The sequence below is a fragment of the Apteryx mantelli genome, chromosome 4 (assembly GCF_036417845.1).
Source record: "Apteryx mantelli isolate bAptMan1 chromosome 4, bAptMan1.hap1, whole genome shotgun sequence".
NCBI classification, from domain to species: Eukaryota; Metazoa; Chordata; class Aves; order Apterygiformes; family Apterygidae; genus Apteryx; species Apteryx mantelli.
The window spans coordinates 55,151,152-55,223,240 of record NC_089981.1 but is presented as its reverse complement, the minus strand read 5'-3'; positions in this window follow the sequence as shown (position 1 = coordinate 55,223,240).

Genomic DNA, 72,089 nt, shown 5'->3' with positions numbered 1-72,089 from the left:
CAAAATTCTTGCTGGATGATCAGTTAACCTGACTTATAACTTTTTCCTGCTAATTTCATTCATAGCATTGGAGCAGCCAAACTGAACAGATTCCTTGTAGTAGTTTGGGACATGGGCTATACAAGGTTTTTAGCTGGTATTTTCCAAATTCATTTTTCAGCAGCACTGCTTTTACTTTTGAACCTAAATGTTGTTCACACTCTGCTGGAGCACAGAGAGTTATGGTTTGAAGGCCTTATTTGAAACAGTCTTACTTGAGGATGCAAATCTGTGAAAATTTTCATTTGTATAAAACATCTTAGTTTCACATTTGCCTGCAACATAGAACACAGACATCAATGTTTGTAAATATTTCAAGTGAGTGAAGGCCCATTTATAAGCAAATTTTCTTGATTCATGGGTTTTCCGTGGGAATCACTAAAACTGGATTAAATGGACATTTTTACTGTGTTTCATGTTTTGTTTCCAGATAACGCTGAAAACATGGCTCAGGAACTCTGGGCTTCACTCTAATCCTAGCATGAGAATGTAGAAATTGTTCAGAGCCCTTAGGAAGCAACTGAATTAAATTATTGTTCATGTTTGCAATATTATATAATATAATGCAGTGTGGTATAGTACTAAAGTAAAAGTAATTTGGCTCTTCCATCTACTAGCTGTATGTAGCTATCAAATTACAGATAAGCCAAATCAAAAGGGGACAGTAAGCTAAGGTAAGGTGAGAATGGACAAGGATGCATGGAGTCCAAATTATTGACTGGATTTGCAGAAAAGCTGAGATCTCCTCAAGGAAACAGACAAAGGTGGATGGGAAATACACTGAAGTACACAAATTAGAATGGAATACGTAGACACGGCTTCCTTTCCATGGCCATAAACACACAGTTTAAAATCTGTACAGTACATAGTGTAAATGTATTTGAGAAGTCAGTCAGATGATCAGGAAAGGACAAAAGGCTTTCAGTGGTGCCCGGAAGGTTGCTAGATGCATTTTCTTTCAGCTTCAGTCAAAGGGAGTTAAGTTTTTAGAGGAATTTGGAGGGAGAGGACATCAATCTTTGTACTTTCATTTAAAAAAATAAAGAAGAGTATCTTTGAAAGCGAATAAAAAATGTGTTTCCTGGTAGACAGCAATTTTTTGGTGGGTTGCTACTAATTAAGCTAATTTTATCTAGATTATGGATTAATCTATCAACCTCCATGTCTTTAATGCATGTATTTCTTTTTAAATAATACAAAAGCACAATGGTACATATTGAAGGAGCATTGCATTTTACTTTGTCAGACAGTGTGAAACATTTATCCCAAAACCTGAAAAGAGAGGAAATGTTTTTAAACCAGAGACTCTTCTCAAACTCCTGCTTATATATTCACCTCCTTCACAGGATTCTCAATTTTCACCCTTTCTACTGGTCTCTTCCTCTGCAGGGAGCCCTTCTCCAGTAGGGCTCAGTCTGCTTTGAATAGCAGCTCACTCTTACATGAGATTCCGCTCTGTTCTGGTCCTCTCATCAGTCAAGAGTCTAAAAGGGATTAGGAGGTTCCCTTTTAGTCAAGATGCCCTAGTACTTAGAAACAAGTTTGCATTGTTCAGACAATAGAAAACTGCTCAAAAGTTGGCTTAGCATCACCCAAAGATCACTTTTGGACTGAAGGTATATTTAAGTAGAATTAATTCTGGGCTTTTGTGTTACCCCTCTGCCCAGCTGCCACTATAAGCAGCATAGTCAGGATGACCTTATATCATCTTTGCATCTTTCCATGCTCAATACATAGCTTTTCCTGTTCTAACATTAAGAGAAGTATTTCCAGTTCTGCTTCTGCTCCTGTGGGAGAAAAGATGAGTGGATTCTGCCCTTAAAGCAGCAAGTAGTTCTTTCATAATGATGGTAGTTGTAGCTCTGGGAAGCAGTGGGTAAATATTTAGATAGCATAAAGATAGGATAGGATTTTTTCCCTACCACTCTGGAAAAAGAAAGGAAGTAGAAGAAGCTCTTCTGTTCTTCAGGTCAGTCTTGAATATCATCAAATATCATCAAAACAATTGGCTGATCTTAGTAGACATGAGGAAAAAAAGAAATGAGTAATCCAAGCTTCCTTCAGATGATGATGTGAAATCCATAGCTTTCTAGAGTTTGGGATAAGCATTAGAGAAAAAGGGAGTCAAAAGGGTTTTCTATGTTTAATTTCAAAGCACAGTGCATTTTCTAGCTTCTAGTCATTTTATTGAACTTCCACTTATATTTCTGTATTTGGATAAAGTGAAAGTTATTCAAGTACTTGCAACCACAAGACTGTGGAGAGACCTAAAATCAATGTAGATGAAACTTAATATGAGATCCATGAAGACTTACTGACCCAAAATTCAGGTCCTCAGTTTTGAGGCTTACTAAAGATCTTTAATGAAATCTCTCTGTCACATCACAGACTGTGGTGATTTCTCTTCACTTGTTAAGTGACTGGTCCTATACAGACCATGATGATTTTTCAGACTTGGGTTTGTCCACGTAATTGGTATTGCATAAGAAATGACATTATTAAGGTTTCGTTTATCCATCAGTAGGAGATAGTTCCACAGAGTGAGAATACTATTAGTCATGGCATTTATCAGTTCTTGAGGGGGAAAGGGTTATATACCACATCATTATCAAACTAACCATAAATTCTAAATATATTGGTGAAGATCTTCACTGATCATAAGAATTTGTTAAGCTTGAAGTATTCTAGGTGAAAGTACTGCTATGATTATCACAATCTCCCCACTGCTCTGTCCCCAAATCTCTTGGTGATTCAGCCAGCTGCAGGTGAGAGAATAGTTTAGTGTCCTCTCTCCCACCTATTCTTATCTTTACTTTCCCATTGGGAAGTCCAAGAATGGCCATTTGAGTAAATTGCAATTAAGGGATTTTTTAATAATATCAGTAGGCTTTGAAATGAATCTATTTGAATGATTCTTCCTCCAGTGGCTGCTGAAAAGCTGCAAAGAACATATACTCATCTTACAAAGGGCCTTAATTCCTCCTGTAGGATATTTTTATTTACTTCAGTTCTTGTGATATACCTACTTAGTTGGATGAATTTGCCACAGTAGACAAAAGAAGCTGATTACTTTTGAAATGTATCTTTGGGTTTTTTGGTTGATAGAGTGTGGTTTCTAAGTCAAGAACCATTTTCACAGCCAAAAATTCTTGACAAAGGGCTTTTTTACTTCACAGCACACATTCTGATTTCTGCTAGTGTGGACATAGTGCTGCTGGACTTTAAATTAGCCCTGTAGTGGAAAAATAGCCTTAATTCTGAAGAACCCCACAATCTCAGTGGATAATAGGAACCCCCGCAATATTTCAGGTCAACCAGGATCACAATTTCCTGTCTCCTTAGCAATAGCAACCTGTCTGAGTCCGTGTCAAGAAAGGTCATGCTTGTTGTTAAAAGATGGTAAAAAGATGAGTTTATTTTACTGTAGACAAATTGTAGTTTTTAAACCAAGGCTAAATTTGATTGGTTTTTATTCAGTTGAGTTGTCAGAGGAACTGACCAACAGGACATCACACAGCCTGTTTCTGTGGACCAAATTCACAGAGCATTATTGCATCCTTACAGACCAAAGATGCTAGCTAAAGAAACAGTTTTCTGATGTGAACTGTGCTTTCAAAGGAAGGGGAATATCACAAAATTCTTGTGATAATTTCCCCTTCTTTCCTCCTAACAGATTTTAGCAAGAAATGTTGTTTGCCAGAGATATGTGACAAAAATCATGCACAGGGATTCCTTTCGATTGGTAGAAACTAATTGTTTTCTCTATCCACATGTGTTATATAACCTGTAAATCAGTTATTTTTAGTAATTATGCGGAATGCAAAACTCTCTCTTTTTCTTCCTCTACCCACCCTTTTCCTTACAGAGGAGAGAGGGTAGCATCCCTTACATGTCCCTTGCTTATTAAATTCATTCATACTGCTAGGCTTGGCGGGTGTCTCAGACATAATATCTTAATGTACATATGTTTTTAAACAACAACTTGCTTATCTTAATAAGATCACTAACTCCATTTGTTCTTAGGAATATATAGTGACCAAATATTAAAGTAATAGAAAATGGAATTAAAAGCAAGGTGTCAGGAGTATATTTCATTTGTAGCTTAAGGATATCTTGGTTTTGTCATGCTTTCTCCTTCTCCCTCCCTTCCCCAAATCACAAGAGTTGTCAAGTCTGCTTCAGAACGGTATAAATAGTCCCTTTGTGAGAGACAAATGATCTGTTTGTTAATTTTGAAACTTACCAGGAATTAAGTGATTCATTAAGTGATTCACATGTGCATCTGCTGCTAAGATCAGTCAGTTTTCTCATATGAAATATACTGTAGTTAGCTGTGGTGTTTAATCACTATTCGTTTTCCAAGAATATCAATGAAATGTGTCGGAAGGTTTAAATAAAAACACTCAGAACCAAATCATCAGTGGAAGTGCATTTAAAAAGATGACAACTTACATTTATGCTAGTGATAGTAGCAATCTACTCAAACTGGATGTGAATGGCTAGCAAGCTAGAGTATTTACAAACACCTTGGATATTTTAACATTCACACTCTTTCTACCTGCCACAGCAAATTTGAACTGGATATTCCAGCTGCTGTCAGATCCAAAGACAAGAGCATCTACCAGGAAGAGCCGGCAATATATGCCTATCTTTTCAGTGTATTCTCTACCCTGTAGCTTACAATTAGCTGATATAGTAGAAAAGGAAGGTCTGCAGAATGATGGAAGTGCTGATGTTTTGCCAAGCCTGGTGGAATGTGAGAGTCTTCAGAGGCAAGCTGAATGTCAAAAATGGAGAAAACTCCTCCCTTGTTTAAAGGAACAAAAAATTCCAAGAGAGGGTGTACATGTTCAGCTTTAGGCATATAATTATGTAATAGGCATCAGTGATGAGTAACAGCTTGTTTTTTGATGTGGTAGAGGTAATGTAGTAAAAAGATTTAAAATATATATTTTGTTAGTCCCATTCTGAACCACCACCTACACTGCTTCGCATTTAATGCAACCTTTTTGATTAGGCAGCATTTTATATGTACTTTAAGTAGTCATTATACCACCTTAAAGAATAACCTCTAAATTAGGTTTACCACTATTTTTTATAGTCATAAGATTGGGATAGTATATCTGAATGTATTAATAACTGGTAAGTTTTCCCATAATTGTGGGGGATCTTGATAGACTTGTCATCTTTGACCAAAACAAATTTATGACTTCAGTAATTTTGCACACACACCAACAATTTTGCTACTTTTGACACATATCAGCAGAATCTTTTGCTGTTGGCAAACTATCATTTAATGAAACATCGGGAAACATACTATAACATTCATCTAAATGAATCTTTCAAGCCTAAATGGGTAATATTGAAACACAAATTTTTTTGTGTTTGGGAGAGTTTCCCTTGAGACACGCATACATAAAATGGAAGCTGTGTGAGTAATGAGTGACAGTTTCTTAAAGGTTAATATTTTCTTTAATCTATTTCCATAACAGGAGAAGAGGAGAAAATACTGTGCTAAGCATAAGGTGTGCTTTTGGGATTAGAGAAACAATCTCCGCTAGTATGTATATCTCAGACCGTAGGGAACAATACGCAAACCACAAACCCATTTTTATTTCATTTAATCAAATATAGAAGTGTCTTAAATATTTTTTATGTTATTAAAAGGACTGAGGATTCCTTAGATTTTCTCTTTTATTCTCTTTTTTTTAAAATAAAAGTAAAACTGCCCTTAATGCTGGACTGGACTTTGTGATTGTCATGTAAGGTAATGAAACCATTAAATGTACAGTATTAAGAAGAGACGAGATGCAATTAGCCAAGAAATTACTCTGATCTCAGTGACATTTTCAAAAAATCATAATACAATATACATTGCAGGACATGATTGACAGGCTAATCCAGTTTTGATGGAACGTAGTCCACATACTGAGAGTAAAGCAGTACATGGCCAGATAAAGCTCACAGCTGTGAATCCCTGATATGTCCTTACAGTCTTGTCACCCAGGAAATTCCTCAGGTTTAAAAGATGATGAAAGTATCGACCATTAATGACAGGATCATCTCCTACCCTGAAATAAAATGTACTAATCCCTTTTGCTAGGTCTATGAATTCCTAATATAAATTATATAAACTGTAGTAATTCATCTCTGTTAGCACAGTTGTGTTTGGAAATTGTACAGCAGTCTTTTCCTTATTTGAAATGCTAGATGAAAGCAAGACATGTTCGTTTAAGCTGCAGCATAAAGTAATTTAACACAGGGGACAGAATAACTTCTGGATAATGAGCACTAGATAAGTAAAAGAAGGAAGTTCTGAGGTTCTAAAGTGGCCTGATGGATTTATGCCTGATCTTAGAAAGAGGCCAAAAATGTAAATATAGGAAGTATGGTTAAATGCAGGTGCTTTGTTAGACATTTGTAAGATGATTTACTGATTGAGTCATATGGAATACATGCTCTGACTTTAAAGGAGACATACAATGGTCATTTATGTCTTACAAATAATTTGGACGGTAACCTATCCATTATTCTAAAACATGGTAATGTGGATCATACTGGATTATGCTCCAAGAAGAAGAAAACAGTTAAAAATGAATTTGAAGTGACATTAAAAAGACATTTTAAATTCTGTAATCCATTTTTGATAATACATAGGCTGCACATATCTATCAAGCTGGACTTGCAGCCGTATGCTCATCTGTCTTTGACACCTGCAACATTACATACACAAACAGTCATTGATGAAGTCTGTTAGCCTTCTGAAGGACATTCATTGCATCTGCAAATAATACAAAATGGGATCTTGAATACTTTTCACACAAGTAATGACAGTACAAAACACACAAGGTTATTAAAAGAAATATCTGGGATGTACAGATGTAAAATACATGCAGTCAGTAAAATATATGTATGTTCCAGCTGTATGTATTGCATTGGTGCCTAACAGTATATACTAGTTGTAGCAGTAGATACAGCACAGAGAGAAAATATTGTTAATACGTAATATTTACATTTTCAAAAACTGTATTTTTGTAAAGGATTCTGTGTTTGATAGCATTTCCGTATTCTGAATCTGGTCAGTAGAAGTCTTCAGTGGAAATCATTGTATTACATAGACACACAAAGCAAAGCCTGATGTTATTCAGTGCTCTGAGAACACTTTAGGAAGCAGAACAAGGGAGAGTCAATTCTTTTATGTCTGACTAGCATTGCTTTTGCCAGTTATGTTCAAAATCATTGTAGTAAGATCAAAAGCTAACAGCATACATAAGTTCCCACAACTTGTGGGATTAAAGATATCCCACAGGTATGATAGGTTACAACTGATGCAAACTCCTCAAACTTCAGCAGGTTCCAGCATGGCTTGAAATATGAGCCAAACCACGACTGATTGCACGCCCTTCTGCAACCAAAAAAAAAAAAGCAGCAAGAAGTCTATTTTATATTAGTCATTTGAAATATTCAAATATGAATTCAGTAGCTAACGTCAGACCAAAAAATAGAAGTCAGCTTTGAACATCTACCCTAGCATACATGCAAGGAGGTGAATAATGGATTATGCCACTTTATGATTCAGACTTAGAGAAATATTACATTGCCATCATGAGGATTTGATTTATTCAGGATGGGTGGTACTAGAGATGAATCCAACTGGTTAACTTTTATTGTCTGTAAGAACCATATCTTAAATTCAGGGCTTTCTTTTGAAAGTTTACTAGAAATTGCAATTCAATATTAAATTCCGTTTAAAAGATGTTTGAATCTCAAATGTCCACCTAATAATTTTCATTTACTTATGTTCTAAGTACAGCATCAACTTAGAGATATTTTTCATGATCTGATCTGACAAGGTATTGAGCATTTGTAAATACCATTGACTTAAGGCAGAATTAGAAAGCACATAATGCAGCATTTAGTGACAAGATTTTATTGCAGTGGTGTACAATACAGTTGAAATTACTACCATAACTAACAAATTGCAATGCTGATAAGGAAATTTGGGAAAAAGAATGTTTCATAAATTAACAGCCTGAATCTGGCACTGTGACAAACACCTTCGATTTCAGTAAATTTGGTAGGAATCGAGGGCTCTCAATGACTCAAAAGGAGCTTTGCACCCTGCAGCACCAGATCCTAAGCCAGAAACATTGTAAGAAGTTAGAAAAATTTATTATAAAGCAGGGCTGCTTCTACTGCTGTACAATGTCTTTCATAAGCCTTCCATGAATTATTTCTTAAAACTCAGTGATGCCTCCTCAGGGAAGATTTTTCCATTCCTGTTCTGAGTCAGATACTGTGCAATCTTTATTCACTGTTATAAATTAGCTTTGAATGTATCTTGCCTACACAGTTTCATGTCACTAGGTTCTGTCTCTCCTTTTTTTAATGAACTAAAATTGAAGTATATTTCATTCAAAATCAGGGAAAAACAAAAGAACACCTCTTTGTCAAGGGCTATTTTGTTCTTACAGTATGGGTTCTCCCAAGTAAAGAGGCAGGGGAATGAAAAAGATTGTTTTGTGGGTTTATACAGTAAGTATTTTTGTATTGTGTAGTTGTATTCTCTGTAAGTGTGTCTTTATTTGAGGTAACTGAACATTATTGGCCCAAATTGTTTCAAATTGTTTTTGATTATCTGTGCTCTAATCTGTAGAAGAACAGATACTCAGAACTGCCTTTTCCTCCTCGCATGTGCACAATATGATCATGTTTTTTATTTATATTATTACTTAGGGAATATAATAAAAGAAGATGGCTTCAATTTTAACTGTTTTAAAAGTAAACAAATATGTTGAGCTTTTTAAAAATAACAGATACATTGACATTTTTGGATTTCTTCCTGGCTTTCAGTACTTTGCCATTTATATTCAATTTTTAGGCAATCAGCTTCAATTTTGGCATAGCAATTTATTAGAGAACTCTGATTCCTTCGAGAAAAATCAAAATTGATGATGCCAACAGGCTCAATATGAGCAGTATGATGCAGATGCTGTTACTTTGCTGTGTGAATGTTTAAAAAGAGGACAGAGGAAGATGCTAATGAAAGGAAAATCAATACCTTAATAGGTAATGTTCTAACTTTTCAAACTTTGCTCTTCATATTATTCTGAGCTACCTTAGATTTTTAATATATATCAAGCTATACTATGTCTAAAATCCTATGCTAAATTTTTTTTAAATGTGACAGCATGCACTGAAGGTTGAGTGATCACTTTAAATAATGGGATATCATTTTGCTTGTTTAATTCCAGCATCAGCTGTACTAGATATCATTTTATATTTTTCTTCTTTTAAAAGATGAGTATTGTCAAGACCTGTCCTTACTTTTGCAACAAAATCACAATAACAAAGCAATCATTTGTTAATAATTTTTAAACAATCTAAATTTCCAATATCAAAAGTCTGATTATGAGGAAGATAATAAATAGATGCTGCTACTGACAGCTGTGGAATAACTGAATTTGCTATAAGATTAAGTATATTCACTATAGAAGGAGAAATGCTCCCTGTACTTCATTCAGAAGGCACTGCAGAATGTTTCTACTTTACCCAAGCCCCTAAGTAACTACTACAATATTATTCATTATTGTGCTTCAAAAAAAAAAAAAGGTACTGAGGTTAATGTATTCTGAACTGCCAAGGATAGCAGATCTATTACTACACAAACTTGTTGATGTTACATTCGAGGAGGGAGAAAAACTAGTGATGGTTTCTAGTCAACAGTAGCTAATAATAGTTCTCACTTCTATAGTGCTTTACATTTTCAAAGCTCTGAGTAATCATGTGAAAGGCATCAGACAAATATGAAAAGAATAAATCACACGCAGTCTGAAAGGATTCTGTGTGTTTTTACAATTAAAAGAATGCAGTGGAAGACTGAATGCTGGTTTTGGAGAATCTATGTGTATTGGGAAAACCTTTTTCACTTAAAGGAAATGTTAAATATTTTCCAAAATTTGAAATTGCTTTTTGATAGGTTTGTTATAGTTAATTAATTACTTTAATTTCCTCTAAGTTGTATACTTGAAGATGAATAGTGCATGATAACAAGACTAGACTGTGTGAGGAAGACCTTTGATAGTCTATACAGTGTGCTGCCTCATTACAGAACTAGCTATCTATCTGCAGGAAGCCTGACATTGAAAGGTACCGCACGTCCCATAACGCCCTCCCTTAACTGTGATGATTGTAGCTTCTTCCTAAAAGTGATGATTAGGAGAGAGAAAAGCAAAACTGAATGCTGTATGAATATTTCATGTAAATGTAAGCAGGCACTTATTGGACGTAGACCTTGATTGATGCTAGAGTGCCTCTAAATGCCTTGACATTGAAGGGTTTAGACTCCCCTTTCCGCAATGACTGCTTCAAGAGCTGCAGTTAATAGTGGAATATAGCTGTATTTAGCTGAAGAGCTCTTTATTACCAGCTGATATTAAACAAGACCATGGGCCTTAGGTTTGAGTAAGTGAATCTAGATAAAAGAGTTAGTGGGTATCTAAATGAGATAAGATAGTTAAGCTTTCTTCCGCTTCTTCCCTTCCCTTCTCTAGCTCAATTGCTTGTATCACTTTTAAGTTCCTTCCTATGCTGAGGTGAATCAACAAAGCACAAGAGGACTCAGCCACAAATTGTTTTACAATGTTTGTGTTCCAAAAAAGCACAGAAAGGAAATGTCTAAATAATTTTTTGAAAGGAGACAAGTGTTTTAAAAGAGTACTAAAATTAATATAATCATGAAGAGAACAAAAAATAGATCTTTAATATCTTTCCCAATAATCATTTCAAACTGCTTTTGAAACACTGATCAAAGAGAAAAACATGTACTCTTTCAGGGATTGTTTTTTCTTTTGTTTTCGTAGGAGTACAAATATTTCTATACATGTGCTAAATAAGAACCTGATTCTCTCAAACTTCTTTTGAGCCGATCTCTTGAAAAGAGAGTGGCCTTTAATGCATAGCTTTAAATGGAATAGTAATGCATGCAAGTAATTTAGAAGCTGAAATCAGCAACATGAAGGAATCATCTTTCAAAATCAGTCACACGAAGGAATGATCTTTCAAAAGTCGACACTGAAATGTTTCATAGTGGGAATGAGATGATGGCTATAATAGGTGTTTTCCTCATCTTATTAAAAGATAAATTACCCGTACTTCAAAAAAAAAATCAGCAGCTACCATTCACTTTCATCAGGATTGTGGATTACTCTTTCCGAATATTTTATTTTTTAAGCATGATACAATAAAAGGCCATATGTTGAGCTCTGCTCCATGTAGGCAGAAATCTGAATTGATACTGTAGTGAAGGAAGTGGAATGACTCCTCACTGTTAGTAAGAAGGTAGAATATACTCATGTGCAAAGTGTGCTTGACATTGAAGTCAGAGTACCTACTGAAATACTTTGTCCTTACTTGAAATACTTAAATGAGACTCCATATCAACCATTAACTTTTATTAATTGAAAGTCTGAAAACAAGATACAGAGGGTGAAAAGATAAAAAAGAAGAGTTATACTTACCATAGAAGAAGAAAGGCTAGAATCAGTAAGAACCACCTCCTCTGCCATTTCAAAGCATTTGTGAGTAGTTTGACAATTGACACTCCCATGTCTCTGAAGGAATAGAAGCTGTGTATCTATATGGTGTGCCCCATGTGCCTCCAAAATTATAACATTGTAGATATCAGAAAGGCAATTAAAGATGCCATTTGTCTTTATTCCACTCATCTCAAGTCTACGACACTTCAAATAAGAAGACAGTGGGACCACCTTTTCATTCTCCACACAGGTTCCCACAGAGGCATAGAGGATAAAATTGGGTTTCCCCAGGCATCCACAGGCTGTGTTCATAAACTCTGTTCTTCTGCAGGGCTACCAGTGGATATTTCTTCAGGCTGTATGAGCTGAGACTATTAAACTGGCATTGTACATTAGTGCAACAAAAGCTTGTGTGAGTTTTCTGTGGAATTTTTCAAGCAAGTTGCCAACAGAAGAAAAGAAATGGCTTGTTTTTTATCATTACAGCATCTCTTCTTCTTCAGTCCAGTCTCAGGCACTCTGAGTCTTAAGTTGTGTTTTTCAAACAGATGTCCACCAGGTTAAAAAAGAAAAAAAGAAAAATCTATTTTAAGTTGTCTTTTGCTCATACCATTCTGTATCAAAAAGAGGAAGTAAGTGAAATATTTAAGGATGCTTCAAAAGGAAGCAAGTGTGTTGCACCTGAGTGTTTGGCAATTTATAGGGTAACTGGCTTCATGTAATCAGAGATTTTTCTAGTTGTGGCTGCTGCCTTCTCTATCATGTAAATCAGATCTAAGTACGCTTTCTTGTGAAATAAATGGGCTTAATTCTGTTTGCTGCTGAAGTCAGCAGGGCTTTTGGCTATTGACTGTAGCAGCAACTGGATTAGGCCTAGTGTATTTTCCAGTTTCATATGTATTTGTTTTTTACTTTAAAAGTTGATATATCTCATAAAGCATAATGTGAAGAGAAGCAAAAGGTAACTGTAAGGGAAAATTGTAGGAGCTGCCACTGCAACATGATTTCATTTTTTCCAGTAATACACTAAAATTGCTGCTAACTCTGTGCGAGTTAATAAGGTCCTGAGCAGTTTCCAGCTGTGAATAGTCCTTATGTGCTCACTCATGCCCACAATTGATTTTGTCTGTTACTGAGCTGTCCTTCTATTTTAAGCACACTAAGCCTGTGTGCACCCTTGTGCTCATATAAAAATTTCATACATCTATGAAGCTAAGACTGTACAGGTAGATCAGGGCCACAGACTGAACCAGCAGAACAAAAGTGAGCCTTAGTAATGTTACAGTCCTGATTGTTCTTAAAGCATAACACAAAGTGCTAGTATTATGCGCTAGAGACGGAGAAAACAAGAATGGGAATGCAAAGCTGTGTAGAAAGGCTTGAAAAAAGACAAAGTACCAAATATTGGATGCCTTTGTTATTAAAATTAAACACATTTAATCTTAACATTTTGTAGTCAGTCATGCATCTGAATTTAATAACTGTAAACTTGGACTTGCATCTTTGTGTGCTAAAGCTAATGCTTTAATTACCTATGGATGCAGCCTATTCCAGTGTCTCTTGTGCACACGAGTGAAGTCACTCCACTACCTGCTGGAACTACAGTAGATGGTAATTCAGGCAAGAGCGGTAGAATTTTGATGCCACAGTTAGATATTTATGAAAAGAGATGCATTGAATTTTATCTCTGTATTATAGATCAATTTTCAAGACAGAGTTCCTAACAGTGTATTCATAGGCTGGATACAAAACCAATTTTATCTGCTTCAGTGGTGTGTGAACTGTATAAGGAAAGACATCTCTTTACTCTCTGATAGCTTATCTTCCCTGGTGACCATTTATGCGTGCTCTTGTAAATATACATATTTTACAGAAAAAGCTCTTTAAACTATCCTTTGAGATGACCTTGAAGTAGGAGCATTTGAATCTTCCAGGAAATTAGCAGCAAAGTCTGTTCTGGTGATGATTGGTGGGGTGGGAAGTGCCACTCAAAACAGAAGTAATAATCACTGTAGCAAGCTATTTAGTAGTACAGGTCTATTACAAAGTCAGCTTTTTACAAGGAGATATACAAAAAGAAAAATATTCCCACCCTTCCAGCCCTGGAAAATTTCTTAGTATCTAGGAAATCTTTGAAAAAATTACATTTTGCAATGTGGGGCTACTGCTACTATAATAGTATTAAAGGAGAACAACTGGAAAAACACCATAACTGTGTTTATTTGTCCTGCTGGGCACATGAACACTGAGTAAACTTATTTGACGTGAATGGAGAAAATAAAGAAGCTTTTCTAGCTAATCTTCTAGGAAGATTAAAAACTTTTAATAGGGCAAAATATGAAATTTCTTACTATATTTTCTTACTATAGTTTAGTGTGTAGTTTATTGTTTTTGTTGCCATTTCCCTTCTCTTCTTTCTACAGTCTTTTCCTGCTTTTCCACCAATCCAGGCTTCTTATAGATACATCCTTCCTCAAAACATTTGAAGTCCATATATTGCAAGTGTGTACATATAGGGAATATTAATATTACCTCACTTACATACCAGACCTGTCCAAATATTCTTCCTTTATCTATGCATAAACAGGCTTATAACTCCATGCCCAAATTCCCTTGCACAGATGCATACACTATACAAATACTCTTCTCTATAAACGTCTTTAAACATAAGCACTTTTGTCCCTGACAACATGCATACTTTCCATGTGCACGTGCACGTTTCTTAGAACACATATTCCTGTATTCCTCACCAGCCCACATCAAATGCCTCTATTTGCTTCTTCTCATGCTGTCTCTTCAAAGATGCCTATAAAAATTCTCTCATCATGTTATGCCTATAGCTTGTACTATACATAGATATATATACTCAATCTTGATACACAAGCACACACAGTCCTTGTAGCATTCATCATGTACATGTACAATCTTGTGTAGTAGCAGCTTGGTTAACCATCAACTGGTGGTAAAATTTTCTATGTAAAACTTTGAAACACACCTCTGTAACTATAATATAGTGTGTTCCATTTTAACTTCTCTCATAGTCTCTCAAACTAACTAATGAACAATTTTGCAGATGCTCAGGAAAGAAACCAACAGATCAGGTGACATAGTGATAATTGTTATTTGTTGCTATTGTAAATTTTGTTCATTAAAACTATTCTTATTGTGCATTTTACTCATTCCTAACATTTATGAACAAACTAGGAAGCAAAGATAAGAAGTATTGATTCAGAGTACCAATACAAAGTATTAATCAGTGACTTTGGAACAGTCCCAGCGAGGAGTATAGAAATATTGCTCAGAGGTGCAGACTAAGGCAAAAGCCCAGCTGGAGCTTGAACTGTCGAGATAAGTCAAGAATAACAAGAAAGGCATAGGTATGTGAGCAGCAAGTGGAAGCACAAGGGAAAGGTCCGCTACTGAATGGGACTGACAAGTTAGCTATAAATGACACAGAAAAGGCTAAGGTATTCAGTGCTTTCTTTGCCTTGATCTTCATGGATAAAATTAGCCCACAAGTCCCCTTGCCAAAGAAGCAATAACAAAGCAGACAGTGAACCACCGATTGTACAGGAGAGTCTAGTTAAGAGCCATCAATGCATATTAGACATACACAAGTTAATGGGACCTCACGTGATGCATCTGAGAGTGCTCAGAGAGTTGGATGGCATCATTGCAAAGTCACTGTCTTTCATCTTTGAAAGGTCATGGAGATTTGGGAAAGTTCTGGATGACTGGAAGAGGGCAAATACTACACCAATCTACAGAAAGGCAAAAAGGAAGATAGAGGAAACTACAGACCAGTCAGCTTCCCTTCAGTCCCTGGGAAAATTATGAAACAGGGCCTCAGGGAAGTTGTTTCCAGGAACATGAAAGACAACAAGGGGATTGGGAAGAGCCAACATTGGTTTACCAACGGTAAATCATGCTTGACCAACCTGATTACCTTCTGTGATGAAGCAACTTGCTCAGTGGATGAGGGGGGAGCTGTGTCTGTCCTCTACCTTCATTTTAGCAAGGCTTTTGACACAGTCTCCCATAATTCATTTAGAAAATTGCACTATAAAATGGCTCCTAGTTTATAAGGACCCCATGTATCGGTCAAGAAAGAAGGGTAGTGATCATGTAGGAGTACTCCATGTAGGAAAAGGACGATAAAATATATGGATTTGGCTCAGATATGCCATCAGTGACATATTACCTATGCCTAAATAATTTGATACAAAGTGCATATAATTTTTGTTTAAATGCTGTGCTTTGTCACGCTGTCCATGCATATAGAAACTACAAAATGTAGTAGTCAGCAAAAAAAGGGTGTGGGGAAGAATAATAACATATTTTTGTAGCTATTCTATTTTGCTTTTATCAATAGAGCTAGTTATTAATCTCCTGATAATATTTTACTTCTTAATGAAAAACAGCAAGGTATTTAATCTAGAGCTGATGAGTGTCCATCAGATTTAATTACTGTTTGGTTTGAAGGCTTCTTGTGTCCAATAGATGGGAATAACAACAACAATCTCGTAATAACCAACAATCCACTCATCTGACAAGTAGGGGACTCAGGTGAAAGTTTTTGTGTCAAATCAGTCAGAGCAAGGACTTCTGCTTGTGTGTGCTATCATCAGTTATATTTACAGACGTTTAACTCAGAAATCGTAAGATTCTGTTTCAGCTGTATGCTTCTAACTAAAATAGTTTCACATGAAAATTAATGATAGCCCCTGCTCGTAGGCTAGGCAAACAGCAACCCTACTGAGAAAAGTGACACAAAGGGAGAAGGAGTTTAGCCTGTGATATCTGTGTTGCAACTGACTCTTATTCAGTTACAAATACTCATTTTTATTGATCATACTTCTGCTCTCCAAAATATTTATTAAAATGTTCTCCCTCACTCTTGTGTCATTTACATCCCTGTTTCTGTAGACTCCTGAAACGAAATCCTCACATTGGCTATGTTGGCAAAACTCGTTTACCTTCAATGAAGAAAGGATTTCTACTCCATTGGTTCCAATAGTTTTAAATTGGACTCTATAAGCTTTCAAGAATGGTTTTGATACTGATCTCAGACCAATTTTACATTGTGTAAAATAAGAGCAGAATTTGGATCAATCAACCTAACTTGAAAACTTAAGGACTAAACTTGGGAGTTAAACCTAAACAAAGATGAAGTGACTCTGGATGTAACTAGTGTAAATGAGAGAATTTCATCTCTAGAACTGAATTCTGAAATATTTTATATTCATAATAATTATACATACACACATTCCTATAGCCTGGATGCTCCACGGTTAGGGAACTAATCAGAGTTCAAGTGAAATACAGAAAAGAATTAAATTTGCATAACTTAAAAATAAAACAATACTGCTTTTTGACATCTCCATTTTCAGATGGAGATCATCATCAAATGATGATCAAATCATCATCTCCATCATTTGATCCCATCATGCTCTGCATCATGATTCAACAAATATTCAGATATAGAGGCAGACCTGGCTTTGTTCATTAACAATTGCATGGATTATCACAGACTAACTAATCATTGCTGTGTTATATGGAAATTCATTTTTAATCCAGCAGTACCATATTGCTAATGATTGAAACATGTACCCACAGCATCTTTTCTAACAGGAGAGAAAAGCCATGGAATTGATTTTAATTAGCCGTTGGAAAAAAAAAAAGAATTATGTAGAACTCAAAATCCGTTGTTCAAGTCACATGCTAGCCAAGCTATATAAGAGGTTTATACAGCTAACTGGACATTAGGGACTCATGTCTGTGTTCAGAAATATACTAACCATTTGATATAAAAATGTAAGGGATATGTTCACTTAGAGGGTATCTATCTAGGTAGGCATATAATTAGGATTATAATTATAACTGAGAAACAAAGACAGAAACAGAGGCCAAATTCTTACCCCAGAGTAAAGTTCAAAAGGACTGTAGGGATTTCTTTGGAGATTAAAAACAGACTGTTAAATATGCCTACATCGATATATGTGAGCATTTTACTTAAATATAGTTGTGATGGTCTTAAAATAATGTCCATTCTCTGCTAAAAACTACAAATCACAAAACAAGATATTGACTGATATACTGTGCCAAATCCTTGGAAGTTCCAGCCAGAGACTTTTATGTATTTTTATTTTTGTTAATAGTCTATAAGGACATCAAGCAAATATCCATAAAAGTGCCTTTTCTTGGCTAAATGACTTGTGCTTTTAGGCACTAAAAATTGATGTCACAAGTTCAACATGTGTCGTCTTTTCTTGCTGATCCACAGCACTTTGAGTAATCTGACTACACAATGTACAGCATAAAGAATCTCTGACGTATGCAACTGATCACCAGCAAGGTGGCAAAATTTGATCTAAGTGCAGATTTCAAAAGACTTTGAAATTTCTCTTTTGAAGATCTAATGGAGTACAAGTTTTGAAATGAACAAAATGCAGCAAAGTTGCAACAGGAGCAGCAATTCACTACCATTTTTTTCATTGAAATGTCTTTGTTTCTTAGGACAATACCAAAGCACCTGTTAAATACATTGCAGTTATGTTTAAACATCTATTTTCACTTCTGATGGCTCAGAAACTCTAGTCCTAATATTCTTTTGCACATGCTATGAAAGGGCCTCACTGGAGCTGTATGGAAGACTTGCTTCAGATACCCCAAACTGTCTGTCTGAGTTCAAAATTCATTATGTTTTTTTAACCAATGATAATCAAAAGTCCTGATAATCAAAAGTCAGAAGTAGAGTATGTGAAAAAATTTTAGATTTCTTTTGAGAAAAAGATTTCAAGGCAAGGATGGAGGGATAGTAAGAAACAGCAGGCCAAGCTAAAATCTTCACCTGGTACACTGGAGACCCAAGTATTTGAATATGGCTATTTTCATGGTCTTTCTGATCTGGGAAGGCAATTCCATACTGGAACTAAGAAAAGCCATTTTGGTTTTGATAAATCTCAGTTTTTAAAATTCTCCCAACCTCCTCTAGTCACTAGACTAGTATCTAATCATTAGCTCAGCAGAGATAATGTTTCTCAGTCTGTTTAAATACTTTTGACACAATTAGGAATCATAGAATATTTTAAGGCTGGAAGGGATCTCTGAAAGTCATCTAGTCTAACCTCCTGCTCAAAGCACAGCTAACTTCAAAGTTAGATCGTATTTCTCAGGGTCTTCTCCAGTCAGAGTTTGAAAACTACCAAGGATGGAGATTCCTTAACCCCTCCATACAACCTGTACTGCTGCTTAATTTCTGTCATTGTGTTTTTTTTCCCCTTACATCCCATCTGAATTCCCCTTGCCGCAAATTCCAGTTGTTGCCATTTGTTTTTCAGTGCACATCTCTGAGAAGAGTTTTACTCCTTCTTCTCCATAACCCCCTTTTACGTATGAAAGACTACAAATAGAACCCCCCTTAAGCTTCTCATCTCCAAAATGAACAAACCAATTTCCCTCAGCTTCTCCTCATATAGCATGTACTCCAAACCCAAGCCCATCTTGGTGGCTTTCTGCTGAACTGTCTCCAGTTTCCCAATCTCTCTCTTATATTGGGGAGCAAAAACAGGGCCCTGTACTCCACATGAAGCCTCGCAAGTGCTAGGCAGAGAGGAATAATAATTTCCCTTGACTTTCTGGCTATGCTCTTGCTAATGAAGTCCTGTCAGTTACTAGCCTTATCACCTCAATGGCACATTGCTGGCTCATGTGCGGGTTGTTGTCCACCAGTACCCTCAGACTGCAGACTTGCTACATTGCCAGTCAGTCCCAAGCCAGTGCTGTTGGATGGGATTATTCCATCCCAGGTGCAGGGTCTTGCATTTGCCTTTGTTGAACTTCATGGTGTTCCTGTTAGCCCATCCCTCCAGCTTGTTGCTCACAGAACCTCTCAGAGCGGTGGCCCTAGCTTCCAGACTATCAAGCACTCCCTCCAATTTGGTGTTCCCCATGAAATCCATGACGGTGCGCTCCATCCCACTGGCCAGATCACTGATGAAGATGTTAAATAGTCAGCGTCAGTATCTACCCCTGAGGAATGCAGCTCATAATCAGTAACTAAGTAGACTTTGAATTGTCGACCTGTACCCTTTCAGCCCAACAATACAGTGAGTTTTTCATCCATCTTGTAGTCCATCCATCCCATCTGTAGCTCCTGAATTTGGCTACAAGGATGCTATGCAAAAGACTTCCCAATTTCAAGGTAAATGACATCTGCTGCTCTGCCCATGTCTGCAAAGCCAGTCATTTCTGAAGACAATTAGATTGGTCAAGCATAATTGGCTCCTCGGACATATGTGCTAGCTGTTTCCAGTCACCTTCCTGTTCTTCATATGACGGGAAACAGCTTCAGGAAGGACTTGCTCCATAAGCTCCCATCTTTTTTCTTCAAACAGCCCCAGAATTTCCTTGAATTAAGATAACATCATGCAGGCATATAGACTTAATGCCTAACATGGTGTTCAGAGCAACTACATTTCTCCTCTTTCTACAAAATTTGGTTTATACAATATAGTCTTTTTATGGTTATGATATGTTATCTACTAAAGCATTGGAAAGGGATGCAATAGAGGCAGTACCTGCTTTTACAGCAGTTCAGTCTTTTATACCCCTTTCATAGTCAAATCTGCCCCCTTACAAAGGAATTTTATACAATATTCCAATCCAGCATAGCCCTTTTAAACATAACAGTCAGACAGCTGTAGTCTTAAAATGCCAGTTTTAAAACCATCTGCTATAAACTGCATCTGCCTGTGTTCCAAATGGTAAATGCTCTTCATTTTTCCTGGACCTATGCTGCTTTCTCTCACCTATTTCAGAAACATCCTATAAACCTTGCAACATCAGAAAAGTTTCCCTTTCATTTTTATGGCAAGCCAATAGAAGCCTGTGGATAATGTCACCATTGGGCAGCTAGTTTTGCATATTTATATATATATAGATGGATGGATTTTCTTTTCAGTGTTAATTTAAAAAGGAATTCAGAGGACTGACACATAGAACTTTGGTATTAGTTTAATTTAAATTGTTGAAGGAAAAAAAAATAGCTATCCATTGAGACAGTCCTCTCAGCCAGATTGTTCCTTAAGGTAGAAATGACAGTCTTGGGTTGGCTGGATTCAATAAACCAGCTCACAGTTTGACCTATGCAGTGCCTTTGGTAACAGTCTTGTTACCTAGATAAAACTGAGACACATTTTGGACAAAAAAACTTCTGATGGCAACGAGTGAACTATTTTTGCCAGTGTTGCAATGCACTGTAATATAGGGCAAAATCCATTTCTACGAAAGGACCTCTGTCAGTAAGACCTCTCAAAGTTTTCAAAATCAATTTAGCCTGCCAAAGTTAGCATTAAAAAAGCACATAAATCAGTGAAAGGAGGAAGGGAAGAAGTGTTCTCAAATATTGTCAATCAGAGCATATCCACAGTTATATTGTGAATGAAAAAAAGAAGGAAAATGCAGTCAGAAACAATACCTGTATTTTGATTGGGCTAATGGTCTGAAAATGTTTGCATCATATATGATTAATACTTTGTTATTGAAACATTTTACCTATATGAAACAGCCGAGAAACTAAGCTTTGCGACTCATGAGTATTTCACATAGCAGAGATTATCAAAAGCTAGCAATGTCACTTACCTCACAAATATTGCAACCCAGAGGCAAGTAGAGTGTACAAACATTTGCAAAAAGAATTTTTTTCTGCCTAAATTTACACCTTAAAAGAACCTTTCAGTATTTAACACTATCTAACAAATTACAACTTCTACTTCAGTGACCTGACAAAGGTAAATTATGATCAAACCCAGGAAAAAAAGAATTCATAACAGAAAAGATGAAAGACCCCTGAGTGGAAGAAGTACTAATGGCCTTTACAGTAAGGCAGCATCAAGGAACTTAATTCCAGAGAGCTTTCCACATTTTTTTAATACTTTTTTTTCTTTATCATAGTATAATACCTGGTTTGACAACAGAAATGTCAACAGTTAGGGCTCTATTCTTCAAATCGTCACATTTTTTGTGGGATTTACTCTGTCAGGGAAGAAATCACCAAGGAGTAAAGTCTATGGTTGTCTTATTCACTAAATCCCTCTTCTCAGTGATGCAAAAATGACTAAGTACTTTTGGTGCCTCTGCAAGTCAGGAAGTTAAAACAGGTCAGTCTCCTAGGTTAGGATGATAGGAAGTTTGTCCTGCACATGCCAGACGTTTTATAGTTGAAAGAAACGTAAAAATCTCAGCTGTCTCAAAAAGACAAAAATGCATAAGGAATAAGTGCTTGACAGAAGTTCTTCCTGCATTCATATCATTTATGAGAGATTATGTGACTGCTTGCAACTGTACACCACAAAATTACACACACATACACACACCCAAACACACACATACATACTACTGTACTTGTGATGTGATATATGGCAACATGAACCTTGTTCTCTCAGTTCTTTCAAGGATATGCAGCTTTCAATTGCTAATGTTCATCACTATGTCATGACACAGCATAGGCCTGGACCCTGGTAAAAGGCATAAAATGCCTAGATGCTTAGATACATCTTAAGGAGAATATGTTGGACTAAATGGAGAGATTTTTAATAAGGGAATGGTCTCTATATGCTGGTAGAAACTGGCTGTGGCTTGGTAGATCACTACTCAGGTCCATTGGCTCATGGATGCCAAAGTAGTTGCACCACCTTTACATTTACACACAGTTACATTTCTTACTTGTATCTACTATAAAGGAAACCTGATATGATATGATACTACTGAGGATATTAGCAAAGTGAGGGCTGAGGTTAGGCACCTTAATTGTTGGACTTTGAGGTAAGTTAAAAGTGTGCCCGCATTGGTCATCTCCTGTACCTCTAGCATCTGGACTGGCTACTCAGGCTGGGAACTTAATTTGTTCCACTCTGCACATAGTATGATTCAGAGTCTTGTCCTGTGGGGAAAAAAAAATCACAGTAGAAGTCCAATTAGGAGACGTTTATTATCAGTGTAGAATTGTTTTATGGAGTGGCCTCTCCAGTGCCAAGCAAATTATTCGTTTTGGAAAATGAAGTGGGAACTTTTACTACTGGTGCTGCTTGACTGAATAGTATGGCATCACGTTTGGTAGACTTTTGTGCTGCCTCAGATAATTGTCATTAGTATTTATCAACATGAGGAAGAATGGGAAATGCAGATGTGAACCTGTGGGGTGAAACGTCTATGTGAGCACCTTTAATCAATATGCCTGGCTATATATGAAGATGACGTTCTAAGTTTTTCTAGTAATCTCTTATAACTATAAAAACACTAGTACATAACCTTGAGAGTAGCACATACTTAAAAGTTACTCCCTTTCCATTTTAATCATTTTAATTCACCATTCTTCAAAATATTTCTTCTCCTTAAAATATTTCTTCTGCTAGAATCTAGGATTTAATAGCTACATGGAGACTTTAAAAGCAGTTTCTTGGTCACTTAATTTCCCCTAAACACTGGTGGTCAGATTCTCTTCTTTCTTACATCAGTTTTATACTGGAAAAATGCCTAACAACAGTAGAATAAAGCGCTTTCTGTTCTGTATAAGTAAGAATCTAATTGGACCAGCTATTTAGATGCTTAGATACATCTTAAGGAGAATATATTGGACTAAATGGAGAGATTTTTAATAAGGGAAGAGGGGGTGCACTTAATAAAAAGAGCATATAGAGACCCTGACTGTGGCTAATGTGCATAAAAAATTCAGCCTGTCAGATCTTCACTTTTCTAATTCAGTAATCTAAATAATTTATCTGACATTTTAGCTCAAGATGACCTTTCTTGGGAAAAAATTACTGTTTTAAACTTTTAGCAAGTGCAACCACTGCAGAGGATTGCTGTTGAAGTCTGCATTTTCCCAAATGAGTAAAGGTTAATCTTGTACAGCTCAAACACATTTCTGACCCTTTTAAAGAAGTTCACAAGAAGTATTTAATTTTTTTAATATAATTTCAATTATATTGCAATATTTGTGTTAAACAAGCTTTCCCCTCCTCCCCTTTTATTTCTGTTTCTCATAAGCCATTTCCCATGTGTTCAGAAGGATTTAGGCAAAGGACTTGTTTTGAATAGTAACCAAGTGTTACTTATAAAGTAAGTTCCATAAATCAAGTGAAAATACTTGGTAGATTAATAGGTGAGTAGGTTAGAACAGCCACTAGTAATAGCAAGAAAATGACTTTCCAGAGGTTCACAGTTCCCAGATTGGTCACTTGACTCAAGTAATCAGTCTCAGAGCTATGCCGCAAAAAATGATCATGTCTGCCCCTGGATCCTCTTCCTCCAACTAAACAATCCTGTATTTTGCAGAGGGCATTCCAGTGGTTCTACAAAAGGACATTTAATGTAATTTTTACTTTGCTATTTCTGATAATTTATCTAACTTTCTGACAGATCCCAAAAAATCTTTCAATGTAAGGATTAATATACCTCCAATTGTACATAATAAAGGCTATATTCTCTCGGGGGATCAGGTGACTTTATAGGGGTACATTATTTATTATTTAAAATGTGAATTTGCTAGAATGGCTGAAATATCACAGGTTTCAGAATCTGTGCAAAATCTGCAGTGCAGCTGCCAACTGTGAGAGGACCTAAGTAAACAGCTATCAAAGAAGTAGGGGACCAGCCATATTTAAACCCCTCATGAGATGAAAAATGCAGAATCTAGCGTTGTCTTCTGATTGAATTTTTTCTCTGCATTATTTTTCTTGAACTATTCTCCTAACTCATATCAGTTGAGTGCTTCCAGATCATCATCTTATGCATATTGGTGTGCAACTGGAGGAGCTCCAGGAGTCAATGGAGTGTGAAACTGGTGTAAGTTTGATGTAAGAGGAGAATCGGTATACTCATCTCTGTTATGATGTTCTCTCTTTACTGATGTCAGTTCTTTTTTGACATAACAGTAGGCTATTGATCTGATATGCCTGCACGTACCAGTCAGAAACTACTGTAAAAAACAGGGAGCTGAATGATCAGTGAGGCTTATGCTCCTAAATTATTTTGGCAATTTTACAATCCACCATAAGCGTAATCAGCCTCTTAAAGGCTTCGGATGTTATTAACTCGTAATTATCAGTAGTGGGATTATGTGCCATGCAGGTAGTGTTAGAATTGCAGGACCAACTTAGTCTGCAAGAATTTATTAGATCAGGTGTGGCTTTACATGAATAACTCCATATGACTTCCAGGGCGAGCTTGTCACTGGAAGCGATGTGGCTGCTGTTGTACCACATGGAGATAAAACTAGTAAACCTTTTTTTAGAACCAAGCTAAAGCATGGAAATCCAGCTTGTGTGGCTCTTTACCCCATTCCAATAACTGAGAGCACTGGGCAAAAATACTCCAACAAAGTGTTGGCTGAGTTTATAACAGTTCTAACTGCCTCATTAGCAATTAGAACATTATATGTGCATATATTGCAGTTGCTCCATTAGTTGATAAAATGGTGACTGAACTAGTGACCACCAAAACTAATAGCAAGACTTCTTTTGCTTAGAAAACCAGAACTCTTTATCTGGGGTCCTTTGTAATTGCTTCATTCTCAACAGAGAGGCATAGAATGTTTTGTAGTGCACACTGATACGGAAACTATCTATATTCATTATGTGTATAATAAAAAAGGCCATCATCACTTCCTTCCCATGCACTAGATTGTAAAAGAGAACTTTTTTCCAAGAATTAGGTCTACTTTTCCATGTCTGCCTAAATGTCATCAGTTGAGGCATGCCCATTGGCTACTCTCATTTAAGGCATTACAAAAGATATCCTAGAGTTACTGAATAAACAACATTTTATGCATTGTTTGTATTTTTCTATCTGACATGCTATTTGCAGCTTTCAGCCTTCTTCTCAAGCAGATGGACAGAGGCATAGACTTGTACAGTGAAACACTATGCATTGACAAGTGCTATTCTTTGTGCAATTAATGAAGTAATATATTGCAACATTCTTATCAGATGCAGATATTTTTCCGATTATGCAAATGTAGAATGGCATGGCAAAATAAGAGTAGTAAAGCTCAGAGCAGTATTAGAAAATGATAGTTTTCATTGTTAAAGGTCTCTGATAGATAAATGCTTTTGTTTTGTAGTTCTTTATAATCTAACTACTATAAGCCAAGATGTTGCAAAATACTGTTTTGGATACCTCCATTTTTATTGTTCAATATGAAAACTGTAAAAAAGGAGTTGATTTTGAGTGAATTAAATTTGACTAAATGGTTTTAATTGGGAATTCAAAACTGGACATGTTGAAAATGTTAACTACTACTAATAGGAAAAAATGCTTGAAACACTTCACTGGGAAAAGCTAACAAAAGGGAATTGTGAGTAATAAGCTGCAGACGCTGCTATATGAATTTGATTGCTACTTGACATGACTGCAAAGTTAGCGGACATATGAAAAAGCACTGGTATGCCTGCACTGACGACAGGTGAATCCTGCTCCCTTGCCAAAGATGGCCTGAAGGTAATGTCATTGCTTTCTGGTTACTAGTCCTGTTAAGGTCATGGTAGTTTTGCATCTTCATTTCTACTTGTATCCTAGTGATGTGTGAGCTATCTTAGATGGTAAGAGAGGCAAAGTTTGTAGAGAGAAGTAGCATTATTTATTGGACCAACAGATAAAGTTAGATGGTTTTAGAAGAGTCATTAAGACTTAGAATTAAGTGTCCATAATTGAACAGTAAGCTTTGGAGAATATTTATCTTAGAAATTTTTCTCTCTTTATTTTTATTTTTTGAAATGTTTTTGACTCATGATTGATGCCATGTAAAGTAACTGTAGCTCTCTGTTCAGAGAAAAAATTGTGCATAGTCTACTCAAATTTTCTCCACTCTGTGTTGACAATGTTTCTCTGGAGATACCTAAACCTTTGCTATGAATCAGAAGGCAGTCCTCATGCCCATTTGGTAAGCTCTGGTAGTGTTTTTTATTATGTAAATTGTTGTCCTGTGGCCCATAGGCTGAGACAACTGCCAGATCTTAATCACTTCCAAGGCACTAGAGTCTGGATTTGAATTAGTAATCTACAGATGAAAGGTTTGTTCCTCTCATTAACAGTTTTCTATGACATCTAGACCTCGTGTGTTGTAAAACTATTGCTGTTGCATGCAGTACTGGGGTTCTGGGATTGTCCTTGTGAGAAAAAGTCAGTGAAATAAAGGGTGTAAATCTTCTTCCCTTTTTTCTTCTCATTATGCAAATGACATGTCTCAAAACTGTGTCTATTTATCAGTTATAAGTTTGGTGCTCACATCACTTTTCTTGAAAGATGTTTCTAAAGATTTTTTTCCAATAGATTTTCTTTATCATTGTTTATTTCCTGTGCCTCCGTAATGTCCATGAGTTAACTAAAAATGTCATAAGGCAACAGATGGTGATGCTTATTCTAAGGCTTATTTAATAGATATCTCACTAGTCTTTGCAGGGAAATGCATGAGGAAAGATATATTGAAGTACAAGAGGCCAGGCCTGCTGTGATCTTAAGATACTGATGCTAAAATGCATTTCTTGGTACCCTGTCTCCAATTTCACCTAACTGTGCAACCATATTGTGGTGAGGAAGATGGCATTAGTTCTAACTTTCATTTCTAGCACACAATGAAAATACGGAATTCTCTAATGACCAAACACTACTTCCCATGCATTGTTGGAACTTTCTTCTATTTCTTTAAGCAGCCGACAAGAATGGCTGATAAAGCCATTTATTACTTCAACGGAAGAAGAAAACAAGAAGGAAGTGTTGCCAGCTTGTGCATGAACTCATGAGAAGGAAGCTAACAAAGCTATTTCTTCCCATTACATAAGAAGGCTTCTTAAAGTTTACCTGTGATTTTAGGAAATCCCTCAGAACGAATAAAATTAGGAAGACTTTATCTCACTTGTTTACGCTGCTTTGCCTGAACTCCTGATTTAGATGTAGTTTTCTCCCTTGCGTTCACCCGGCCTGTATAGCAGTGCAGGATGCAGTCATGATTGTAATAGGGGCCACCGTATATTTCTGGTCGTCCATAAAAATCTCCATTGTTCCTTAGGTGTGGGGCAGAGATATGACCTTACCTTTGAGGGCAGTATAGCACTCTAAGGTCTGGCATGAGGAACAGTAGACACATAATCACATAACAGATTGCTATATGATGCTTGCTAACTCATTTGGTTAAGGTCAAGGAGCTGCTTGTAAAAGCACAGTATGATTTCCTAAAAAGGCATCTCATTCTTTATCCCACTGAGTGGCAGTGTGACACATAAAGAAGGTCAACCTTGGTGACCATTAAATGAGCAGCTACTTAAGACTGTGAAAGGCAAAACTGGCTTCCAGATGCAGCTGGAAAAAGGCTGGAACCGAGAATTCTGACCACTGCCAATGTCTAGGAAAAGCAGGGTGTTAATGTGCCTCTGAATCCCAACACTGTGATTTGAGCTACACATCATATTTTTGCATCTGTATTTCAAACACTCAGTTTATTTGATACCAATGATATTAAAAATGCAGTTCTGTCTTAAAATGGTCATAAAATTGATATGAGACTGAAAACTATATATCAGATCCTACTTTGTCTTATTGTTCTATTTCCTATGATGTAAAAATCCAAACAAAACTTTCTAGTTGCTGTGTTGTGTTTATAAAACCTGTAGTAAATCTAAATTTGTGTCCCAAATTAGCAGAATATTCAGATAATATCCTTGTGGAGTAGAGCAGGAACATTGTTACACGTTTGTTTTTCATCAGCAAAGAGCACTGTCATAATGTCTCTATTTGGTAAACTGAACTAGAGTGAGGCGGGGGTCTTACTAGTGTTCTAATTCTTATTGGTGCTGTAAAATCTGAATCCTCTCACATGGCCCAAATTTAGGCAGTTAGCTTAGCTACCTAGGTCAACAAAGGAAAGAGCCAGGAAACAGTTAACAGTACCCAACTTAGACTTTTCCAAGGGGGGTCGGAATAGGAACCTATCTCTTTTCAGTGACTATAAAGTATATTACAGCCTGCTAACAGCCTGCTAAGCCATATGTCTAAAATTTGTTTAATTACTAGAGATTTAGTCTAAAGATGGTCTAAATACCCCCTAAAGCTGTGTTTCATTACTTAAAACTTTTGCCTCTCTGATCCACATGGGAGTCCATAGACCTGTGTTGTCAATGAACTTGCAAGAATTGTTGAGCCTGTGCTGTTTCTGTCCTTTGATGGATGATAATGGTATTTTTTTTCTTATGACCATCACAGCTTGAGACTGTGGCCCACAAAACATTAACCTCAGGCCCTGCATCAAAGTTATTTACAAGATACTTACACCTTTACGCACTTAGAAAGTTTCAAAAGCAATTTCATATCATAAGGCTGAGCTGCATTTCTGTATTTGAAAGAAAGGATTGCTTTGGATTTCACACTCTGAATGGAATTACTCAAAATGTGTAAGAGGTGGAATGAAGCATTATATATAGAAAATAAACAGAGAATATAGGAATAATGAGAGGAGAGAATTTAGGGATTCTCATCTCTACAGTGCATTTGAGTTCAGTCCAGACTGGCAGCAATACCAAGTTACCATAATCCTAAAGCTGAAGTTAACTTTTGGCCTAAAATTGTGTCCCAAGAAGGGAAAAATGAGAAGTAGTATCTTCACTTAGGATCAGGTATCTGCAAGGCCTTTTGTATAGCTATACTAAAATCACTACTTGTAATCAGAATATTTAATCCACTATTTGATGAGTAGCCCAGTAGGTAAAGAAGACCACAGGAATGGAGCAATACATTGAAACTTGTTAGAACAGGTCAGGAACCTAGAATCAAAATGATCACATGATTTTCTATTAAATTAAAAAAGCTGCCATTCTAGTGTGCTATACTTTCCAAATGTCATTAAAACCATTAATGAAGCAAAATTAAGAGAGCTGTCACCCATATCTAGTTGATGTTAACATCCTTCTTCTGCAATTTACTAACTGGGAAGAGAAATGCAGCAAAGATGAAAAATTTGAGACAGACTTAGTGGTGCTACTGGGGAAAATAACAAAAAATGTACAAACACGCACGCACATGCACACACACACACGCAATACCTTCATTTCCTTTCCATCTTTTTTTTTTTTTCCTGTCTTTTCTGGTATGGCTGCTTGATTTGATTTGAGAGATGGAATTTCCTTTAGTGTATTAAAGAAGACAAAATCTGTAACCATTAGTTGCAGCAGCCCAAAGACATTTCTGAAAAAGCTTCATTGGGCGACTTGTTTCAGTCCTCCCAGAAACTCACCTGCGAAACTGGGTATGTTTACAGAGCGGTTCTTCTTAAAAAGAACAAGCATATGACAAAAACAAGCAAACAAACAAAGCTGTGACACATGTTTGAAGAAGACAGTTTTTACCTGAAGACAATAGAGAATCTTCTTTAGATTGAAGGCATGTTTTTAGACTGAAGGCATGCAACCTATTTTCTGTTATTCAGAAAGAAGTAATAATATTTCTGGTCCTCTGAGCAAGCTTGTTTCACTCAGCACCACTCTTCTCCCTCCCCCTGCCAGTCACACTTTGCTTAATAAACAGCTCACTGAGGTTTGCTGTTTTATTTTATTTTTGCAGACAGAAAATGTACTGTTATTCTGTAAATGTTTTCTTGCTGTTATACTTCCCAGACAATTTTCTTCCTATTTTTGGAGGTCTGAATCTGCATTTGGTCACACTATTTGCTTCTCTATGGTCACCTCTGAGAAGATTAACCCTTTCATTAAAAAAGCTTGGCCAGGGTCAAACTACTGCCTGGCTCTGGACTCTTACATCCCTTTGATCTCCCAGCTATGGAGAAATTATTAGCAAATTCTAAGCCTTCCCATGTGATTTGTTTTTGTAAATTTGTAGAAATTATTCCTAATCCTATTACGTGGCCGAGGGCAAACCTGCATTAAATATATGAGACTTTTTGTTATGTGGCAGATGGATAATAAAGGAATGCTGAATGCAGCCCATTCCAAGTTATGGGAATCTGGACACTTCATCAGCATTCACTTAATCCTCTGCCATGGCCTACGCCTTTGATGAATGCTCTCATTTATGATCACTGATGCCACTCACTTAATTTCAGAGAAGAAAAATAATACCTAACTGTTAATGTGAATATTTGAGTTTATGGCTGTACAATGAATAATTGTAACATTATCGAGGGAACATCTTCTTATACATTATTCACTTGTATAGACCACATTAACCAGAGAGAGGAAACTTGCAGTTCTGCATCTCCCATTTTCTTTGGAAGGTAGACACCATGCAGACAAAAGTCAGTGTCTTAACCCAAATTCTAGCTGACAGTCCGTATCAGCCCTCACTATATTTTGCTCATTGTGTTGCCAATCTCCTATCTCACCAATGACATTTTTTCAAAGAAAGAGTGGATTTCCTAGAGACTCTACCCCATGCAACTTCCATAGCTTTTTATTGAATAGGAAAATGTATCCCTCCTTTTTGCTTTAATACTTTTGCCATGTAGTATGTCTGTAAATTTAAGCTGAAAATTAAGACAGCACAAAGTTTATGCTTGTACTTTATAAAAATGTTTCCCATAATAATAATGCAATTTTCCTTTCCTTTCATGCAATTTAAGATAAAAGCAAAATTCATAAATACAAATAAAATTTATAAAATAATTCTTCAGTGTTTTTCATATATAGTTTACAGCTTTTTCATACAGAATCACAAATATTCAGCCATGGAAAACATTAACTTGTTTTACACAAGTCTATGTGATCTGAGACAGGACTTTTTTTAGCATGTTCCTACTATATCTGATCTCTCTTCAGGTTTCTTTATTTCATTCAAGAGAATATGTGATTACTTTGCTAGTGTAAATATTATTATTTTAATTGGAAGCACTTCCACATTTTTAAGTGTATTTATTTACTTTTTTGAATGTATAGCAATATTTAAGAGTAGGAGTTCATGATGTTTTTATCCTCCTTGCAGTGAAGTAATTTTAGTTGATATTTAATGGTGCTAAAATTCTAAAAGTAGAACCTTGCTGTCCCTTTAGTTTAGATCTGTAAATTTCAGAGCTAAATTGAAGTTCTGGTAAATCATCAGTGTGAGAAACATGTCCGGATTTAGTAAACTCTAAAAAAAAAAAGTCATATCCTAGTGGGAGTTTTCACACACTGTAACTAATTTACTGGAATCAACTGACAGAGTAAAAATAAATAGTTTGCTTATTTATAGTACATTTACTGATCACTATTTTGAAAACTAGTGTAGCAGCCTATCAGGACAGCCTGGGTTGAGTGCTCTAAAATGAATATAAATAGGGGTCCCATGTAGAGTAGTTGCTTCAGTCATCCTCTTCCATACTGTCACCTGATTTAACACACATGCTGCAGAAGTCACATGCAAGCTTCTGCGTGCAAGTGTTATTTTGTATTTGCTGTATGTTTTGAGATGCCTGTCAGAAACAAGAGCACTGTCAAAGTGGAAGTTTTTATTTGGAAAAGGGATTGTAATACTTTGTGCAGTGTGTCCATATAATTATGATGATTCAAAATCTATTTTTTAAAGGAGAAAGAAATGCAAACTCTTCTGTGATTGTAAAATGATACAATGATGAAAGATTACAACTTAATTAACTTCATGGAGAGCAAGGCATGGCCTTAATTTAACATCATAATGTGCTGAGCGAAACTCTTCTCACCCACTTGCGTTTCTCTGCTGATTTCTGATGTCTCTGTTTTTTCCCCTGACAACCACAAATCTAAACATTTCTACAGAGTCACATTATTATGAAATTGTAGAGTTGATTGCATTTTTTAAATTATTCTCTGTGACCCAAAGTGTTTGATAAAAGAAGAAAGTACATAATCTATAATGGTTAAGGTATGGATTTACAAAAGCAGTAGACAAGAATACAAAGTCTGTTAACAGTGGGCCAAATCTTGTGATCAACCTTTTGGCAAAAATCTCCATAAATCTAGTGAGATATTTTTCCTGAAATTCACCTCCCTCAAAAATTCACAGTATGTCCATAGCGGAAATTTTGTTGAAGGACATCTAAACTAAATACCGGAAACTAAAAAACAAAAAATATCTGTGGATGTACTTTAAATATTTTTTTTTAGATTTTAGATATCTAAATTTAGTCCTTGGTATAAATATTTGGCAATTAAGGAAATCCAGGCTGGATCTACTTTTGGAACATCCCCAAAATATACAAGATTTGTGAACTGGAGTCATGATATATATTCCCCACTAGCATAATGTCGGTTGAAACACGTAGCACTTACCTGTGCTACGGACACCCAACTTGAGTAGTCAACTTCACAAAATCATCCTTCATTACCACAATAAGAAGGTAAAGGCTTCAGTCTGCGTGACATGCGATCAATGCCTGGGGATTGCTTGCTATAGCATTTAAGGCTTTGCTGATGAGTCAGCTAGCGAGCAGACTCCCTGTTTGCTATTAAGTGAAGTACAGATCACTTCACAGTCATGTTGTTAAACTTAAAATGTGCAAGTCTTTCATAAACTATAAATTGGAGTCCACAATAAAAGAGAGTAGGGGCAATATAAAAATATTTGGGTTTCAGTTAACTAGCATTAGCACCGACAGCTGGAACACTTTATTTTTCAGGAAGTATGTGTGTGTTTAGGGGGTTCCACTCTTTTTTATAAGCTAGTTGATTCAGACCGGTAGGTTGTTCAGTGAGTTTTTCCTTACATTTTTAAAGCTCCTCTGACATGGCCTCTTAACAAAATTTAAATAAGTCTAAACAAAGCCTTCCTGAATGTAATATTACTGTAAAACAATGCATTCTTTTCATATCTGGAATGAAAAGGTAATGAAAGCACTCTGATGTTGTGGCTCCAATCCTGCAATCAGAAGAGGTTGCTTGAGTATAAAATGTAAGAAGAAGCAAGGCTAAGCAGCACAACTAAGAGAAATGTCTTCAGCCAAGGCACTGTCTGTATTGTACTGGGCACTGAAAGCAAAGCAAAAATGGCTGGCTGCCTGCCACTTTGTTTTTATGATTGTAGAGTAATCCTCCGAACCCTCTCTATCCAGAGACTGAAATGCTTTTACCTGAAAGTAAGAAACACTCATGGCTTCTTTTCATGACTCTGTTTTCCAGTGTGATTGTCTTGGAAGCACACAGCATCTATCATGTGTGAGAAATTATAATTTGCTGAAATGTTGCCTTGTTAAGATATGCTAAGAAAGCTGAGAGCAATATTTACAAATAGTTTAAGTGTCACAACAATACACCCACCACTCAGGCTTCCGTCGATTTTACTATAATAAGAGTTGTAATAAAGGATACCACTTTTAAGTATTATGAAAGTATTCTTTACAAAGAAAGATAATTGGGAAAAAAATCTCTAAAATCTATATCAAAATCATTTTGCAGATTCTGCAATCTCAGCTGTCAGAAAAAGCAACCAGTCTCTCATGTCTAAGAAGAATCATCTGGTTTTGCGTTGTTACTGCTTATCTTTCTCTTTGCCCCACGTAAGCTTTTAATTTACTCATAAAGCTCAAAACTCAGCTACTGTCACTCTTTTTAAAAAAAAAGTAAGTTGCTATAAATCAATTTAAGCTGTGCTATTGGAAAGAACAGCAACATTACTTTTCCATTCAGGACATACTTCAGTCCTGTACAGCAAGTGTTAAATTCTGCTGTCTGTTACTTGTGTGTAAAGCTGGTGTAATTCCATCGATGCAAAGGAGGCAGTTCAAATTTACATCAATTTAAAAGAAGGAAAAGCCAGACCTTCCCCTGAGCATTTGAAATTCACTCCAATATATTAATGAATACTTTTCTTGCATGAAACTTCATGTTTTTAAGATCTTCCACAGGGAAGGTAAGAAAGGCGCTCAAAAACAAGCTAAACCTTTTTTTCTATCAACCTTTATTTTACTTGTTATTTTTAATGGAGTTAGGAATATGCCTGATATATTTGTAAGTCACAAGGGCATGTTTCACCCACTGGTATCAATGAGTGACATCAGGGATGAATTTGGCTTCATTAGTTTTGTTCCAGCAGGTTACTGTATCTGTCGATCCATGCCACTTAGATCTTGACAGAAACATAATCATGTTATATGGGTATATACAGAAGAAGTAGTTAAAGTATATTAGAAAACATATACACTGAAGTGGATCATTTTTTCAGTCTGAGAAAGCAAGGTACAAACTGAAGACTGTTTCTTTAGTTGGTGTTTGCAATTATTTTTGGTTAACCAAAAGCAAATGTGGTGTAATATAGAGAATTTTGCTCCACCTTCCAAACACATTGTCCTATTTTCTACTCAAATGAATCTGTAGATTCAGTGACTTCTTGAACCCTTTTTCTCATGCTGAGTGTAGTACTTGTGAAGGGAAAAGCCTGAACACACCAGTGTAAGTAAGGATCTGAAATCTGACATTGCCAATACGCATTACATTCTAGCTGCATTTTTAGCATAGCAATGGGGGATAACAGAGGTGATATCTAGACTGATTTACCTCATCAACAAAGCACGTCCTATGACCAAACTGCTTTTTTATATTAATAGTAATGCATAGACAGGCTGCCATCCCCCTGTGAAACTCATACCCAGAGAAAGCTTTTCATTTCTTTTTTCTGAAAAAGCAAGCAAAGTCCCATAACAATTGTTTCATAATTACATATACAAATAGATTTACATACAGTTAGTAGAACTTCTAGAAGGAAATAGCACTTGCATGTAATACCAAGCACACAGGAAATGTCCAGTGAAGTCCAGGGCAGAGTATTTGTTAAGATGAGCTACAAAGCAGGCTGGGGTGGAAGAGAACTTCTGGATCCCTGTTTAGTATTAAATTTTCAGTCTTGATGTGATTGTATTATTTTATCTCTGTGAATTTAGCACATTTGATGTATGGTTATGGCGTAATAAATGTAACAATAAATACCACATTTGTATTCAGTTTGAGAAGTCTCCTTCCCTCCCTCACACCAGCAGCAATACATGTGATCTTACAAGGGTCTGACTGTAAATAATCTGGTTAAATACAAGGTTACTGATGCACTTACAATATGGAGAGTCACAAAGACTGCGGTAAGATTCAAGCCCCCAGATGTCTCTTCTTGCCTCAGACAAAGCAGATGTCTTGGATTTTGAAAGACAATGCATAATCTATTTTTGTTTGTTCAATAAAAAAACTATATATTTACCATCTCTTTTGGGATTACCTTTTGTTATTTTCAAAGAAATAACTTCAATGTTTACGAATTGTTGGATGATGTTCCCTTGTACATTTTTAAATACGATATGCAGGGAGAATACTTCTAGTTCTAAGCTTTTTATTTAGAATAGAAAAGCTACGTGTAATCGAGGCGATCGGATATGATATCTTTATTAAAGTGGCATATGCTAGCTCTGTTACACTTAAAGGTCTGCCAGTATATCCATTAAGGAACCCATTTTTCAGACTTTTAACACTTGTCTATATTCATACCAGAGTGAAACTTGGCACTCAGGTTTATAGCCCAGGAGCAATTTGTGCTGTTATTTACAAATGTCTCTTGGTATTCATTTAAAAAAATGTTGTTCTATTAAATGCCTGAAGACCATTTAGTTATTTAAAATGCAAATGGGAGTGGTATTAAAAAGAACACTGTTGACTGCTCTAAGAGTCCCATGCTGTAGCCTGATAATAATTTTGCCGTAAGAAGTTTATAATATTCAATCATTCTGGAATGAGCTGAAAGTTAGGAGGTAGGGCATTTTTTTGAGGTTGGAGAGCTTAGAGGCCCCTGAAAGAGCTACTTCTGTTTATCATTTCACTCATGCATGCTTTAAAAATTGTGTACGCCCTTGTTTGCACACTATAATGTTCCAACAGGCCTCATTATGTTCAGGTAAATGTCATGTTTTTTAAAAAAAGTATTTATTTATATAGTTCTGTGGTATATTTCAGTATTGAATATATGAATAGTCCTTTATGGTAGCGCAGTGCTATTTATCTTAGTTATTTTGGTTTTTTTAATAAGTAACTCTGTGTAAGTATGCTATAATAGCAAGGCAAAACTTGATGCAGAAAAGATAGCACAGCAGCCTGAAGTCCAGTCATATCTTTGCTGCCTTAACGTTTGAATGTAAATTTCCTGTGGTGTAATTCAAATATACTTTTGCTTCTTTGTTTATACATTATCATTTCTATTTGCTCTTTAAATAAAAGTTCAATTATTCTGAAATGAAAATAACTATCAATGTTTTATTCTGAAAACAAATATGGCTTTATCCTTAGCTGATGTAAATCAGCAGCTCATTTGCCTTTATACTAATTTCCATCAACTGACAGGTTAGCCTGTCGTCATAATAAATAAAAGAAAAAGTTCTTAAATAATTTGAGAAAAGTTCCGAATATAGCATCTATACCATTGATAGCAGACCTCATTATAAATAGAGATCTGTTACTACTCCCTCATTTTAATTTCTTTTTTGACAATAAATAAACTTAGGTAAGATGATGAATAGAATTTTAGTAACTCCTTATCAGACCAGGTTCCTTAATTTTATGTAAACTGCTGTGGTCTGAGCTGGAAGCACTGGAGAAAATATTACGAATAAAAGAAATCCAAAGTCAAACGTTCTTTATACCTTCAGGTCATTTTAGATTTCAGGGGTTTAGAAAAGCCCCATCAAGCTCCATTTAGACTTCAGGAGTAATTCCTTAAAGCAGTTCTGTAAACAAAATGATTCATAATGTAGATTTTTTGTTCCGTTTTGTAGTTTCTGTTCCTCAGCTGTGAAAAAAAGTATATACTTTTTTTTAAGTACCTTACTTTTCACTTCTGCAAACCTAATTTTTAGTCTTGGGTTCTGAGAAATCAAGGGCTATTCAGAATACAATAAAGAATAAAAGTGTGATCAATTGTAAGAAGTATTTCTGTGAAGTCTGAACAAAGTGGGAATCTGAATTGCAGCCCCAAGTATTTAAATAAGCTATTACAAAAGGAGTGCTAGGAACCATTATATTGCATGATTTCTTGTGAATAATAGAAATGCTCTCTATCAGGTATTTTTGCTAAATGGAATAAATGTTTGAGAGAGATGGTGTTCAGCCAGTGTAACCTTTCATGCCACTACTGTTAGTATTGTTATAACTTCATCTATTAAAAATGTCCTTTGAACCTATTAAAAATACTCTAAAACTTAGAAAGAAGTGTAGTTTTTAGCCCCCATACATTAGTATCTCCATCTTTTGGTAGCGTGTCATTTATGCTTTAACGACATCAGTGTAGAATTTCAGCGTTCTTATACAGAAAATGCCTGTCATATACAAACAACATTATGGCACTTTTAGTATAATATGCCTATAGTAGTGCTATTATTTAATGGTGTGCTTTTATATTGCTCAAGTAAGTTTTTAAGGATAAATGTATCTACATCATATACTAGTCCTGGGGCTAGTAAATGGAATTACTTGCTGTGAATAAAGTGAGCAGGGTTTTATCTCTAGCTATGATGGTCCTGGTACAGCATCACTGAAGTAAAAAGAAGTGTCTCATTTATTTGAATTTTATAAGAGCATAAGCAATCTGTGAGTCCCAGTTCATCAAATGTCCTGTTTAAGTCTAGTGTTTTTTACTGATGAGACATATTCATGTGTCTTAGAGTTTTGCTGAATGGGGCTGGTTTTGCTGAATTGTCATTTAGGAACAGAAGTTTCTGTTCTTTGTTTGGGCTTAATTCCAGATGACATCCACAATGCTGTTGCTTTTGCCCAAGGAAAGACCAAATTAAATATTTTCTTACATTTTTAAATTTAAATTAAGGGAATCTGCCCTTAACCCCATGTGACCACAATGCAGTCAAGGATACTGCTTAGGCACAGGTGAGAATCTGGCTCCAATTGGGGTCAGCCAAAACACAAAATGAAAAAATGTTTCTTTCCAGAGGAGTGAAGTTATGAAAACCATGTCTGCCATTACTGAGTTCATGCAGCAGTACCATATAAAATTACAGTAAAACTGCATACTAGGGTAGTATTTATTGGATTTGGTGAGAACTAGTGTCCCAAATACATGAATGCTTCCTGTTCATGTAACATAACCAATGCTTATGAATTGATGGGGAAATATTTTTTTTACTTAATTTGTTCTAAATACCAGAAATATCCTGAAGTGATATTTTGGAAGGAAAATAGGCCAGTAGAAAGGACTGTTCTGTATGTTTTATTAGTGAATAAGGCAAAAAATATATACTGTCTCTTTCTAGTAATGTGAACTTCATTTAGAATATTATTTTCTGATAATAGGTACAGGTTTATGAAAGTATTTTTATAATACTCTTTACTTTATTTTGCATTATATCTTCCTTACTCTATACAGTCACTGTTTGCATATTCTTTGGAATAAACACAAGCAAACTGGCTTTCTTGCTTTCTTGCTAGAACCATTAAAAACTCTATTAAATTACCTTTAAAAAATTTAAAATTAAAATTTAAAAATACTAAATACAAGAAGCGCTTGAATTTAAATTGAGTGGATATGTAAGGAGTCTTTGGGCCATAGCAAAATTTGAGAAATATAGGATAGGGATCTGTATAACATCACAAGGATTCCCTTTAATATCCTTTAATAATGACATCTGTTTCACATCGACTAATGCAGTTAGAGTGCTATAGGTTATTTAACTCCAATGGACCAAACTTTCAAATCAAGTTAAATATCTCCTTGGTATTCTTTGAGGAATGACAAGGCATGATCTTGGGAAAATGAAGTCCTTTTAATTCTAGTGACTTCAGTCACAGTTGGTATCCACCACTTTCAGGTCACTCTTGGCATCTTCTGGGGGAGCCGTTGTTAGAATATTAGTTATGTGAATATCAGGTCAAAAATCAGGCCTTCAGCCACTTTTTTTTCTGAGTCTACAGGCTCTTTGCTTCTACAAAAAATCTTGAGGCTTTGCCTTGAGATTGACATTACATCTTATTCAGATTTAGTATGGAATATTAATTGGGATATGTTTTTACCAATTCTATAGTAATTTATTTTCATAAACCAGTGGATGAAAACTCACTAGTTACCATACAGTACAACTCCATTCTTTGTTTAGATTAAATAATATAATATAATAAAAGTGCAGATCTGCAGCTGTAAGAAATAATTTTATACACATTTGGAAGAAGATGCAGGTTGTTCAGAGCAAGTAGAGACACTTCAACTGAGATACTGGGATTCCGATCCCATAACACTTTGGAATTAGTTACTAACTACATATACAACATAAGTAACAGCAGGTTCGGTACTTTTAAACACTCGTTTTATCTTCAAACATCATTACTGGTCTTTAAGCTGAACCAGGTGGGATTTGCAGGTGAATCAGAAACCTTTGGTTAAAGTGTATTGTCCAGCACACACCTGTGCGTGTATTTGGAAAAGAAAGTCCCCTTTGTTTTGCTGCAGAGGCAGCCCCAAAATGTCAAGATAACCTTAATTTATCCGTTAAAAATGTAGGCCCATATTTAAGAGTCATCAGCAATAAAGGAAAATATACTGAATCATTTCAAGTGCATGCTAATCATTTAATGTAATAAATGGAGCAACTCTAATTATCTCCCGAGGAAATGATTTCACACTAAAACAATGGAAATGAAGAGGTTACTTTGGGAGCATTATACACAGCTGAAAATTACTCATGTGAATCTAGAGGATATTTCAAATAAATAGAAAGGAATGCTTCTGCCTTTTCAGTAATCATTTAATGTTATGAGAGAAACACTAAATGATGGTAAAGATATTTAGTAATTTGCACGCAGTGAGGCTTTCACAGGTGCAGTTACACAACCAAACACTGCTCCTTTCCACCGAGACACTGGTTAGCACAAGATCAATGTCATAATTACAGGTCTTTAATGCAGAATAGTTGAACAGTGAACAGTAAAATGAATATATTTGTCTTTCATATTTGTTAATTCCAGTCTGCATTAGAATTTATAGATTTGTAATTGATAATACCCATGAGTCTTTCCCTCAGCGTCTCTGGGATTCTTTATTTTTAAAAGGGTAAATAAAAATCTTTTTGATTTTTTTTTCCCCAAACTAAATCCCATGAAAACTTATTTTGGAAATTCAACACATTTTTAACCAACAAAGAAGAAAATGAAAAGCAAACTTTTGAATAATTGGTAAAAATTTCTCAGGGAGTGGAGTTAAAATTGAGTTTAGTGATTCAGTCCATTCCCTCCAAGGGAACTGATTTCACTGTAAGCTAAAATGTTTTGTTAAATTATGTACTTCAGTTGCTTGGGTGTTATGTCTCTCTTGGAGAAGCACATGAAATGAGCACTATCCTCCTAGGCATTTTAAAAACACATCCACATTAAATAGAACATATATACAGTGGTTGAGCATACAGTCTTTTTAAACTAGATAACAAAATGATTTTGACTTGTTTTAAAATCTTTTTCCTTAAATGGCTCTAAACCTAAAAGATAGATAATGTGGACTGAAAAATTTCCCCCTTGCTTTCAGTTTTGTAGAGAATAGCACATTACAGGTACTTTCCTTTGTAGAAGAATCACATCAAATGCCAGGAAAAATACGTCTGTGTTGGCTACATATTTAACAGCATGCTTTCCAGAACCATCAATTTGTCTTTATTAATACATCAAATGCAGCTTGTTTAAAATGTTTGTCCATTCCAGTGCCATGCTACGATAGATATTATTAGCTTATAATTATTATTAAAATTGGGTAAGATATTAGAGAATGCAGCTCTTGTACATAGTGAAAGATATGACCTAGTTCAAGATAAATTAATGCACAGTGATTCTAAAAGCATAAACAGACAAATACAACTTTTTGAAGGTCTGCATTTATTTTAAAGCTGATGTATATTTCACAAGAGAATATCTAGACAATTGTTTTTTACCAGAAGATTACTGTTCATCGTGCACAAAAAAACAATTATTATCAGGTATGAACTTAATTGGAATCAACTGTAGCAGTCTTTACAGGAATTTACCTAAATGTCTGCCATTCAGAGCTGGCTTACCATAATATTCTCTATGGAATAGTTGACCACAGGATTCTCATTCACAAACAGCCAGGTTAAACAGTTAAATGCTAGCAAATCCTGCATAGCCCTGTGGGAAATTTCACTTTAATCCCAAACTTATAAGAGGACAATCAAAGCCCAAAGCCTGAGTAACAAATCTGATCCTCTGTTGCAATCTGTGTCCTCATGGGAAAGAGAGAGATGCTCCCTGTACAAGCCTGAGATGGATAAATACCTAAATGATGAGATAGATGGGGAATGCAGAAGAAGCGTCTGGCTTCAGCCATTCGCTTCCAATTTCACATTACATTGTGAAAGGCAATTCTTGTGCAGCTCGGGAACAGCCAGTCCTGATTACTATAAGTTGAAGTGTGGCTTAAGGAATGATTAATGACAGTGTCAGGAGAAAACAAAGCACAATGAGAGTTATCTCTAATCCACCTGCTTGCAGATGCTATAGTAAGGGAATGAAAATGGCCCCGGCGAGCCCTGATAATAAAAAAATCAAAATAGAAAGGTGCAAAGCTGTAGATATGTATTAATCTGATATATAAAAACTAGGTCTTAGCTTGAATAAAGCATTAGGCATGAATGGAGCCCCATAGGTGATAGATATTAGAGCATAGTGGACTTCACATTGTCTGTATTTTTTAAATCAAACAGAACTGTTCCCTTCAGTATTGCCTTTGACATTAATAGGTTGGTATTTGAAAAGTCACAGTTCACTAGATGAGCAGGCTTGTGAGTTCAAGCTCATTAAACAAAACCTCTTTTTTGTTGTTTTAAAAAAAAGTGACACCATACCACCACCTCGTGGCTTCCTAATGCATAACCCCAGGGAGGAGAGAATCACGTTTCCATTTCCAAACAAGCTACAGTCAGATAAAACATAATTATAAGATCTCCTTTCTTTCTGAAAGGCAAACGCACTTACAGCTACTTCAGCTAGCACAATACGTCTGTAAGGCAGGTAGGCCATTTCAAAAGATTCTTTAGATAGTTTTCAAGCCATTCCAGTAACATTGCTCTGATCCAAGACTGCAGCTATTACAGAAGTAAGAGGGTCACTGATCACAGCTATACTGAATATGCAAATTAAGGTAGTTTCCTTCAACTAGATTTCAGCTGCTCATTTGCTCTCTCTTCCTGATCTATCCATCTTTCTAAACATCATGTCTGCTGGGAAATCTATCACAGGTTGTGTAGTAAGCTGAGAACTAGAAAGATTCACTATATGGAACTCTAAAAAAACTGCCTCTTACTTCTTGGTGCATTGTACTGTTTGTTATTCATCAGGCAGGGTACAGCTGTTAAAATCCCTAACGGTCACAGTACCCTGTTTGATTTAAATTGCAGTACTCACATATGAACTACTTGCTTGTTTTGCGAGTTTCATATACTAAAAAGGAGTCAGAATAGTTCTAGAAGGAATACTACTGGGCCTTTTTGTTAGGCAGAATTGTTCAAATTCAAAACTCACAGTAAGGTTTCATATAACACCTAAACTATCTGGGAATCTAAACTTTTCTACTCTCAGTGAGACTAAGGTTCCTAAGTCATCCAGGTGACTGAAAATTTTAACCATCATCATGCAAGACGGGAATATAGACTGAAATAGAATGCTTCTTGCAACCTGCCTGTGCATCAGATTTAAAGCTATTACCTCTTGTTGCCAACACCGAGGGAGTGATTTGGCCCCACTGAATTGAGAAGCAAAAGTCTCACTGATTTAACTGGGCCAGAATTTCATCCCAAAGGTTTCCCCCTGCCTTTTTCTTAATATAACCAGCAACAAGTTAAATGTTAATTCATATTTCATGGAAGTATTTTAATATTGAAAATCTAATGAAGATTTAGCACTCAGTTTTTAATGAGGCTGACATAACTGTTGAAAGAAAGCAAATACATTATTCTAATTAATACCAATTCCTAAGTGCTCCTGATTTATATATTAAACAAAAAAGAAAGTGTCTTGTCATACACTAAAATTTATGTTGTATTCACCCATCATTTACTTAGAATCTTTTCTTTTTTTTTCGTGTGAAGGGTATGATGGAAGCTGCCATGTAGAATTGTACAGCTGCTGCATATGCTGTAAGTACTGTGATCACATCACCCTTATTTTCTGATGACGTGCCTCAAATCAATTCTATCCATGTGTCTTTGTCTCCACCTGACACCTCCTGCTATCATAATAATAATGCTGTATGGTTTAAAGCTTAAAGCTTTTGTATACTGTATTTTCTTAATAACACCAGGGAGCCAGACAGTTTCCCTGCTATAAAGGCACATTGTTATAACCAGCAAAGGGCCTGCCTTGAAAAATTTTTGATCAAGGTATTGAAACCAACAAAGATCAGGCATGTTACAGCTGGAGTTTTGGTTAGTCCATTTTAGAATCTGACAAAAATTGAGATCTGGGTACATGTTTTGGGTCCTATCTCTTCTCTAGGCATTAGGGTATCATTTATTCCAGCTAATATTTGGAATGGAACAAAACAGAACAGAACAGAACAGAATAGGTTGTGAATGCATTTGGAAATGCTTTTACCTGTGTAACCAAGCAGAACAGGGGAATGAAATAACCATGAAAAAATAGTCATGTAACTACAGTGTTTTATATAGTCATGAAAGATGTTTGAGTTAAGTTTGAAAGGTAATGTGTCAGCATCATTTCAAAGTGAACATACAATAGATTGAAGATCCCTTTTGGATAAACCCAAAATCATTTAAGGGTTAACTTCTATGCTAGCATCACAGTGTGGAAAATACGAAGGTAACATTGTCAAACATGTTGTCTGAGATGCTTTTATACCCATCTCTCATATACTCCTCCCCACTTCTCTATTTTCCTTTTCTTTCCAATAAAATTTTTCATTTCCTTCAACCTTATCCTTCCTTCCCATGACACTACTTTCTCTCTTGATCTCCAGCAACCGTCAGGAACCTGAAAGGTTTCCTTTAAATGGTTGTGCTGAGCTTTCAAATGTCTCCTTACAAACACACTACCTTTAGATTATATTCTGGTCTTGATACATGCTCTATTTTAGGTCCGTCCTGCTTTCTTTAGAATGTGTGCACCTAGGGATTTTCTAGTAGGATTCAGTTCTAAATGTACAGTTCCTGAAAAACATTGAACCCTAGCACCATGCCCTCTAAGATCTAAAGGCAGCAGCTATCTCAGCAGAGATTTACAGACTATCACAAAATGTATTTCAACAGAAGCTCGGAATCCTGTTATGTGGCGTTAAAGGCAAGGGATGAGAAAAGGTAGAGGATCAGAAGATCAAACTCCTAAAAAGGGGGGTTCAGAGTGATTTTGTGCACCTGGCTGAGATTTAAGCTTGCTCTTTCCGAGCTGTTTTTGTGCAAGCAGATTCATCTCTGAGCTGCTAGGGGTGACCTCTTTTATTCAGAAAGCTTCTTAAAGATTTCAAAAGGGATTTCAAAAGATTTTGCATGTGTGTTCTTTCTGGCCAAAACACATTCCACCCTGCAAAGTCAGAAACCAGCCAAAAGCAAGAATGAATAATTTACAAAGGGCAGCTGGCCTGGTTCTTCAAAAATCAAACTGAAATCTTGACTCCAACCCTCTGTTAAGTGAGTAGATCCAAAGCCTAGCCCTGCAGGTCAAGACCATTCCTACATCTGTACTGCATACCTGCCTAAATTTCCCTTCTTCTACTGTGTGTAGACATTGGAGAAGGTATTTATTTTTTTCCCCACTCTCTTCTTATCCCTAAATTGTATACTGCTGTTGATTCAGTCATAGTTACAATAGCTACTTTTGGATTAGAAAATATGCTTTAAGAGTAGGTGAATATTGTTTGTAGCCTGTAGATGACATAGAGATTAGTGCCCGGTGAGAAGCTGATTTAAAATAGAATGTGTTAAATCAGAGCTACACTTATTCCCTGTAAGACAAAGTATTACCCAAATTACTTGTGTATAATTATGGAGTCCTCACTGCAGTTACCCTGCTTGCAGGGATGTTGCCTGGTAGCTGTTTGGTAGCAAGCCACTGACTCATTAATGTCACTGCTCTAGGTAGCATTCTAAGATGGGAGATAATATGTTACCTCTTCACTGGTTAAAAATCCTAGCAGCTAATGTCAGCTAGTGCCGACATCCCTATTTAAATTACATGCTAGGCTTCATCACATTGCTAGGACTGTTATTTAACAAAGATCTCAATATATTTTCATATATCACATAGTGACTTTTAAACCATCTTCTTTGACATGTGCTAACCTACAGCAAAATAAATATTTCTCTGTAGATCTTAGCTAGACAGCATGATAGTGAGCTCAGTTGTACTTATCTTCATCAACAAAAATCAACAATAATATTTATGTGTATGCTGCTCCTGCTGCGGCTGGATAAAACAATAGTAAAGAGCAATACAAAAATCTTGAAACTGGATCACCACTCCTTGCTGTTCAGTAGATGGTGAAACTCAGTGTACTTCAATCTGAATTTGAGTACAAATTTTTTATAGCTTGAGGACTGTGTGTGCTACCATTTGCAATGTAGCTATCCACTATTGCAGTATAATGTTCAGAATTTTTATAAAAGAATCCCAACACCAGTATTTGGTCCACACACAGTTTAGGATAGGTTTAAAATCTTGGCCAGACACATGATTTTCTTTAGCAATGCCTCTACAACGTGTACAGAAATCGTCAACACCAGCTCAGTGTCAGTATAAGGCCTGGTATAATCCTCAAGGGAATAACCTGTATCAGTCTAAACACATTTATGCTGATAACTGAGTCCATGCTGAAGCCCTTTGTGTGTTCAGAACATATAAAAGAAGCTACATTTTTATGGAGTGAATCAAGGTGCATAGTCTGGAAAAGCAGCAGAAACAGCATAAGATGAGAGTAGCTCAGATGCATTTAACATCTGCAAACAAAAATCAGTGTTCACTCAGATAAATGGATTTCCATGTGATGTTCCTTCCTCCTCTCTTTGTTAAGCATGGAGCTCTTTTTTTTTCTTTTTCCTTTTTTTTTTTCTAAAGCTAGTGGTAGATCTGCTTCTGGCAGTATGTTATGTTCAACCATTAGTTTATTTTTTAAGACTAAGAAGAGATATTTCTACATTATAAATTATTTATAAACATAAGAACAAAGGGAGGCTGTCAATGCTGCTGGTACTTTGAGAAAACAAAAAAAAGACGATGAATTTATGAAGAATACAATTTTATGAAGGAAGGAGGGGAGGAACGCAACTACTAATTATTAACATTCATCTGCAGACAAAGACCTGAAAGGATAGGATTAGAGGGATACATTTACATCTGTCTGTCACAAAAAGAAATCTCATTAAAGGTTTACTAGACTGTCACAAAACTTCTTCTAATGTTAAACTTGAAGGTCTCTTGAGGGAGAGGAATCGCTCGCTTTTGGCCTGTTCAGAAATAAAGTGATATTAAAAAACAAATACCCAGTGCACTTACATTTTTAGTAACAGCTCCAGCTGAATCTCTTTAGGTGACACACAAGTTCATATGTCATTGAAAAACTTTTACATGTCACTGCAAGTTTCAGTAGTTTCTGTTTACGCAGCCATGTGTACTTTGAGACATGATATGGCTGCCACAGCAATCACTTTGTGAATAGCATTCATCATCTGGACGCTTCTTTTCATCTATAAAAAGAAATCTGCAATAGGTTGCTTTGCCAATTCAAGATGCTGAGCCACAGTTTCTCTCCTTTAAAGAAGCAGACATTAAGGTTAAATACATTAAAAGCACACAAAAATAAACACGCTGTGTATGTACAATACATTGACAATAGCAAAACTTCAATCTACTGCAGTTTTTGATCAAAGAACTAAATCTGTAGAAAAGAAATCCAGAATATAGCTAAAGCTGTCATTTTATTTTTCGTAGCAAATTAATTTGTATTGAACACACATAACTATGGAAAAATCTAGAACACTTTTATATTACTTGAGCTGTTGCGTGTAGCCATATCAGGGAGGTATTCAGACAGCTACTCTTAGGATCTGAGGTATATATATTCTTTGTGTTGTATTCTAGTTGATTTTATTGTGATATGGTTTGCAAGGGAGAAAGTTTTCATCATGAGCACTTTGTTAGAGATACTCAAATTAGCAAGGAAAAATGTCAAAGATTCATCTGGATCAGTCCCTTGCCAAATCAGGATGATTCTCTATAGTATAAAAAACAAATCCAGACTGGACCTTTGAGAATCGACTATTGCTGTTATTAAGCACATCTTTTCAGGTTTTGGATGGGATTCAAAGACCTAGATCAGTGCCTCTGATTTCACACTCATTCATTTTTCTAAGTCCAGTGTGGAGAATATTCTCCAGGCTGTATTTTCAAAGAGGACTGGTGATTATTGGTGTCTACTATTATATGCAGAAGTTGAGACAGCATAAAAAGACCTGATATTCAGGGGTTAGTTCTGGAGGTCTGCTGAAGTTTCAGCTCTCTAGGTGTCTCAGCTTGGGCACGCAAAAGCAGATGCATCCAAATGTAGGCCCATATGTTTGAGCATGTTGCACCACTATATATGCACTCTCTGGCACTGCTGAAAGGCATACATTCCCTGCAACCCTCCTACGCACCTCCCTCTGTTCTGCTCCATTTAGGTCTGTGCACACAATCTAGATTTCAGGTAACCTGAATGAAAAAGTTCTTTTTATTCCAGTAGCTGAAAAATGAGATGGTCAAGATTTGAGTCTACTCCATAGCCAGCTTCTCAGCATGCATATTCCCTGTGGATATAGCATTCAGTTACATACAAAGGACACTGGTGCTGAAAGGAAATGCAAAAATGATGGCTCGTAAAACTGGAACTGTGTAAGCAGTAATAACAAGATATTTTATTCTTAACATATCTATTTCATCATCCACATTTCCCTTCACCCAAAACTTCTCTTACTGAATGCAACCGAGTAATCCACCTGAGCTATAAAGGTAATAAAGCAAAACTATCCCTGTAACTCTAGGAAATATCTTAATACATTTTTGAATGACTTTTTAAAAAATAAAGCAAAACCCATACAGCAGTGTCCAGCAGACAAACCCTTAAGATACAGAAAACGAAACAGTAAAAATCCCTAAGAAATGTGAAATTGTAGATGTCAAAAGCAATTGGACTCTTTTGCCCCTTTTCAGTTCACATATCTTCCAGACAGCTCCTCTTTATGCCTCTTTTGCAGTTCTAGCTTGATACTTTAGGGGACAAAAACTCTAGTTCTTAGTAAAGGATGTTATTTTAGAGGTCCAACAGTGTTTTCTGTCTTCTGTTCCTTATCATATAGTACCTTACCACGAATCATTTTCTGAAGAACAGAAAAAATATGCAGTCACTTAATAGGGATTAAATTTCACATCTTTACAGTTGGAAATCTATTTTCTGTTACTCATAAAGCAGGCATGTGAAGCCAATTTAAGAAGCAAATGGTGACAGATTTGAAAGGAAACATTAAAGCTACAGTTGAATATTTACTTTGCACCTGTTTTCTATTATATATTTTTATATTTATATATGTGTGTGAGCATGTGTGTGTATACATACACACACTATATATATCTAGTATCTAGATACGTATGTCCAGTGTCTATCTATATATAGAATCTATGTACTGTAGGCAAGTAGAAGATACATATTTGTTTCTTTCTCATTTCACTTTTTACCTGAGAAGTAAATGTTTCACATTTTTGCTTCTGGAACAAATGTGTCTGTGATGGGTAACCACATGAAATACCTTTCCAGTCTCCAGAGAGGACGAAGTTTGTGAAAGAGCTACTTATGATGGAGGATTTCAGCTAAACGTAAATTATTGTAATCAATGGTGATATAAATTCGAAGAGTATAATACATTCTTGTGCAATGCTAATATTTGCTACTATTACATATATTTCTATAAATAAAATTGTTGCACTTCAAACAAATTTCCTCTCTGGCTTAAAGCAATTTAATATTCAAATTTTATTTTTATCTACTAGGAAAATATGTAATATAGACAGGTAGGTAGCAAAATAATTGCTGAAGCGCATCAGAGGCAGGACTTTCATAATGCAGTTATGAATCTTATCAAAGTTTGGGATCTGACTCGAGAAAGATCTGTTTTCAAGTGCCTGTGCGTAATTCCTCTTCTGAAGCAAGCCCTTCTCTGTCTGTCTGCCAGGGCATGTTATGCAGCTCTAGAATTTACTTTCTGTTTGCAAGCAAGCTAAAACTTGTGTCCACACCACACAGCTTGTTATGTTTAAACCTGACTCCATGGCAGTTAACTACAATTATACAGACAGTACACATGGATGGTGCTATGCTGACTGGAGGACAATTTATGCTTCTCTGCCATGAAGAAGTCTCCACAGCTATTATGCTCAGTCATCTTTTCTAACTCCTTCCAGCAATTACTCCTGATGCATTTTATCTGTATATGCATAAACTGCATCTTTGATCCTATTTCTTGCTCCATGCATTACATTGTTTTATATATTGTATTCACAGAGATAAGTTGTTATGTGGAGATACTGAAGTGATGATGTTCCTAAATAGACACTCCAGGGTGTTGATGAGGCAGCAAGTTGCTAGTTTCTCTGATCTAGAGTTTTATGTGCCAGTGTAATGAGAATAAACAATAAACTGTTGTTCATTGCCAGTGTCTTTAAGAATCTGTTCATAAAAGCATGTATTTGCAATTTGTATTTGGCTTTGAACAAGCATACAAGAAAGTAGCTGAGAACAGGTATAAAATTAGACGTAAGAAAACCAGAAATAATGAGTAGAACTCTGGAAGACCTCTACAAAGTGATGACAAGTGTGTGGATCATACATACAAAATCGGGGCATTTAGGAGTGAGGCAGCTGGTGAAATACTGTTTTTTGAAGTTTGGATTCTGGGACTCTTCATGCATACACAGCCTGATTAGGAGACACTCCTATTCAGGATTTGATTCCTGACAATTTTTTGCATCCCTGTGGCACAACATGGAGTGGTAAGTCCCTGGTTTTGATTACTTGTCAAATATTCTGGAAGGATGGAATTAAAGGCCTGGCACTCAAATTTTAAGTGAATTAGAGATTTAAGCATTTGAGTTGAGCATTTCTGCAGTTCAAAAGCAAGGTAAGCTATCAATGTAGATATAGACACTTAACATAAATTCCAGGATGGTAGTGGACAGATGAACATGGCACCTTTCTTGTTTTAGTATTAATATTGTCTCTCCTGGAAAAGGAAAATATGTTTTTCTGATACTTCCAAGGATACCTTAACGTGGTATGCATTTCCAGTGGGGACTTAACTCTACTAAGGACAGCAATTGGGGAGATGCAAAGCAACAAATAATTTTGCATTATTGTGTCCCTCTCCTATAGTGCCTTTTGCTTAAGGATTTCAAAGAATTTTAAAAATGAGGTCCATTTTGCAAACAAGGTAACTGAGGCACTGCATAGTGAAATGACTTGCCTAAGGTACAACTACAGGCAAACTGTCAAGCTACAGTCAGAAAACAGACTGTCTGTTCCTTTCAGGTACTATAACCACTAGATTAAGCCAGTTACTACTTTAAAGTATTCTGCATGTTCGAAATTGTGCCCCTTACTACAGGCTTGATTTTAATTTATCAGCAATGAATAACAGGAGCAATTTTATGGAAGCTAATCAAGCTACCCAGGAGTAAAAACAGTGTAACTAAAACTAAACACCAGAAGTAAGTTAGGAATTTTTGATTCCTTTACAATAATGAAGGTAAAGTCACTGAAAATATTTAAATGGATTGTTTTGATTCTGCAGACATTGGCAATTCTAATGTCAAGATAGGATATTCTTCTAAAACAAATGTTCTCATGCAAAAAGAAATTAATTCAGGACAGTATAGAGCAGGTCAAACTAAGTGATCAGAATTATCCTTTCTGGATGCATAATCTATGGATTTATGAATAATGTGAATATGGAACTATATTGCAATGTCATTTTCCCTTAAAAGTAGCTATATACTTGTCTGCATATTAAATTTCGTTGTCTAGTAACAGACTATATGTCTTAAGTTGGGAGAAGATTTTCACAATCTTGTTGGAAAGTAATCCAAGTACAGGCAGATTTCCTTACACCTTCGTCTCTATACTGAAAGCTTTAGGTGCCCTCTTTTGGTATAAAATGGGAATTTCAAGCAGGCTTTGTTTTTAAAAACTCAACCTGTGGGGGAATTGCAACAGATCTCTAAATTACATGAATCCTATGATGAGCTTTGTACAAGTGGAATTTGCCCACAGAAAAAGCATTTTATTTCATAGGAAGTCTTATTGTATGATGCACTTCAGTATTAATCTCACATGTACAGCCAGTTCATGCTTTTCCATTAAATTCTCAAATTAGGCATTGGGTTTTAATTGTGATGATTCAAGAAATATATATGCTTAAAGCCAATATACCTGGAATGCATAAATGCAATGAAAGCAGAATCATAATTCACAGAATGTTTTCTGCTGAATTTAAAGGTTTAGTTATGTCATACTGTCTATATGGCTTTCTTTGGCATGGGGACTCATCAATGCTGTAGCAAAGTTCTAGTTCCAACAAGTACAAAGCTGTAAAATGTCAAAAACATTTCCTTCAAGAATATACAGGTATAAATGCAGAGATTTTATAAGTTTATCTTGTATCTCTGTGTTTGGCAATGTGGTTGTATATGGTATACTTCTATCCGTGTATCTGGCTGTCAAGACCAGCAATATTCTGTGTAGTTTCTTTTTCTACTGGTTTCCTTTCTGTTTTCATTTAGAGTCCTTAACCTGATTTTACAAAGACAAAAGTCTTCCTCAGCAACACTTGCTGTTATGATATTTTGAAATATCTTCAGAGTTGTTAGTAGCTAACCCTAAATTTGTGTTATGTCAGAAAGAATCCCAGATGTAGCTAATGAAGCAGCTAATGCTAGTTTTTAGGAATACATGATGTAATATCTAAACCTTCTCCAACACTTTTCTGCCAAGTAGATTAAGAAAATCTGTAGAAATTGATAGTTTAGAGAGCATTAGCAGGACACTGTTTTTTCTTCAAATTTACCTCTCATAGTTACTGGAACATTACCATCGCAAAAATGAAAAGGTGTACTGGAAGTACATTCTCAACAAATACAGAAAAGACAAGGGAGAGCTCTGTGAGTTTTGTATTGGCTTTTATATGTTCTTCAAGGGTGTTCTTATATTCTTCTATGTAAGTCAACTTCTATTTCTCTGATCATATCGATGCTGACCAAGAGATAAATGATTCAGCTTTTCACTTCCTTAGCAGATAATCCTACTGAGTCCCAATCTGTTTTTCTCTCAGGAATGTTTTAGTCAAAAGTCTTTTTCAAACAGGTGGAAGTATGAGATTTTTAGCAGGGAGCAAATATGGCTCACGACATGTTTTCAGGCCTTCCTGATAAAAGGAATGGTCTTTGTACCTGCTTGTTGCTGTTAGTATTATCCCTAAAATGATGAGCTGCAATTGTAACTATAACTAGCTGAACAGTGGCAGAATATGAATGCCTATAACTTTGCAAATTTAACATCAATACTAGCGTTATGTGCAGACTCAGGGCAATAGGGCACATTGTCACATCAATTTTTAATCAGGATTCTCCAATTAAATCAATGGACAGTACTGTTTAAAAGCCAATAGTACAGTAAAACCCAGTAGTTGGCTCTAATCCATAGATTTAGAGGATAGTCAAGTTCAGGCTGACAGTAACATAAGTAATGGAGGTTGCTTTCAAGTGTTCTCAGTCATTTAGCTCACTCTAAAATGCAGTTTCAAAACTGTGCATCTGATGACAGAGTTAGGCTCCATTTGTAAATACATTTCCTATAATGTGGAATGCAATGTTTTATTCATAATGTGATGAAGAGCAAGACAATATGGGGCAAAACAGGCGGAGTTTTGTAAGCAGATAGGAGGCATAGAAGTAATTTGTAATAGTCACAAGTCATTGTTGGGTAAGTAAGAAATGTCCCACTGAGCAACTTCAATGCTTTTTTGATATTCCTGTACAGTCACAGTATAGATTTTTTTCTTAAATGGTCAATACTGTGGCAATTTTCACAGTATTTCTTCACTTTTTATGCTAACGAGGCAGAGAATGAGAGGACTATTTTAAGTATCATGGCAATGTTACCTATTTTTTTTTCTCAAAGGGTTGTGTGCCTGTAAAGTGAAGCAGGGGATTATTCAGAGGAATTTCTATTCATCTAGAAAACAAGGAATAGTCCAGAGATGACAAAGTTAAAGAAAGATGAATTAGACCTGTTTCCTTTTAGATTTCAGAAGTTCTGAAATTCTTGATAGGCTCCAGTTCAGTGTCAGAGACCTGAATCTATCAGTCCCATAGATACAAGCAGATTACAAGCAGTAAATCTTCAGTACTTTTTCATGCACCTCTGCAAGAATGAGAAGGCCTGAGGATCAGATCTGCAGATTTCGAAGTGACTGGCAAAACTTTCATTGACTTCATTGGAAGCAAGATTAGTTTCATCCATACTGGTTGGTGTTCTTAAAATGCTGAGTCTTGATCAGTACTGAGTGCTTGACTGCATCACCCTTGCTTCTTGCCCTCTGTAATTAAAGATTTAGCAATGTTGGTAACTCCAACCATTCAAAAATCTTGGTCAGCCACCCAAAAGTAATGAGTCTATTTTAGGAATTAAGTTTACACAAATACTACATTTGAAAGATTATTTATCTTCTGGTTTCAAAGTGTTAAGAGTTCACATTCTTCATCTGTTTTGGCAACTGGGAGGCCTAAAGAAAATTTTTGCTTGTATAAATGAATGCAAAGGGTGTCATTTAATTCACAGTTCCTAGGATTTAACATTTTAATAAAAACACTAAAAATGAAATTTGGTGAAGTCCATGAGAATTTTAGTACTATTTCTCACCAGCCAAGATCACTTCTAATCCCATAAGAATTGTGAGGAATATACAAGGCTGGCAAAATTTAAGATGAACTCTTTAAGGTTAAAGAGAGGAATTAATTGCTGTTCTCTGCAGTTTCTTTGACTTGGTTGTCTACACTGAAGCATGGGGTTCTGTAATGTATTTCAGTTGCTTACTTCAAGGACCAGAATTCAAATCTGACTCTAAGTCTACTGAGAGCAATAAATTTACCTAGAGGTGTGTTTTAGAGAGTTAATATATATTCATTATTTAGTGTTAGCATGGCAAGATATTGTTGCCTTGTATAAAGAAATATTGAGAGTTGGGCAAGAGAGCGACTTACCTAAAAGCCTGACTTCCTCCTAGGGGTCATCAGAAAAGGATTACAGTCCTGAGCTGTACCAGATCTGATGCCTAAGAAAGGGGACTGCAATTCCATGGAGCAGTGATTATAAAGAATGTGAGGACAAAAAGGAAGGAGGGACACCCAAGAGGAGACAGAAGTGCACATCACTGCCAATTTGTCCTTTTGGTCTCATGATGCATAAGACAAGATGAGACAATCCTCTTCTGTATTCTGTGAAGTCAGGAAAGAGGATAGCAATGCAATATGCCCTACCAGAGGAAATGCTAGAAGCGGGAAGGCATCATTCACATATATATGCCCTTGACTCAGATGAGAGCTGAAGGTACTCAAATGCAGTGGTGTTCTTTTGAAACTCCAACCATCATGAATCAGAGCTCCCCAGTACTTTCCAATATTACCTCAGCATCACCAATTTAGAGTTTATTTTTGCTTACTACTTTTACTTTACCCTTGTTGCAAAGCCTTTTGATACCAAATCACTCCCACCCCTTCTCCAGCTTATCCCTTCACCCTTCACAGTGTTCTCATAAATAGCATGTTCCTCTTTGTCCCAGGTCTTTCCATATTAGTCCCCTATTCTTTCCTATCTCTAAATCTCTTAGCCTCCAGCCCATCCTGCAAACCTTCACCATTCTCCCAACTCCATCTCCCTAATCTACTCTCATCAAAATTCAGCTACAAGGAGATGCAGCAGCATCCTGCAGAAGCAGAAAGTTTCTGGCAGGAATTTCGTAAAGCCAGACAGTATGTACTTGTCAGAAATCCATCCCAGGGAATTTTATGTGAGTTAAGAAAAAACAATTCCCAGAAAAGATAGATGTATGGCAGTTACAGTTCAGAAGTAAAGGGTTTGTTACAAACTCTTCTTTTCAACAAAGATTTTGTGGGTTTTAGTCCCTTTCCTCCTTTATTGAGGGACTCCCTTAGTGAGTGCAGTGATTTGAGCTCCCACATCACTTCTGCTTGTCCAATAATTAATATTCCTCCATCCTCAAACTTCAAAATCAATCCTGCTTCCCAGACTCCACATCAGTTGTGAGCCCCCCTCCCCCATCACTGTGATGTAATTTTAGATCAAAGCCAGCAAAGAGGAATAGCCAGCTTCCTAATGGTCTGGCTATCCACCAGATGTGGGAAACTCACATTCTTTGATTTGAATCAGGTATAGGAGAATTTTGAACTTCACAGGGCAGACTGAGGGTTCCAGCCACTGGGTAGGCTATTACGGAGTTTCTTGTTTTTGAGAGGATAGGGAAATTCTTGAAATCGCAAATATTTCAACAGGCTGAGAAAATTGTTTTCCACTCAGTTCTAATTAGATCATAGGTTCAGTGGAAATTGTAATAATTTCTGACTTTGAAAAATGTGATGTTTCATTGGCTTCAGCAGTTAATCAATGATTGAATTCACTCGATATAAGTTTACTTAAGTAAACCAGAAAACAGATGTTGTGTCTCATTCATTTTTCTATATAGGCTCAGAAAGGTAATTACTACCAAAATTTGGAAATCCTAATCTCTGACAACTGAATTAAGTTTCTATGTGCATATACTATATACCATCAAATGTTCAATAGTTGGGAGTTAGACATTCTGGAGCTGGCCTAAGGGAACCTTTCAAGACTTTGGGGATTTATGAGAGGTCAAAGATTACTAGGAAGTCTGACCTAAATGCTTCATGTGAAATTAAAAGAAAATAAGAAAACCATTTTACATAGAATCAAAGTGGAGTTGTTGGAAAAATTAAGACAAAGAAAACACTCATCTGGTGCTAAGATAAATTAGCAAAGATAATTTCCAGTTATGTAACTTTCTTTGTGATAGCTTTCTGCTTGCATAATAAATTATTTTAGTTTCACAATATGAGATCAGATAGCAAGGTTACAATGGACATTTAAGAGTGAATACTAAAGATTAAGAACATAAAAAATAAATAGCTCAATTCATTCTATATTTGTATCAAGTCTATTCCTCAGCACAGCTTATGATAAATTGTTGTCCCAATGTAATAATGGTGAGGGAGGGTCTTCTAGGAAAAGGGAGAACAAAATATTGTTTAGAAGGGAATACCCTTTGTTACAAGTTTGAACTTATTAGAACAATGATTAATTTGAGGTCCACATTAAAAAAAAATCAAAATCTGTGAACTTTGATGTGGAACAAATCTTTCATCAATCTAGAAACCAAAGTCTTTGCATTATATGCAGCTTTAAAGGTTGTTTCACTAGATGTCTCTTTAGCACATAAGTTATGTTTAGGTCCCACTTGACAACTCTGCTGATGTTGTGTGAGCCGCAATAGATCCTATGCTTCTTTCTCTTTGCCATGCAATTTTGAAAAGGGTGAGTAAAAAATTCTGTATTTCTGCCAATGTAATGAATAGGTAAGTTTAAGAAGTGTTTTCACATAGCTTTTTTTAAATCGTAAATGTGGTCTGACCCATAATATTTGTTAAAGGATTGTAGTTTGCATTGGAAGGAATTGAAAATCTGAGAAATTCACAGTAACTTAGAACAACTTCCTGAATTAACACCAAGTTTTCATTGTCAGCTGCTGCTTAATCTTGTTTATAGAGACAGTCCTCTGATCCTGTTGAAACCTCAAGAAAAAGGACATTATCCAGAGTCTTACATCATTCTGAGATGAGTGAACTCAAAGGAATTACATCATGATGCTTGGTAAATCCTATGACCTTAACTCTTTCATTGCCTTAGGATGTTTGATTTTCATCCAGGAAAGTACATCTAACTCCCTTACTCCGTCTAGAGTGAAATACCACTTCGTTTATGAATCTGGCATGGACAGAGTTATAGTACAAGATAAGTGGCAGTTGTCAGCCCTCCAAAGAAGAATGTGCTTTTAGAGAGGGAGCTGATGCACATTTTATCATGTGGTAAAACACCCCTCCTTGAGGTTAGCGAGCAGCAAAAGGCTGTTGTGCATCAAACAGTCTGAAAATGCACTTTAGTTATGCTACTGACTTTTAATTTTTTATTTTGTTACACTGATAAAGATATGCGTGATTAAAAGCCTACAATGTTTGGCTTAAATATTCAACCTGGAATCTAGTCTACAAGACCAAGGAGTGACAAAAAGGTGGTGCTGGTTTATATTGTCATTAAATTGAAATAGTACCTCTAGGGATTACCTAAATGAGTTTTTTGGTCAAGTATCTGATATCCTATATGTCAATAAAATAATAAGTTGTGCAAGAGGTTGAAACAAAAAACACATAATCTACCTGATGAATTTAGCCTTTTTTCCTACTGGTGCATTGTTCCTTATTATATGAGGATATACACAGAGTTATGTGACAATCCAAGGATTTAGGATATTTTATTTTAACATTTGAATATCTCCTTGCATGAATTAGTTTTCTGCAAATTTTCAGTGTTTCTTATCCATATCTTATTACTTATCTGTTAGTGACTGAATTACTCCATAAATGGGTGAAAGCATTCAAACATGCCTATGTGAGGCTAGTGCTGTGGCTATCAGCTTCTGCACAGATGACCTTGCAGAATTTTGTGAGAAAACTTACAAGTAAAATTTGATGATACAGCTGTTGTAAGGAAAGGTCTGGGGCACAAGAATATGCAAAATGCATCCTTTTTTTTTTTTTTTTTTAAAGGAATGACCCTTTTTTTTCCAGCTAGAAAATTCATGCTTAGAAATATTGTTCCAGAAATGGTGCCTGAGTAACGCTTGGCAGAGCACATGTCCATATCCTTCTGTAGGTTAGCTCCTCTTGCAGTCCTCTTCAATATCCCTCAGTGCCGAATCATAACTGAAGTGAAAGAGGTTTACAGTATGAATTTGCGGTTTGCAGATCAACATATATAAAAATTGGGTTAGGATCTTTCAGTTATCATTAGAATAATTTCTTTTTATTGCACAGCATTTTATTTAAGTAAAATATTAATTTTACTTTTCTAATTTTAATACTTTAAATGTATTTGATTCTCCCTGTTCCCTTAAACACAGAGCAGGGCAACTATTAGACTCTTTTTCAAGAAGTTTAAAAGCAGCATGTGGGAAATTCTGTCAGTCTTTAAAAGAAAGTGAGTGACTGTAAGCTGCCGTAAGGTCAGAGCTGGCTTCATTCTCATAGGTGTGACACTACACTGGATGATTCAGGAAGCAGTAATGCATTATGCAGCGCTATTCATCTGCAAGTCATCAGTTTGAATCCTGCCTGATTTAAACATAGTTTCCATCTGAAAGATGCACTGTGCCCCACCCCACTCCCAACTGCCCTATCAAATGATTTCAGTGGGAGCTGCTTCCAGCTCCACCATTGTAACTCACAGTCATGGTATATATTTTCAGGACAAGGACTATCTCCTGCTCAGTTTGTGTAGCAGTCTAGCAGTCTGGGCAGGATTGCTTAATGAGACCTCCTGTAAGAGTGGCCAAAATCATTGGACTTGCTCTAAATGTAAGGAATCTGGCTATACTCTCATTGTCACTGGAGTGAGCAGGGAGGTCTAGCTGATGGATGATCAGACCTCACAAATGTAAAGAACTGTTGCTCTTGTAGGTTGCTTTTACATTTGTGTAAGTTTTGAACTTCAGGACTTGAGAGAACTAGCTTTTTTCTATGTTCACCTCTACAAAAATCACTAAAACCAAAACTCATTTTTGTGTTTTCAACACAGAGTCATGCAAGCAACCTCAGCTGCAGTGGTGTTCTACATTTCTTCTTTACCTGAATGGACTGAAAAACAAATACTTGCCCAACCAAACCAGTTTCTCAGTATCCTTAATAGCTATTACAGCTACTTGTGCTTGAAAATAACATAAGATTTTCTTCTGGTTATTACACACAGTATGTTTGACAAGAGCGGTCACTCCCCTGAAGAATTTATATTCCAAGATTCCAGTGCCACAGTTGGATCCATGCAAATTAAAATCAGTGGGTATCAATAGAACTTCAGGATTTGCCAAGATTAACTTCATTTTATGATCAGAACACAGGACACAGAAGAAAAGAGGAAATCCAGAAGAAAAAATATATATTTGAGGGTATTGGCATTGCAAGATGTGAAAAACAGGTTTTTGGAAGGATTTGTCTGTTACATGAAGTAGTATTTTTGGTTGTTTGTTAAGGATCATTAGAAGGGGTAATTCTAAAGTCATTACATTTTAAAATCATTTAAGGCAGGACAAAAAGTACTGTATACATGTGTATACTGTACAGTAGGGAAAAAATATCCTGCTTTCAGAGATATTAGGATAATAAAACAGTTTGGTTGTATATCTTTTGTAGTAATTTAAGTAGGAGATGGAGAGAATATTTACTAAAAAGCATAAATATTATTTAAATAATAAATCTCTATTCAGTACTTTTGAATATTGATAAATAAAAGATGGAACCCAGGAAAATACAGTTGTTTATATTATGTCAGTGTTCCCCTGAATGAGATCACAGTATAACTGAATAAAATATATGTATCTTGAAAGCCATTAATTAGCCAGCATGTAATAGTTCACAAGACCTGTTAATATATGGGACTTCTGGGAGTCTTTTCAGATTGCAGCAATTGATTTTGTCTCAGAGCCAAGAAGTGGAGAGTGGTTCTAATATTTTTTTTCCTCTTCCAGAAACATACCTGATAAATCTGGCAGTGGCTTTTCTTTTCTTACCCTCTGTTCCAATCAGACCGTAATTACTCTGGCATCAAGGTCAAGCAACTTGGCTAGCTCTGAAAGATATCAGCTGTTTTTCTCATGCTTGCTGAACCTCTCTTAGACAAATTTTGCATTGTTTTTTGTGTCAGTTTTATCATGGAACATCATGCTGCCATCTGGGAAGAAAAACACCATGGTACAGGAGCAGCTGGTGAATGAGAATGGCCAAATAAACATTGGCACTCACTCTGCCATTGGGTGCGATAAGAGGGCTGAGGCCAAGCCAAAAGAGACGGCCCCAAACTGCTGCTGCCATCCTTCACTGTCCCTTTCTCCCTTATCTCTATTTAAAAACACAGCTATCATTCATTTTAGAGAAGGGAAACCAAACCTAACTATCAGGTGGTGGATATGCCCTTCTGAAGCCTGGAAAACAGAGATATCCACAGTCAAAAGCATCTAAAGTGTCTTTCCAACTGACTGAGTGACTGGATACTTTTATTTCACTGGAAAAATAACAAGAACATTTTGCATTTCTGTAATGACTCTTGTCATAGGAGCTCAAAGCACTTTAGACATAAATTAATACTCTAAGCACTTTGAGAATGGGTAAGAAGCTACTAGTTTCTTTTTCACAAACAGGGATCCTGAGGCACAAAGAAACAAATACCTGAATTGCTCAGGGTTGGAGATGGAGTTTGTGTTAATGTCAGGAATAAATCCTCTTTTTCCCAACTTCTATCCCTTTATCTCTACCAGCAGCCCAATTTTCTTTCCAGACACTTGAGGCTGGCCCAGAAATTTAGGGAGCCAATGTGCTTATGAACAACGTACGTATCAAACTTTTACCTCCAGAAATACAATGTCATGCAAGATTGTATTGTTATTCATTTTCTAGAAAGTTGAGTTGCATTTTGGGGATCCCTTATATGCAGACACATTGCAAAGTAGTGGATAGAGGAACTACATCCAGCCATCCTTTGGCACAGACTTTCTAAAAGGTGTTTGTTGGGGGGAGTTGATTCTTAACTCTTAGACACTGAATTTCTCAAAGTAGGTCCTTGGATATCAGCATATGTATGCTTGCATTTGCAGCTTGGGTCAGTTGAGAATCTATTTACATTTGGCACAGACTGGACACATATAGACATGCAGCCGTTACAGTGCCTGTGGTTGCCTGTCACCTAGTAGTTTTACTTAAAATGGGGAAGTTTTACTTAAAATTAAAAAAACACTTTTTTCCTTAGTAATTAGCAAGATTGGTTGCCAGATAACAAGCTTAAATTTTGAAAGTGGCAAAAAGTAGTCTATATGGTATTTAAAATTAAATATGGATTATTCTTTATATTCCTTTCTGTTCTATGTTGCTATAGCAAATATAGGCTCAGTTGCCCACTCAAGCTTGACTGCCAACAGTCTTTGCCATCTGATGGCTGTTTGGGGAAGAGTTTAGTAATTTCAGTCCATTTCCCAGTGATAACAGCTGTCTTCCTCACAAAATCACATATGGCACTAACTGGCCTGCCTGTCAGCCCTAGTAAGGCTAACATCATGGTCTTAGCATCATCTTTCTTTTGTAAAGAAGATCATGGCCAAGGTACACTAGTGAGCCATTCTAAAGCAGCTTAAATAACAATGATCCTAAAGTGCTTGCTCTGCCCTAACATCCCTCAGATTATTTCTATTATTGCTGTTATTTCTTATTTTATTATTATTATTTCTGTTATTACAGAAATAAGAGCAAAGATTAGTCCAATCCAAAATCACCATATTTTGCTTTCTTATGTCTTCTGTGCAACTGCAAAAGACCAAAGAGCCACAATTCAGGGGCTTTTAACAGCAGGAGGAATCATCATCCAGTCTGACCTCCTGCAGTAGCCCAGGCCATAAAACTTCAGGTGATTTGTAAGGACAGGGAGCAAAAACAGGCTGTTAATCAATGAGCAGTGGAGCTAATGAAACCTTGCTTCCTCTCAGTCTGTATCACATGTATGCAATCCTCTCCCCATTGCTTAACTGGCAACCCTTGGTCCCCTGTACAATTCTTCTGGTTCCTCCTATTTCCTTGGAATGGAGGGACGCTAATTCAAAGCTCCCAGTAAGTGTGTGATGTTTGGCTGTTGCCTCTCTGTGTGCTATAGCAGGCTGAATTCTGCCTGCCTTTCTCTCTGTGAGGGAACTGTTTTATGTCTCTCTCCTCTCCCACTCTATTCGTACTCATTAACCTGGAACATATGCCTTTCCAAAGTTGTGGGGAGAAGAAAGGAACTTTGCAGATGGATGTGGTCTGCTGTCACATCAGCCTAGCTTCATTAGAAAACTAAGCTACTTACACAGTCATGGAGAGTGGGGACCCTGAATCACAAGACATGAACAGTTGTGCCACATCAGGCAATGTTTATCAGGTGGCCAACTGCCCTCTTATGGCTAAGAGTGGTCCCTTACCCCAAGAGATTTGTCCTAACGTTTTTATTTTCCCAGAATGACTTCTCTACCCCATGGAGAATGACGGTGCTGCCAGCTGTTAAACTTTTCCACCAAAAAAATAATAAAGGAAAAGAAAAATTAGAAAGTGAAATGTGCAAAAGATGATGGAAAAGAACAGAGACAAAATCAGACTAAATCATTTTTCAATAAATATATTTGGTAAAACTAAAAACTGCTCTAAATCACTGGTTTGACTCTCCCAAGGCATTTTCAGAAATTGGCGTTATAACTATTTTACAGACTTTGAACTCTCCTACCAAAAATTTCAGATCCAAAATATCCTAAATTAAAAACATTTACAAACCAAAAAAAAAAAAAAAGTATCTGTGATTCAGACAGTACCAAGGTTCAGGAGCCAACTAGGAATTTTTGTAGACTGATACTGGTTTTGAGTTGGAACCACTCAGATGTGGGGTAGTTACTGTAGTAACCTAACAACATGTCAGCAGCCTAGTGGAAATCTGCTGTGGCCATCTGGTGTAGTACAGCACAATACAAAAATATCAGTTCAGGTCCTGAAAGTAGTTTAAGTTTATCTGTTTAGTATTACATCTATGTTAATTAGCCATAATAACATGTCCTAAAGCTAGCCCTAGTATTGTCTAATTCCTCATTCTGGGTACAATATTAACTGCATTCTCTTTTAATAAAGTATTTCAGTTAGTCCTGATTGTAAGACAAAGTGATGGTAACCAGCCAATGTCTGAGAGATATGATGTCTATTTTGAACTGTAAAAAGTTAGTGTGTTTGGGATTTTAGTTTCCTTTTTCCTGCCAAGGTTTTCTGCTACAGAGATGGAAATTCTGAAATTTTGTTTTGCACAAGAGCTGTGTAGCTTGACTGATCCAAACTTTGCAGTTTCCCTTCCACACTCTACTGTGCTCTCAAGCTTTACTTTAATTTAACTGTCTGATTGAACTCAGTATCTCAATGAGAACAATACCTAAAAATGGTTTCCCAGCAAAACTCGTTCAAAGTTTCCAAAAATATAAACAAGTTCAAAAGTAACCGAACACAAACCTGTTGTGATAGTGAAATCTCAACTATATGATATGACAGCATCAGGTCACCAGACAGAGGGGAGGTTATGAGTGTGGTCTTGGAAAAATGATTCTATGCTTTCAGAGCATGTGGCAAGGAAAAGCTTGAGATGCTGGGAGATGTGGCATTTAGCATGTTCCCAAGCTGCAATACCACTCCCTCACTCAGAAACACAGATCTGCTGATTATTTGTGCTTGGCCTAGGAGAACGCAGACTAACAGTCAGATATGTTGCAAATATGTGAAATGCAAGCGCAATGCTTGAGAAGCATCAAGTGGGGACCAAAAGAAGGAATATATGCTTCAGATGTACTGATATACAAGACATACAATGGCATTCAAGATAGGTCATTGGAAGAGAAGCAGTGAATCTAAAGAGCGCTCAGAACAAGTACTCGAGAGATTTGGATTCTGTTTCTGTTTGCCACTAGTCTGCTGGATGATTCTAGGCAAATCACCATGTCAGCATGATTAGCTTCAGTTTTGTCATCTGTAAAACAAAGATGACCTCAGTAACATCCCTTATAAAATGCTATGATTAAAAATGCTTTGCTATAGAATGCTTTTTTCTGATAGAAAGCTCTATGCAAGACCTGGGAGTTACTGCTTATCTCACAAACCATTCAGTGCATCCAATCTCCATGTCCATCTGGTGACAACATTGTTTCTGTTATTGGCTCTCTGGTGAGTTGGCAACCTGCTTTTCACACCAGTTCTTAATCACAATTCCAGCAATTTATTTCATGGACAAGTTCTGTTAAGGAAGTATTAAACTCAACATTAAATATTTTAATATAGTGATGCAATGAGAAACAGAAAGAAGGAGGCAACACTGTATAACTGCTCTCAGAAGTCTGCTGATCAGTCTCCCAGGGCCATAGCATGTCAATCATAGCATTTAAAAAAAAATCTTCACTCTGGGTTCTGTAATAGCAGAAGATTCAGAAGATCCACCATCTCCATATGGTAACTCAGGACTGGCCTGTTGATCATGAGATCAGATCAGTCATGTTGGTGCCAAAAAGCCCTTTCTAAAGAGTTCTTAAAAACAGAGTTAAAGTGAAGGCATGCAAATGCATCCGGTGTAGAGCAACTGGAATCTGCTTTTTTATTTCCTGTAGATATGCACCAAAGAGGTGCCCAGGGAATAATGCATGAGAAAGGAAGTAATAGTGATGGGGAAACAAACTAATTTCTGTAGGTAAAATGACTTAGTTACAAAGAACAGTACTAGTCTGCCCTTACAAGGCAGATGAATTGAGGTCCTTGCCTTAGCTGGCTGTTCCATCATGAAGGTGTTACAATTGTGCATCTTAGGCTTGTACAGGCAAAGAACCTATATATGGCAATTGCTTTTGGAACTGTCTTGTATAGATATATCCAACTTAGTTTTGCCCCTAGTATCTCAAGTACCAGTAAAAGTCTAGCTGCAGCAGCATGGAAATCATTGAGGACTGCAGAAGTATCCAAATGAACTAGATAAATATTCAAATGTTTCACATGAGAAGAGGGTCATACAACTGTGACTACAGAGTTCTCAGACATCAAGCTAGATAGTTTGAAATTATCTTATGTATGCTCTCAAAAACAGCATTTGCTGTGTTTGTTTTGCCCTAATGTATGCTGGCAGTAGGTATTGATGTGTTATATTCATCCTGTCCACAAGATGTCAATGCACCCTAAGAATTGTAGTGCACACATATGCTAGTTTTTATGTAAGATGAAGCCTGAGTATTTGTGTGTTTCTGTTTTGTGTGAGTACAGTGCCTTGGCCACCACAGCCATCGTTCTTACTGGGGCCGCTGAGGAAATGTCACTTCCAGTAATAACTAACAATAATAATGACATAGATCACTGTGTCCTGCAGAAGGAATCTGGGGGGAGGGATCTCCAAGAAAGGCCTCTGTCATTCAGTCTCCTATTTGTCCTGTTTGGAAACATGGGGCGATTCATCAGGATATGGTGGTTAGCAGTGTACATGTGCTAGAAGGAAAAGCAAAGTCTTTTAACTTAAGCGTCATGCCTGAATTCCCAGATGGGAACTGCTCAACACCTGACTCGCTGAGAGCATGGGCAGAATGAGTCTCTACGTATCAACAGCTGTCCTTGTTGACTGATACATTCCAGTATAAAAAAGGACAAGAATTAGACTTATGGAAATTTGTATTTGTGCCTGTCTTTACTGAAAGCTTTATTCTGCTCTCATTTACCTTAGACTATTGCTGAAATAACATGAATGCTTTGAAGTAAAATCAACAGGTAAGGAAAAGAGGTTGTTGCTTCTAATTGTAAAGGACTTTTGAGCTCCTCAAATGAAAGGCATTAGGGAAATGCTAGTTCTTATTATGTTTTAGTGCTTTACACATCTATTTGCATCATGTTACACATAGCTTAAGATCAGAATATACCTATTTGTTGTCTGAAGCCACACATGCAACCTCCGTGGTCTGATCTGGTCCTTATTTGCCTTGATTCAGAGTCAGATGAGATGGCACAAGAGGCCTACTTTAGACTGTTTGAATTTTGACTTATGTCAGCAAGACCTAAGTGTGTGCAATTGGTATATCTGGAAAGGGAGAGGACAGGGTGGATACTTTTACTGGCATTCCCCCAGGGAAGAAGCAGCCAGCATTTATGAACATATTTCAGTAAGACAGTAACTGCTGCCAGTTTGTCAGAAGCCAAGTTTTGCCAAATGCCTGTTCAATTTTTCCATAGACCTTCAATATTTTCTTTCAAAAAGGAGGACGGAAAGTGAACTGAATGTCACTTATTACAACAGAGATGCTAAATTTGTCCTTTTTTTTAATCTTCTGGAGAAATATATAATTGCTTATGGTTAATTTTGAGTAATATAAACTACAGTTCTAGCATTGTCATTTCCTCACATTTTGATTAGAAGGCAGCTTATTCTGTTCCCTCCTACCTCCATAAATAATTTTATGGCATTAGTGGAATTAAAACAACATGAAATAAGTTTAGAATCACCTTAATGTAATCCCATGGGTTGTTAGGTGCCTAATACATGATGTCTTGATCCTGCTTTCACTGGGATAAATCTGGAGTAACATTCATGTATGTTTGCTCTTCTACTAAGCAGAACAGAAAGAGAGGGGGCCCTTTCCAACCTTGAGATCCTTAATTAAAAGGTACTAAAAGGGTTCAAATATTATTATGATTTACTGCGATCAAAATTCACTTGTTTGTATCTTGCCGATAGCGTAGAAAATGCAGGTCTTTTTAGAGTTTGCCTTTGTTTGTTTGTTTTCTCTTTGTTGATTCTGAACAATAACATGCTTCAACTTTTTTTTTTTTGTCTGAGGGAAGTTTCACCAACTTAACAGTAATACCGACAAAAGCTTTCATCATAAAATCAGAGACAAAATATCTGTATTTCATTATATATCTATCTTGCCAATGAAAGGAGGAAAAATTAGTATCCTTTCCTACAAATATAAATGATAGGAATTACAACTAGATATGGTGCGTAGGAAAATACATCTCCTTTTCCCCATTATGAAAACAGCTTCTTTCAGGAACAGTTCGGACACAAAAATCATGCTTATGGGACCTGGTGTTCTCAATGGCAGGCTTCCACCTGTGGAATCTGATACTGCTTCAGATATTTCAGTCTGGCTATTTCTAGCACTTCGTGTAAGTCAAATGCATGTCTGTTTTCTACAAGCTGGAATTTGGAATCTCTAAGCATTTAGAACCAAACTTTTATAAATGGTAAAAATGTTACGTTCCCAACACTGAAATGTTTTGGTCTTGATTCTGGCTTTAACTAGGTTGATGGGGCTGATGAGACTGAGAACGGACTGGTTGCCACTTCAGTGTAGCAGATACAGTGTTGCCCGTGAATTCATACCCAGCCTTCACCCTGGCACTTGCTGGTTGTGGCTGCAGCTAGAAGTACCAAAAAGCCCAGAGAAATGTGGTGGAAAATGTGTTTTAATAGTACATGATGGAAAAAAAAATCTGAACAAGACTTACATAAGATGAAATAGGAACTAAACTGGTTTTCTTTTGAATCTTTAATAACATTTTACTCAGCAAGAATACATACATGTCTCCCAACTAGGAACATCCTGAGATCCAGGTCTGGCAATGTCTCTTTGTTCTCTGTCTCTCTCTCTCTTTTTCACTCTTTCCCACCCTTGCTGCCCATGTTTATTTCAAACACATCCCCCTGAAAATAAATTATTTCCTTTCTTCTCTTTTTCTGCTTTGGTAAATGGTGAAATAGCTAAGTGTTGTCCTTTATAAAACACCATCTTTAGCATAAGGTGACAACTACTGGGCCAGTTAATTCCTTAGAGATGCATCAGTTATATTCCTTTCATGTTTTGATGGGTTTCATTATGACCGTAACTTTTAAAGAATTATTTTTTTCCTCAAATGAAAGCTAAGAGTCTAGACAGCAGTTAAAACAACTATTCCTAATCCCGTACAAATTTTTTTCCTCTTGTTTCTCAAGCATGTGCCTTTCCTTATACATGCACCCTATAAATAACATTTTTGCCAGTAAAAAGGGAGGTAATCCAGTTTGCTGCTTTCAAGAGGAGAAACTATGCTGAATGCAAAAAAGAGCTAGGAAAGCAAGTAACAACCTAAAAAAAAAATCTCTATTTCAAACACAGTATAATGCACATAGAATGAGAATTAAAATAAAGCTTGTATTTGTGTGACCAGTAGTCTATATGTGACTTCCTCTCATCAGGAGAGTAAGCTTAAGGAAGCTTTAAAGATGCTGTTTTCATAGTGCACTGAGAGACAAGGATAGCTTCAAATCCTCTTGTTTGACTGTTCCATGGGGCATAGGCACGCATGATTTCACTTCCTTCCTGTAATGAATCATTAAGAGTTTTCTATTTAACAAAAAGACCTTCTGTATGCAGTGTCTGAATTGTGGTAATTATAATGTTTATTCATTTCCATCAGACTGGTAGGGAAGACAGATCAATAGACAACATTTTGACCTGAGGCCTGTGAGATCCAGACTTTATGTCTGTTTTGTGCGAGACCTCAAACAAATCACTTTGACACAGATATCTTCAAAGATACCTAAGAGTACCTACAACTATGGTTTTCTCTATTTCAGGTGACTGACCACCTCTGTGGATCCTGCTCTTAGTTTGGACATGCCTACATTGTCTTTTGATGGTAGTATTCATGGCCGGGGAGTGAGATTTGCCTGACCAGATTTAGCAGTTTCCATCTAAATAATTGTCTAGACTTTCTATGGTCAATGGAGAGAAATAGCCTTTGTAGGGTGTGATTCGTCTGTTCTCTAAGCAGTTGATTCACGCCCTCAAAGTGCCTATTTCTCTCCATTGGCTAGAAAAGAACCTTAGCCTTCATTGTAGCTACCTGAAATTGGGTGAGATGCTGTGGGCAGCAGATCCCAGGACTCCAGGAACATCTAGAGGTATGTAATGTATGACCTAAGAGCTTTAATAGTATGTCTTGGTATGGTCAGGCAGGATGTCAGCAGCTGCTGGAAGGACCTCTACAAGATAGCTATGAACACATGAGAAAAGAGACATATTCACAGATCTTCTTTAAGAACAGTGCAGAGTCTAACACTTCCATATTTCACTAAAGTATTGAGGACAAATAACCAAAAGATTGTGAGAAGCTTGACTACTATAGTGTTCAGGGCCATATAAAGGCCAGCTGAGATGGATAAGCCTGCTGTTTGGAATTACGTGCTTTTGTGCATCATGATCTTCTGCACAGTGGTGTCTGCCAAGTGTGCTACAAAAGCATTTCAAGTACTCAGGCATTCAGAATGTCACTCCGGAAGCAGCTAAATTATTGCTGATTAGATATATACCCACTGAGAATTAAACTCTTTTCCATCTTTGGGTTTTGCTTGTGTTTTTTTTTTTCTTGCCACTTCTCTTCCCCCCTACCCCCAGGTTTTTTCTCTAGAAATTTTTCACATTAACAGAAAACAGTTCAGCATGTAGGTAGTGATCCAGAACCACTATTAAACATCTGTTAAGTCAGGCAAAGCCAGGAAAAACTTCAGCTGGATTGTAATTGTTCTTGAGAGGGTGAGCAAGGGAAGGGAGAAAGCACACAGAGCACAGGAGGCAGCCAAAGTCTGTTTAGATTTGGGGATTATTTTTTTTTCCAGAATCATAACTGTTAGAAGGAAGCAAGTGGCTGAGGTTCTTACCCCAAGAGGTATACAGTTGAGTAGATTAATAAGATTGACTTATGTTCCACTTCTCCCACTCTTTGCCATTTTTTGAAGTGCTCAGACATGAAGAGGGTTATGGAGAACATAGTAGCTGTCGTTCCTACGTATTTTGACAGAATGCCTCCAATAACATCTCCCACTCCAAAGTGGCAATGCTACACTAGCTATCCACTGGCTTGGAAATTGTGATTATCTCTATGGAAGGAAGGTATTAACATCTAGCATTTTGAGAAACAAGTTTTGGTGAATCTTTCCCCTGTAATTAAAGATGTTTCTGCCTCAAGCTGTCCATTCCATTCCTCTGCCAGAAGTTACCACAGAATCAGTAGAGCGGAACATGTGTAGCACATCCACAGAAAAAAGCTTGGTGTCCTAGGATAAAGCACTGAGGAAAACTGACCTGAGCTGGCACTGTCTAGGTGGAGCAGTTAAGATATTATTATTTCTGCATTTTATTTCTGCTAACTTTGGTACAGGAACAGTAACCTTTGGCTGGAGTAGGCAGCTAGCAGCAGTAAGGCCTTAACTCTAGAGCAGCTCAGCTATTACAGCTCCTACTAATTTGACACTTTATTAATAGAAACTACCATGAAATCTCCATGTGCTGTTACAGAGCCCTAAATGTTACTTGCTTTCATAATGGCACAATGTGTATCCAAGTGTGAAATCTGAATGAAGCTATTGCAATATAAACTCAAAGTGTGTAGCTTTTCATTCAGAGGAGCAGGGGCAGAATGCTATCAGTCTGACTGAATCTGTTCAAATAGAGTTGCCATCTGTTATCATAATGCCTTGTTATCTAATTAAAATGATATGACTGGATTACAACATTTTGAATAGTATTTTTTGCTAGACTGTCCCTGACTCTACAAAATTTACCATTCTGCCTGACTGCCTCTGCACCTGCTAATACAGACAGTGTAAAGAAATTGCAAGCTTCTCATTTATTAACTGTATGGTCAATAAGCTAGTTCTGAACCTGAAAATATTTCTGCATTTTAAATTTTGACTGACTGTATCCGGTAGTCATTTCTCTATTTTTTGAGGAAGTGAATAATTTGGGTATGAGAAAAGTTTCTGCAGCACTTCTGTATATGTATGGCCCATGGGTACTAAGGATGCAAGTAATCAAGGTGGGTGAAATTATGTTTAAAAAACTAAATATTTTTTGTTTTTAAATAAGTTAAGTGTAATGAGTTCTTCACTTTCTTCCTATTTTATAATCCTAAACTGATAATTATGAATGTCTGTTGTTTATATCTCTAACTCACTATAACAGAATTTTTGATCTTACGGAGTTGTGCATTTAACATCTTTTCTGCAAAATACAGATGAACATTCCATTTGGCATTAGTTGAGCTTCCATTTTTACATCGTGTTTTTGAAGAGACAAATAAAAGCAAATGTAAAACGGTACTAGCAACTGAAATCTGTGTTTGTAAGAATAAAAACAACTATTGACTAGAGAATTAACATGATGACTAAGAGGGTGAGGCAAGTCTCTTAATCAAAGACTCCATTATTTTAGATCTCTAAAGCACATTTATTATACTTAAATAAAATGTTCAGTCTGATAACTGCAGAACCTCTACCAATACTGGACAAAAAGTGTTTCAAAATATGTTTTATAACTGTATTTACAATTTTTTGCTTGTAAAGCTTTTAGTTTACAGAAGCTAGAATACTGTATCAGATTGGATTTCCCAGTTGCTATCCAGTCCTGAATGGCACCATGAAAGTTTATTCCCTAGAATTCTCATCCAGCTTAAGGTACATTTACCTGTTGTAGTCCAGTCTTTGGCTACTGATAGGTCCCTATAGAATTCCAATGTCCACCTT